The following is a 72089-nucleotide window of genomic DNA, read 5'->3' as shown; positions in this document are numbered from 1 at the left end:
TTTCAAAGTGTCGTGCAATGGGGTATTGCCTGTCATTTTTACTTATGGCTCTGGTGTGTTCTAAAATCCGTTTTTTTGCCATATGTGTGGTGCTGCCCACATATCTCAGATTACACGGGCATACCAACACATAGATTACAAAATTACTTGTGCAAGTCAAAAATAGTTTAATTTTAATCATGCTTTTGGTGCTGGTGTTCCAATATTCCTTGACCATAAAGCTATTGTTACAGGCTTTACAGTGCCCACATGGGTAGAACCCTCAAAGATGGAGACCTCTGTTCTCATTTGCACTGCTTAAATTGTTGTGTACTAGAATGTCTCCTAGATTGCGACCTCTGCGGTATGTGTAGTGGGTCTTTTGGGCAGTGTATCTCCAATTATTGGATCACTTTTCAGAACATTCCAGTTCCTATTGATACATTTGCGTATTTGGTCTGAGTTACCGTTATAGTTCATTATGATACGTGTTTGTGAGGTCTCAATGTTTTCAACTTCCGTATGTATAACGGTATTGAGAAGAGTCTCACGGTTGACTGATTTTACTTTCTCACTTGCCCGTCTTAACACCCATTTTGGGTATACTCTTTCCAAGAATCTTACTATCATAACAGATTCCTCTTTTTTGTAGTCTGACTCGGTACTGCAGTTTCTTTTGGCTCTGAGTAGCTCCCCATACGGAATACTCCATTTAAGATTTTCCGGGTGGCTACTCAGGCCATGCAGAAGAGTGTTACCTGCTGTTGCTTTCCGAAACAGGACTGTGTGCAAAGAGTTCTCCCTTACTAGCACCTTCGTGCCGAGGTATTCAACTTCCTTCTCATTGATGTTACATGTTAGTGTGATGTTCAATGCCGTCAATGTAACGGAGCCAAACACACACCTTTTCGAAGTCATTCACAAAATTGCTGCATGCCATTATATCACTCTCCCATGCCCCCATAAAGAGATTCGCAAAACTAGGGGCAAAGCATGTACCCATCGCTGTCCCATGGGTTTGTACAAAGATGTCGTCATTAAACAAGAAGAAATTATTTTCCAGACAGTAACTGATCATGTCTAGGAGCATCGTTGTGTGTTCTAAATAGCAAAGTTTTCTACTCTTTAGGAAGCGTGCACACGCCTCTATGCCTTGTCTATGTTCAATTATATTGTAGAGGGAATTGATATCCATGGTAATGAGAAGCCAGCCATTCTCCCACACTAAATGATCAATCTTCTCTAAAAAATCTTTTGTGTCTCTTACATGGGATTTAAATGCAGTGACATATTCTCTCAAAAAATGATCAACATAGCAAGACACATTTTCCAAAACACTCCCTTTTGAGGACATTATTGGTCTTCCTGGTGGGTCTACTTTGCATTTATGTACTTTTGGCAAAAGATAGAGTATTGGTAATACATGATCGTTTTTCAAAAAACAGAATTCCTCCCACTCAATAAGTCCTCTATCTTTCCATTCAGTGAGTTTCTCCCAGTTCCCTTTGACACTCTGATTGTATTCTGTGCGGTTGGTTTTTCGATAGGTTCAACATTATTCGCATTGCACATAAATTCATTATATCCTTTGGTAGAGGTTTAAGAAGAAATCTAGTTAATGAAAACCCATGACAAATTAATTAATTACTTAAAGCCCTAATGGGCTAAACAGTGAAACTACAAATCATACAGCCCAATATCCCATTCACCATACTTTCTAAATAAATCGTGAAAATCAAGTTTGTCTTAAAGGGTCCATAAACCAACAACCAACTGAATTTCTTCAAAGCATTTTTATAAAAAATGTTTGATATACTCTCAGGCATAGACACAGCTCCCCATGTACGTTTTAGTCTCTAATCCTATAGATGTGATAGTAGTTCTTCCCCTGCATTTAGACTTCCTGGAGATTTAGTTTGGAGGTCTATGATATATCTTGACTCCAACCGCCTTAGCTTCCGCTTGAGGTCCCCACCCCTTACGTCTTGTGGGACACAGTCTAAGCTGAGGAAGCTAAGTAGGGTTCTATCACTATTGTGGTGAGAGGCAAAATGTCGGGCCATCGGATAGTTCTCATCATTATTCGCGATGGCCCGTTGGTGTTCTAGGATTCTCAGCTTGACTGCCTTCGTGGTACTCCCCACGTACCGAAGTCCGCAGGGACACTTCAGGCAGTACACTACAAATGTAGTTGAGCAAGTAATAAACTTGCTAATCCTGATCTTTGCATCCTTATGTGGCACCTGATATGAAAGTACCCTCTGACTGAGCTTCTTTCCCCTTCATCAGAGGCCAGCGTGAGACATCTTTACTTCTGTGCACTGCAACTTCCCCTGCGCGCTGCTTTTATTGATGATTGACCTCCGGTGTGCCAATTAGTTGCATCAGCCTTCTAAGTGCACGCTGGGACTTGCAGTCATTTCGCACTCCTTACAGCCCTCCAGTGGGTTAAGTGGTTCACGTAATTTCTGGACCAATTTCACAGCCCTCCATTGAGCCTTGAATGAGACTGTGCTTGCTACGATAATTATCCTGCCCCGCAGATCACAGAGGAATATATATATATATATATATATATTACCTACTGGCGGTCGCCAGTAGGTATATATAGTTAGGATTTTTTTGAATAGGGATTTCTGAAAATTCTATGTTGAATAACTTTGGCGTTGATGGACGGAATTGGCTGATATTTTCAGGAAAATGGCACATTTTGTTTCTGAGCGTCCCCTGAAAGTTTGGGGGGGTTTCATCAAGCGGGGGCTGAGAAAAAAGTGGGGTCCCAAAACGTATTTTTAACATTGAGTTTTCCATAGGGCGGTTGGACTCACTTTTAGCTCGAACGGCTGAATGGATTTCCACAAAACTTGGCAAAATTGTAGGTACTGGTAGCCCAATGTGCCTTTGCTATGTCTCAAGATATATGCTCCAGTGGTTTTTACGAAAATTTACTTTAAAAAATATATATTGGGCTACAAAAGGCTATATATATGTTAGAGCCCAAGTGTAGCCCAATGTAGCCCAATGTAGCCCAATGTAGCCCAAAGATGGCCACCAGAGACAAAAAAAACAAATGTAGCCCAAATATCAGCCAGATGTAGCCCAACTATAGCCCAGTGACAGAATGTCCCAGAGTGTTCTAAAGAACAACTAGAGCGCTAACAGTCTTACTTATGACAAAAGTATGGCACACCTGAAGTCATCTTGATTGGAATAAAGTGTTAACACTTAAAACATTTAATTTGCAAAGGAACAAAATGAGGGGGTTCATTTTGCCATAGAAATTATGATTAGTGCTGAAGAAAGAAAAATTAGGGCACATTTTGAGTGACTTCTCAAATCCTCTTATATTTCATTAAAAAAATTCTGATATGCAGTCTCCCAAGATGGCCACCAGAGACAAAAGAGCCCAAATGTAGCCCAAATATCAGCCAGATGTAGCCCAACTATAGCCCAATGACAGAATGTTCCAGAGTGTTATAAAGAACAACTAGAACGCTAACAGTCTTACTTATGACAAAAGTATGGCACACCTGAAGTCATCTTGATTGGAATAAAGTGGTAACACTTAATACATTTAATTTGAAAAGGAACAAAATGAGGGGTTTCATTTTGCCATAGAAATGTTATATATATATATATATATATATATATATATATATATATATATATATATATATATATATATATATATATATTCACTGAAAAAACCATAGGTTATAGACCATATATAGTTAGGAATTAGCATTTAAAAAACCTTATTTTACTCACACAAAACCATTGAAATTCCATATATAGTTAGTTGCACTAACTATATATCGCGCACCCGCAATCCACTGCTGATGATGTCACATATTACATCATTCATGACATGGTCAGTGACATCACTGATGACATCACTGATGACATCTCAAATGACATCACTGATGACATCACTGATGACATCTCAAATGACATCACTGATGACATCTCACTTGACATCAATGATCACATCACTGATGATATCATTCATGTGATAATACAATGCATCTCCTCACACTGTAATATAACCTCTGTTACACCCAGTGTTAAATAGAGAGTATCATTTTTGAAACCATTGACACACCAATACTAGTTACTACATACGCACTCACTGATTCCTATGTCTACACACACATTCACTCATACAATCATTCATACATACAATCACTCATCTTTACAACACTATCATATGCACTCATACACCTATACAGACACTCACACTCTGCCACTCATCCATGGAGTTACTCACACACCTAGTCAGTCCTGAAAAGAATCAATCACACTTCCATTTTCTCATCTATACAGTTAAACACAGAACACCTTACATTTTTGAAACATATACTAACACATAGTTACTCTCTTATAGAATCACTGATACAAGTACACATTGATCTGCACAGAGTCACACACCTCCCAGCCAGCCATACACACACTCAGTCTCCCATACAAATACTTGTGCAACCAATCAATAACCCATATAGCTACTTATATAGCTACTGATCAACACATGCAGCAGCTTGCACAACAACAGACATACTGATGCACACTTTCAGACAGTTTAGTCACTAACCCGTGCATTCAGTAAGACGCATTTAATCACTCACTCATACAGTCAATCACGCACCTACTAAAACCTTCATTCAGACACTTATACATCCACTCATTCTTCAATATGTAAAACATATTTAAACTTTACAGAAACACATAATCACTTGATGTTGTCATCAGTGATGTCATCAGTGATGTCACTGACCATGTCATGAATGATGTAATATGTGACATCATCAGCAGTGGATTGCGGGTGCGCGATATATAGTTAGTGCAACTAACTATATATGGAATTTCAATGGTTTTGTGTGAGTAAAATAAGGTTTTTTAAATGCTAATTCCTAACTATATATGGTCTATAACCTATGGTTTTTTCAGTGAATTTTCAAGGTTTTGTAAATGCTAATTCCTAACTATATATGGTCTATAACCTATGGTTTTTTCAGTGAATTTCATTGGTTTTTTAACAGCTAATATCTGTAGCTGTAAAATGTATTCTTCTTTAAATCCAAAAATATATTTTATATGTTTATTAATAACTTTTTTTTTTTATATTTTTTTTTCTTCGTTCCCGCTTCGCGAATCGGGAAGCTTCCCGTTAGCTGACCTTGATGCCGCGAAATAGACCGCGAGCCGGTAAACGTTTCTTTACCGCAACTGCCGCGTTAGAAAACAACATCGTGACGCCTCCCGTCCGCATGACGTTTCGCGTTGTCGCGTGATACGTCATATGACGTGCTACGTTAGCGAACTCGTACGCTTACCGAGTCGCAAAGCACAGGTTTCTGGAAGCAAACCGGGAGGCCCTGCAAAGCGCGTAACATACACAAAGCAGGTCATGTGACTTGGTAATAACACTTTTCATTGGTTCATTTCACTTTCGGTTTCCTAATGATGTAAGACTAGGTCATATGATCTAAAATGAACACTTTTCATTGGTTGAGAACTATTTTTTTTCCCAAATGGTGAAAATCCCTCCTTCTTTCCTCACTCTGACTTTCATCATTGTGAGAGAAAGACCCTTTGTTACCAGTGAGCAATGGCTTCTTTACTAGCTTCAGCTGGTGCTTCCCCACCACCTCCACCACATCCAAGGAAGAGTGGACCACCTGCTAAAGTTATAATTCAGCAAGAAGAGGAAGAAGAGGAACAGGACGACCTAGATAATCTCCCTATTATGGCCAGAAGATCTGTTGTACCGGAAGTAACGGGACCAGAGGGCAGGGAGATGGTGCCAAATATACAAACGAGATTTCGTGAAGTAAAACAAGTCTGCGTACATTGCAGTGGATTCATTTGCTACGCAGAAAGTAGCATCACTCTGATCAACAGAGCTATTGACAATCATGCTCATGTTTGTCCGAAACTCCCCAAACAATAAATTCTTTTTTTTTGTTTTCTTGCTCCTGTTGAGCCCTTTACAATGAATCGTTTTCGTTGCCCCCTCCGAAAAAAAAACAAAAAAAATATAAAACTGTTCAGAAAAATTCAAAAAAAGTAAAAAAAATGTTCAGAAAAATAATAAAAAAAATATAAAACAACAAAAACAATTTAAAAAAAAGTTCTTTTCAGAACTACCTCCCCGTTATTAAAAAATTGGTACAATATTTGCAACTGTGCCAACCTCTATTTCTCTTAGTTCGCTTCCCAGTTCGCTCCCCGGTACGCGAACCGGAAGCGAACCCAAAAATTTTTTTTTTTAAAAAGAACAGTAAGTATAAGGGAAGGAAACAGACACTTATGTTAAAAGAAAGACAGCTATAAGGGAGTAAACTAGAGATACTATTACCCGTAATCCACTGCTGATGATGTCACATATTACATCATTCATGACATGCTCAGTGACATCATCAGCAGAGGATTGCGGGTAACAGTATCCCTAGTTTATTCCCTATAGCTGTGTTTCTTTTAACATAACTGTCTGTTTCCTTCCCTTATACTTACTGTTCTTTTTAAAAAAAATTTTTTAGATCAGTCAGAAACAGTGAAAGTAATGAAATATAAAAGACTACGTAGAATATGAGCACTGTATGCAACAACTTTGACACTTACAGAAGCCTCACCTTCTCCATGCCTCCTACACAGTTCTACATGTACATCATAAATGCAAACAGAACAGAATTAATTATACATGTTAAATGGTTTATTTTTGCTGTTCTCAGAATGTATCAAATTTCACTAAAACAGTGACTTGAAGGTATTCATCATATAACAGCGGGGAAAAAAAACACAATCAAAATGATTGTGTTTAAAAAACCCATACAACATTAGAAATCAGAATTCAGAACTCCTTAAAGTTAACTTACTTTCCATGACGGCCAAGGATGTCCTATGAACAGCTTACACTCTGTTGTGCTGTTATTACTTTCAACCCGCCACTTTCTGAAAGAAAACCTCCATCGTTTTCAAAAACATGTTACATACAATAAATGACTTCTTGCTCTCTACCACAAGATTCCACAAGGCCAAATCTTGTCAGAGCCATGTATAACTCTTGGATTTCTTGTTAGCCAATCCCGTCTTTTCGCATTTCCACAACTTTCAGAATTAAAATGTTGAAGATCATTTACACAATCCTGGACTAGTAATATCTTCCCCTTCTTGCTCAATCATGTTCTACATTTCCTATCACACTGATACTGCTTACTATGAAGCAGACTTACACTACCTTTATGACTAGTACAATTATTTAATTCTCTACATCACTTTTAATCACAAAGCAATGTAAAACAGTAGACAGCATTGCAGACTTACATTCCCTCTACTCCATGTTTTGATTCGCTGCTTCAATTAGCTTATAAAAAGAAATAGTTTTTCTGAACTCATTCAAAGTGCACATATTTCTCAATAACGTCCAGTGTTATGGTAAAAAGTTATGTCTCTGTACTACACTTATCTTCAAGGCCAAATAGTGTAGGAGCCATGAGAACTTCTTGAAATTCCTCAGAGCACATCCCGAGATTCTTTCCCTAAAATTTTGGTTTTAAAAACACCAGGTAAGAGTTTTTAAGGTCATATGGCAAATTTTTTTTGAAAATTAAAACAGAATCATTGCAGAATGACCAGCCATTTCTACACTTTAAATAAGCTGTATAATGTCCTGATGTTATTGAAGAACCATCATGATATATAATTGCTACAGTTACAAAAGTCCTTCCTGATATTGACAACTGTGAAGCCACAAAATTTTTAATTAAAGTTGTCAATTTTGTTCCATCAGGCCTACATCGTTGGAACATTAAAATGACATACTGGCCATATGTTCGTATAAATAATGTGGACATCATTTCAGATTTACATTGCCTACACTCCATATTGTGATCAGCTGCTTTTACTAGCTTATTAAAAGAGACTGATTTACTGTCTGGCAAAGTTAAATATATAAATCTTTCTGAGTCTACACTAGTACTACTTGATACCCTACAGTTCTCGCAGTCATGCTGCCATTGATAAGAAAGCCCAAACAGATGATCTACATCTACACCTTCAGCATACAATACATCAAGCATATACATTAAAAACTCCTGACAATCTTGCTGACTATTTTGAGAGAATTGTGTTTGGCCTGAACATCTGTCTAACAGATTTCGAATTTCAGACACACTTTCTATGTTTGTTCTATCAGTGCTACATTTCTCTAACACAGAATTTAACAAACTGCAAAATCTTTGATCAGAATTGACCACAATCTCTTCTTTTACATTTTGTAGAGAAAACAAAACATTAATCACTACATTAGCATAGCAGTTGACACCAGAACTGTTTTCAAATTGAAAACCAACAACATCTTCAACAGAATCCTTTTTGTTTCTGCTTATAATTTCAGGTTCATCGACTTTTCGTCTTTTTGCTACAACCTCCCCAGTATTGGTCACATTTCTTCGTTTCCGGCCTACCACACGTTTCTCAAACAAAGGATACTGAGGCAAATGTGGCGCATACTCTCTTCTCAACCTATTGTATTCCTTAACACAATCTAGATCCGCACAAATGTTTGTGACATCACACTCAATCAAGTACAATCCCGATAAAGTCCTAACTCGTGACAATGCCACATATGCCATACCCTCCTTGAACACAGAACTGCCAATATTCACCAATGCACAGTCTACACTTAAACCTTGCGATTTATGGATTGTCACCGCATATGCCAAGCAAACAGGAAACTGCTTACGACGAACATATAAGTCTTTTACAAGCAAAAATCTAGCAGAACAACGAGCAATTAGCTGTACTTCCTCAATGCCATCAAATTTAATTTTTACAAATTCAATTCCATCTCTATTTCTGTATTTCACAAAATCAACAACATTACCCATTGATCCATTTACCAGACCTCTTTCAACATGTAAATTCCTTCTTAAAATTATACGGCAGTTCAAGCACACATTCAGAGTCTTTTCAAAACCCGCAGTTTTAGATATACTCTTCTCTAATGAATCCAATTTTGTTTTCAGATTCTCAGACAAAATAATTGTTGATCCCATATGCTCTACTCTGTCAATAGCTTCCAATTTCGCAATCTCTTGCTTTTCTAAATGCAACATTTTGTTGTTGAATTTGGCACATTCTGCAAGAGTTGGCATCAAACATATTCCAGATTTTTTCTCAGTAACTTTCTGAAAAATATTCTCAGGCACAACATCTTCGTCTGGATATAAATGTGTCAGTAATCGTGCATGTAAAGCTTCTTTCCCATGCTCGGTCACTTTTCCAATTCTAACATCTTGTAGAATAGTCTTGTAAACTTCATCCTTTGCCTGACGCATATTTTCATGCAGTTCAGCATAATTGAAGTTTAACCATATATTGACGTTGCCAATACTCCCTAAGCACTTCCTGGTATCTTCATGCGTGAGCATTTTGAACACAGGTTGCCCTTTCACTGGTGTCAGCTGCAGAAGATCTCCGAAAACAATGATGTGTTTGCCACCAAATAACACATCATACTCTGTTTTGAGAACTTCTTGCATTCTCAAATGCACAAAGGCAAGCATGACATTGGAAACCATGCTTACTTCGTCAATGATAAGAAGTTTCATTTTCCTCAAGACTCTTGAAACTTCAAAACAAGCATCTCCAGATAGCTTGTGATATTCTAATTTGTTGTCATGCTCCACTGGCAGCATCAGTAAACGATGTAAAGTAATCCCTTTAATGTTATGTGCTGCCAGTCCAGTTGGAGCGGTGACAACACAAGACAGCGATGACTCTGTCATTTCCTGCAAATAACATGAAATTGCTTTAATAAGGAAACTTTTTCCAGTTCCCGCTTCTCCACTCACGTACAGTCGGACAGGCTTCAACGACGTACATGAGCACTCTTTCTTGTCATGACTTAATCCATGATCAATTTGCATGGTAAGTTCGTCATATATTTTCCTCTGCTCAACGTTGAGTTGTCTTTCCAACTCTTCTAAGTTAACCGCATCCTCCTGAGCATGTGCCATGGCTCTTTCCACTTCATTCATAGCAGTGGCAGCTTCATTTTCGATAAGAGGTCCTCCTAGTGGATCCTGACTCAATGAACCAGAACTCTGACTGTCCTGAGAACTGTCTCTGGCAATCTCGGCTGCAATCGTTGCTTCCTGCTCAATTTCCACATTCAACATTTCTACATATTTGGGAAAAGCAGGACATTCTATGGTCTCCTTGGCAGCATTGAATGAGTCTTCGTAACAAAGGAAATCTCCAAGCAGTTCCTCTTCTGCACGCCAAGGCTTAAAAAGTTGCAAAAGTGCTAAATAGAAAAACTCCTTTTTTTCAGGAGATTCACCACTCAATTTTCGATGGTTTATCAAGTGGCATTTTCTTTGCTTGACCAGACATCCCTCACTTCCTATTACAGCATACACTCCTTTCTCAGTATCTTCTTTGATGTTCCTCTTGAATATGTAATTTTGCAGAACCTCATACAGACAAACATTCTCGAGGTGACTGCTTCGATTTGGATAATATGTATCCAACATGTTGCTCTTCAAAATGTCGGTACTGTTTGGCTCCTTTTCCGCCAAATACTCAATTTCCCGCACAGGTTTCAGAACTCGATTACGCGTTGCAGCAAGACCAACACTCGCCCAAACGATACTCCTGGACTTGGCATAGAGACTTGCTGAAGACAACCGGTCAGAACATTCGTAAGCTCCGATTTCTCGATGCGACAACATCTTCAGACTGAAACTGTACAACTTCTTGCTGAGGCTCTTTTCATGGGAAATGTCCTCCCACATATCCTTCAATTCTGTCTTCTCTTTTTTGGTGATGTAAGATGTCACATACCGAGCCACAGCCATACAGTTATCAGCCACAAACTGTATATCCATGTTAGCATTCCACATGGACAAAATCACCGGGTTGTAGTCGTTAATGTACTTAGACTCTTCGTTCCTCTTCAAATTGTATGTGTTTTTAGGTGATTTCTTCATCACATTATGTCGCAGCGAAGACATCAAACTGTTCACTCTTCCTTTAGAAATCACCGGTCGTGGAAAGCCGAAACGACATTTGGTGTAGAACTTGTCTTTGTTCCGGAATTTACGACGACAGTACTTTCCACATCGATGGCTTTGGAAACGTAGAACTTTTTCTCGTAGGCTTTTTTTCTCCTTTGCGTTTGGAACAGCACACGTAGAATACTGTTCTATGAAACTCATCACTGAGTCTTCTGCATCCGTTCCAAATTTAGGTGCATCCTTGATCCACAGCAACATATGTATATGAGGAGCACCTCTTGCTTGGTACTCCTTCCTCCAGAAGAAATCCAACACCTCTCCAAGAGGTGGATTCTTCTTATTCATGATGAAAGACATCATACCTTCAAATCTATGATTGAAGTACCTACATACATTGACTGGATCCAAAGAGCACAGTTCTCCGGGTGTCTTGAATTCGATGTTTTCTACGTTAGCATTTGCCTCTCGTAGAAATTCAAGTAAGTCTTCCCAGCCATACTCAGCACAGCTCAAAGTGAGGAACCATGTGGGAGTTCCTAAGTTCCTTAGCATACATTTTAAATCACCATGACGACGGTACCAGTACTCATTAGTACCACGCTGACACGCCATGAGATTAATCAGGTGAGAATCCAAAATACTGTCTTGGACATTGACTTTATCCATAAAGTCACTTGCCGAGATGTTTTGCATGTGTATACCACTTTTCAAGATGTGGTTCACTGCATATGACAGTCCAGACAGATCGCTTTCAAACAGGAGATGAAACAAATAAGGAATGCATTGTCGAAACCTAGGATCTCCTGCATACAATCGCAAAGTCCGGTATTCAGAAGCAGGAATTTGATGAGGTCGCTCATCATATCTTCCTCCCTGACCTGTTGGAAAAAGCTGTGGGAAACACTGAGCTTCCAAACTTTCCTCCCAAACACTAATGGGACTCCCTTTCGCTTGTTTCATTTGAAACAACTCAATAGCATTCCCCATGACTTCCTTGGAATGCAAAGGATGAACACTATAATGTTCATATATTTCTTCACTAGTACAGGGTTCTACTTTCTCAATTTGACCAGCACACAAATCGTTATCCTCTTCCTCACTTACTTCCTCTTCTGCAACATATACATTTTTATAGTACTTATTATATTTTTTAAAATACAATGTTGCCCTTTTGACTTTCCTAACATCTACTAAATCTTGCCATATTTTCTTATTCTTTGTCGGAACCCCATTAACTAAGATAACAAGAGGTTCCTCTTCCACTTTTTCTACTCCAATTGTGTTAATGTTTTTCTTCAAATCTAGAGGCAAATAAACAACTCTTCCCTTTAATCCTCTCTGTAAATCTGATGGAGGCAATTTCCCTGTCTTTGGCTCCATTCTTACAATAGCCTGAAAGGGATGGATACTTTGAATCAAAATAGATTCATAAGTATTTAAATCCTTCAATTCAGAAGGAATCTCAACCAATTCCAGATTATTATGAACTGCTCTAGCAGGCATCTGGTTTTGATTTAATTTGTTACAACAATAAGTACACACACGTTGATCCAATCCCAAATCAAAACAATTTTCTACCATCAAGTATGTTGTAAAATCCTTCCATTCACTATTATTTTCCCTTTCACTTTTTCCATATAAATCCACTAACTTAGTCTGATTCTTATAATAAGTGCGTCGACAACACACACAAGTGAAATTTGGCCTCTCACTTGATTTCACCTCAAACGTCGCAATTTCCCTCTGGAAATTATCTGTACTGGAAACCTGTACACTATCTTCCACATTACTCTCTTCTTCTTGGTCAATTTCAACATTCTCCTCTTTACTTCCAAAGTAACAAAACTCAATTTCTTCACATATATTCTTCACATCTATTTCAGAACCATGCAAAAGAGCAGCGCATAATTGTTTAAGCATAATTGCTGGACTCTTAGCATAATACAACATTCTAACTAATTTCCTCACTTTATTATGATGCACTGCTAGCATCCTGAAATGATGAAAAACACTCTGGCATACTCTCCTGGAAAGACAAGCCAGTGAATGACCATGCAAACCTATCCCTTCTCTCACTCTGCAAGGATCTAATTCTTGCAACAACTTCATTTTCTGCTTCAAACTGTTCTTACTAAATGACCGTATAAAATCACAAAGCAAATTGATGGAATCCTGTCGTACACTGCAAATACTACTACACTTCCAGGTGTACACAGGACCCTTAGGACGTCTCCCTAAAACCTCATTACCTAACACCTCTTCTATCTCTGTTGTCACAAGTTTTTCTTTTTCAACTGGACAACCATCTTTCACTTCATAAGCTCGACCACTGGTGTCAACTGCATGCACCAAATCATTATCCTGGAAATAACTCTCCTCATTAAAAAATGCCTCAGAGCTTGAACTATGCATCCATTCTCCAGAAAAAACTTCACAAAAATTACTACGATTAACTATTCTCTTCCATCTACTATTTCTTTTGAAATCATAAATTACCTTGTTTAGCTTCCGAATTCTATTGATTGTCAAAATAAATAACTTACGTTTAATTTCAAATGCCTGATCAATAACTTTCTCAACAATTTTTTTTCTCTTATAAAAAACCACTTTCTGCTGACCTTTCTTAATATTTTTTAACAAATTCCCAATTATCCTGTTGCGGAACATTCGTTTACGAATATCCCTAAACTCTTGTTTCCTTCTACTTTCATGCATAGAGTTATCTCTTACTCTAGCAGTAACATTTCTCATTGGCCTTTCCTTACCATTTGAATTCTGTCTCCTTTTCTGGACTGAAACATTTTCTGTAGTAATATTTTTTTTACTACACATATTTCTTATGACTGTTTTTCGACTCTTACCCGGTGCTTTCTTGGTGACTTGACAAATCTTTTTGTTAGAGGACTGCTGCATTCTTCCATGGTCCTGCTGTCTTTGACGTTTTGCAGCCTTTCTTACTCTTTCTTTGCTAGGCATCCTAAAATCTTGAAATAATCTGCAGTTGAATCTGTGGTAAAATATAATAAAAAATGTTATTAACCACTATTACCCAACAGTAAATTAATAACAGTCATCAAAAACTTAACACACTACTTAAGTATATAATATACTGAAGCCTATCTCCAATTTTTCACTGAACAGGACTCATCTCTTCTTAACCTTGGATAAACCTCACCTACTCTGTGTCCCCTGCACATAATTAAATGTAAAGGGGCAGATTTATATTAACTAGCACATCCCCAGGGATGCACCAGTTAACGTGCACCGCTGCTCTGCCACCCACGGTGTGCCGCATTTACAATCAGATAGGACAAAGCTACATCAAAACCCTGCGCCTGCTTGAAGCAGGCATAGATCTTGACGCAGGTAGGCTGAAAGCTAAAGCAACAACTAAGTATCGTGTGCAGAAGTTACAAAAAAGGAAAAATGGCGTTTAAACCAGTAATGAGCCCATGCTAACGTAACACAGTGTAAAAATATCCAGGATCTACATCAGTTTGGGGTTCACGAACCTGGCAGGTACAAGGCACTGAGGCTTTCCACCGTGCATGTCTCATCCCAAATCATATGTTGTTTGTGAATGAAACAATTTCCCAGACCAAATGCTTTGGATTGGCTACTTCTAAAAAATTAAACACCCCTACTATCCCGGAGTTAGAGGAATATGATGGTTGGAGTAATTTTACTCGTTGTCCATTAAAGATTTACAGGCCCTACTCCGTAATTCTTCCTTTAACATTTCCAGTATAAATCCAAAAGGTTCACTGCTTTGGCAACGTGCCTTATCCACGGTTTAATAACGCTGCCTTTTGCTTTATATAAGTTTTCAAATTGTATGAAATATATACCAATAGGTCGTTATTAACCTTTAGGTAGTGGTTTTCTTCATGAGGTCTGGTCGCTTCCATACACATACAGATTTTCAAAGATGATCAAGACCTTTATCTGAATGGAGAGGAATGCACTGAGACGCCAGATCATTCACTAATGTGTAGGCACATACAGTTACACGGTTCATGCAACAAACACCGACCAAATATGGCTTGCGTGTTGCAAGGCACGCCAGTTCCTGCTATCATCCCCACGTTCAAGTTCTTGGAAAATGGTAGTTATTTGATGCTCAATAATGAAGATTGTTCTGGGTTAATTAAAAGTATTCATTTTATCGTAACAGTAAATGAACGGGTTATTTGCTGCAGAAATGTTCTATTTCCTCCCACACATGAACATAGGGAGTTTTCAATCTGGCCACAAATACCAACCTTGGGAGCACATTTCAACGGCATGGCAAGAATAAGAGCTCTTTTGTCTCAGAGAGAGGTGGCCTTGAGTTCGGCCCGTGAAACTTTCGTGCTTCACATAGCGAACACCCGTACAGAGGTGCAGACCCTTTTAAATACAGATTCGACTTTGCATTTCAGCAAGATTACCCATTCATTTCCATGCAGCAGGAGGCCATAGGAATGAATGTGCAATTTGCGATTAGCAATTACCTCATCGCAAATTACGAATTTTTCCGACGGTGCAGGGGTGTCTCAAGAACACCCTGCTGCACCCCTGAAAAAAAAATTTGGGGTCATATGGCGCACATAAATTTTGAAAACATTCCTTTACCTCAAAAACGATTTTCAACTCATAATTTGAAAACACTGCACATGGGGAAATGACTTAAAATGTCCTTAAGACACATAAAAGCATTTTTTGATTGCCTTTGCAGCATGTTTCAGTCACCTTTAACATGCCTATGTAACGGAAACATTCAAAATCTAAATTTGCCATGCACAGGTGGGAGCATATTTACAAGCAATTTGCTCCACAGACAAACTTCTTACATTGAAATGGGAAAAATAACATCAGAGACTCTCAATTACCTTATAAAGAAGCAGACACCATTATGTCCTTCTCATCAATATTAAAACCATTGCTTTTTCTCAAAAACGATTTACAAGTCATAATTTGAAAACACTCCACAGCTCCTATGCACATAAAAGCCCTGTCAGTACTAATACTTCACATTTTCTCCAATTACAATTTCTGAAAGAAACAAAATCTATTTGTGAAACACTTGAGACAAAGCAACATTTGAAAAACACAACTTTCTTCATAATTTTCTCCTTAAAGCACACTATTTTCTATCTAAATTAAAGACATTTTTTCTCACCTTAGCAAATACTTTGAGTTTCAAAACAGTCTCAGAAACACACCAATTTGTCTTCAGCAGAGCAAAAGGTATGCACTCCAGAGTCTGCAGCTATCAAAAGCACAGAAATGCTGTAATTCCTCACACAGATCTCTCATGTCACCCAATCAAAACTCTTCCCTCACTTTTTTTCAAAGCAAAACCCTTCCCCCCTCTGCCCCCTCTCTGCTTTTTCTGCATAGCAACCACCTCTTGCAAGACCTCTCACACAACAATGTTGCAATTGAACTCTGAACTCTCAGTGCACCTGCATATCCAGAGCATTCTTTCATTTAATGATTTTTTCTTCGCCACTCAAAATACATCTTTCAACGAACTCATCCATGCACACTAACTTTCTGTTTTCAGCAATCAAAATCCACCAATCACTCTTACTGCTTCATTAACACAGAAACTCCTCAGTTTTTTTCATTTTACACTCTCATTTTTTCAACTGCCATTTCATTGCCACACTTCATCTGACTGCAGGAGAACCTTCTCTCGCCATGTTTTCTGTCTGGATTGTTGGACATAGCTACATCTATTGGGCTCAAAGGTACGCTGAAAACAGGAATTTACCTAACCTCAATTTACAAGATGTGGAAATTAAGTGGTTTGGCCACAGAGGATTAAAATGTCACCAATTGATACCATTGGTGAAAACCTTTATGCATTTGCCAAAACCTGACCTGTTAATTGTGCACTGTGGAGGTAATGATTTGGGCACTTTGACTGGGGTAGGTCTGGAAATGCTTTTAAAGGACACCTTTGAGCAATTGATGGCACTTTTTCCTCAGACTGCCTTGGTATATTCAAATATATGCCAAAGACAGAAATGGAGGTGGTCGAACCAATTTTGTCCACAAATTGAGAAATCGAGGAAGCATGTAAACAAATCTGTTTCAGCTTACATGAGAGACCATGGAATGGGCTCCCTGTACAACAATAACTTGCGTTACTACATGCAAGATATCTACAGAGCAGATGGAGTTCACTTCTCAGATGAGGGCAACAGAGTTTTCACTCTGAATTTAAGACTGTGCATTGGTACCTACTTATAAGTACCTAAATGTACCATAAACCCAAAAGCTCTTCTCAGAGCTACCCTACATCTGATCACTCACAATTATTATTTTACTCTAACTTTTTTCACTAATTTTCAAGAAAGTACGCTCCCCAGACCGCTTCCCGGTTCGCGAACCGGGCGCACTCCACGCAAAAAAACTAAAAAAACGGTATATTTTTTTTTTGCCCTGCGAGACCCTTTCAAAGCCTCCACATCAAACCTAGGGGGTCAGGGAGGATCTACTATGCCCCCTTATGGTCATTTGCCCCTTCGCTTTGGCCTCCTCTTGTCTCTCGATCCTACCGAGAGACAAGATGGCGGCCGCTACGGACTGTTTGGAATGTTTACAGACGCCGAAAAACCAATCAGCTTCGCAAACCTCCGTAACGCGAAAAGTACGAGAAGCGGAGCGCTGTTACAGATATATATCTTTTTTTGAACGTTAATTTCTCAAAATCCACTAGAGCACATATATTGAGACCTAGCAAAGGCACATCGGGCTACCAGTCCCTACAATTTTGCCAAATTTCGTGCAAATCCATTCAGCCGTTCGATTATTATTATTATTATTTTTTTTGCCCCGCGGGGCCCTTTTAAAACCTCCACATCAAACGTAGGGGGTCACCGACGATCTACTATTCCCCCTTATGGTCATTTGCCCCTTCGCTTTGGCCTCCTCTTGTCTCTTGATCCTACCGAGAGACAAGATGGCGGCCGCTACGGACTGTTTGGAATGTTTACAGACGCCGGAGAGCCAATCAGCTTCGCTTCGCAAAGCTCCGTAACGCGAAAAGTACGCGAAGCGGTGCGCTGTTACAGATATATATCTTTTTTTGAACGTTAATTTCTCAAAATCCACTGGAGCACATATATTGAGATCTAGCAAAGGCACATCGGGCTACCAGTCCCTACAATTTTGCCAACTTTCGTGCAAATCCATTCAGCTGTTCGATTATTATTATTTTTATTTTTTTTTGCCCCGCGGGGCCCTTTTAAAACCTCCACATCAAACCTAGGGGGTGAGCGACAATGTACTATGCCCCCTTATGGTCATTTGCCCCTTCGCTTCGGCCTCCTCTTGTCTCTCGATCCTACCGAGAGACAAGATGGCGGCCGCTACGGACTGTTTGGAATGTTGACAGACGCCGGAGAACCAATCAGCTTCGCTTCACAAAGCTCCGTTGCGCGACAAGTACGCGTCCTGGGCCGCTGCCCGGTCCGCTGTTACAGATATATATCTTTTTTTAAACGTTAATTTCTCAAAATCCACTGGAGCACATATATTGAGACCTACAAAAGGCACATCGGGCTACCAGTCCCTACAATTTTGCCAAGTTTCGTGCAAATCCATTCAGCCGTTCGGGCTAAAAGTGAGGCCAACCGCCCTATGGAAATTAACATGGGAAAAACGCGTTTTGGGACCCCCCTTTTTTCTCGGCCCCCCCTTGACGAACCCCCCCAAAATTTTCAGGGGCTGCTCAGAAACAAAATGTGCCATTTTCCTGAAAATTTCAGCCAATTCCGTCCACAAACGCCAAAGTTATTAGACATAGAATTTTCAAAAAACCCATAGAGAAAAAATCCTAACTATATATACCTACTGGCGACCGCCAGTAGGTAATATATATATATATATATATATATTACCTACTGGCGGTCGCCAGTAGGTATATATAGTTAGGATTTTTTTCCTATGGGATTTTTGAAAATTCTATGTCAAATAACTTTGGCGTTTGTGGACGGAATTGGCTGAAATTTTCAGGAAAATGGCACATTTTGTTTCTGAGCAGCCCCTGAAAATTGGGGGGGGTTCGTCCAGGGGGGGTCGAGAAAAAAGGGGGGTCCCAAAACGTGTTTTTAACATTGAGTTTTCCATAGGGCGGTTGGCCTCACTTTTAGCCCGAACGGCTGAATGGATTTGCACGAAACTTGGCAAAATTGTAGGGACTGGTAGCCCGATGTGCATTTTGTAGGTCTCAATATATGTGCTACAGTGGATTTTGAGAAATTAACGTTTAAAAAAAGATATATATCTGTAACAGCGGACCGGGCAGCGCTCCAGTACGCGTACTTTTCGCGCAACGGAGCTTTGTGAAGCGAAGCTGATTGGTTCTCCGGCGTCTGTAAACATTCCAAACAGTCCGTAGCGGCCGCCATCTTGTCTCTCGGTAGGATCGAGAGACAAGAGGAGGCCAAAGCGAAGGGGCAAATAACCATAAGGGGGCATAGTAGATCCTCGCTGACCCCCTAGGTTTGATGTGGAGGTTTTAAAAGGGCCCCGCGGGGCAAAAAAAAAAAATAATAATAATAATCGAACGGCTGAATGGATTTGCACGAAACTTGGTAAAATATTAGGGACTGGTAGCCCGATGTGCCTTTGCTAGGTCTCAATATATGTGCTCCAGTGGATTTTGAGAAATTAACGTTCAAAAAAAGATATATATCTGTAACAGCGCTCCGCTTCGCGTAACGGAGGTTTGCGAAGCTGATTGGTCATTCTGTCACTGGGCTATAGTTGGGCTACATCTGGCTGATATTTGGGCTACATTTGTTTTTTTTGTCTCTGGCGGCCATCTTTGGGCTACATTGGGCTACATTGGGCTTCATTGGGCTTCATTGGGCTACATTGGGCTACATTTGGGCTCCAACATATATATAGGCCAATGTAGCCCAATATATATTTTTCAAAGTTAATTTTCGTAAAAACCACTGGAGCATATATCTTGAGACATAGCAAAGGCACATCGGGCTACCAGTCCCTACAATTTTGCCAAGTTTCGTGGAAATCCATTCAGCCGTTCGAGCTAAAAGTGAGTCCAACCGCCCTATGGAAATGAAGGAAATGAATGGGTAATTTGTAATTAGCAAATAGCTCATCGCAAACTAGGAATGGTAAAGAATCGCTATTTATTCCTTAAAGTTCGCTATTTAGGAAATGCAAAAAACTTTGATGATACATATGGCGGTTCATCTCTAACAAGATAAGAAGCATAGGGATAGATTTATGATGACTGGCGCATCACCAGGGATGTGTTAGTCATTCTGTGCCGCTGTTCCGTCACCTATGGTGTGCTGCATTTACAATGCGGCGCATCATAGGGCAAAAACAGCACAGATGCGTGATGTATCTGTGCCGTAAAGGTGGCGCATTGCTGGAGTTGTATCGCAAGTGTGATGAAGCTCCAGCAAGGGTCGGGGGTGCCCCTGTCGCAGGGTTTCTGTTCTCACACAGAACTGTGGACAGAGGATTGGAACCTCGGCGAATTAGGGTGCCCCAAAACTCACCTTAGTAATGAAAAACCCCTTAGCAAGCTAGGTACAGTGTCACATTGGATATAACAAACTCTCAATGTTTAGACAATCCAGAATATGAACTTATAGTACCTCAGGATACGTGGAACTCATGAACAGTCGGTCGTTATATATTTCTTAGAAACCAGAACATGGAGTTAAGAAGAACACATGTGTATTTGAAATGTTTATTTACTAATGCCGTCTTCTCAGGCGTAGTATCTTAGATAATACAAGTACACATATTATCAGTAGCAAAATTACCAGCATAGTTACTAGTACATAAAAAGCGAATGGTGACAGTATGTTAACATGCTGTAAATGAATAAGAGTTAGCAACACTTATAAGCAGCCACGGGCCGTGGAGGGAGTTACGGTGGGGCAGGGAGGCGGGGAGGGGGAGGGGCCCGCCTCCCTGCCCCACCGTAACTCCCTCCACGGCCCGCGGCTGCTTATATCTCACCCTCCCTAATACACATATTATATTATTTGCTAAGAAGGTCTGTTTGTGTTGGTTTAGGGCGTGCCCATACTTTAGTGTCTTAGATTTGAAGGAATCACATCAGCATACACCAGCTCTCTCTTCATGTGAACCGCATCAACTGTTGTGTATGTGTGTTCGGCAAAGCAATATAAAACCCGCCTCATGCCCAGAATTGGCAGAAGCTGCACTTATGTTATGAGTATGAAGTCGTGGAGATCAGACCTCATAACAATTCTGTATCGTGTTGTTCTTGAAACTTCAGCACTCGCTGTACAGATATAGTTTAACAAGCAAAGCAGATAGTAGAGCAATAACATATTATTCTCATGTAAACCACGATGAACTACTAGGTTGAAAGCTAAAGCAACAACTAAGTGTCGTGTGCAGAAGTTGCAAAAAAGGAAAAATGGCGTTTAAACCGGTAATGAGCCCATGCTAACTTAACACGGTGTAAAGATATCCAGGACCTAGATGACACCTCCCCATGATCCGGAAACGAACTGAATAAGATAATAGAAGTGCCATCTCATGAGAGCAGATTGCAACTTTATATGTGGACGGTCCGCAAGGTAAAACATTAAAAACTAGGAAAATTTAATGCTAAAGAAAAATAAAACAGCCAAGTACTTTATCGAGTCTTAAGCCAATAGGCAAGCTAAATAATAAAAACTTGACAAATAAGTCAATGAATTGTCAATGAAATGCTAGTACTCAGCATATCAAACATGAAAAAGGTCTATGACATAACTGTGTATGGAAAATAAGCTGCAACAGCCTCCAATAGGAAGTCACCGTCTTCATCTGAAAAGAGTTCAGCCATCCAATTTAAAAGCGGAAAAGAACATACGTGCTCTCCCAGCACCGGATCCTCTATCACCATCAGAGGACAGGTGGGTTTTCAAGAAAGCTCTGTTCCAAGAAAGACTGTGTTGCCGCCAGTAAATTCCAGGGACCAATTAGTCCATGCATCAATGCCACAGCCATAATCCTTTCGCCAGGACAAACCAACTCGTGAGTAATGATAGGAGTCATCAGCTGATTAAAGTCGACGTCAGGAGAAACCGGTCCGCAGAGACACAAATCAATGGCCCAATCGAAATCACAGGTCAGGCAGTGAAATACAGGCTGGACACAGGTGAAGTAGGAGAATCGAAAAGATAATCCATATGCCGTGCTTAATATCGCCAACGGCATTGTGCCATAATATTCTAGCATGCGATTGCGGAACAGTGTCAGCAGCTGCAGGGCGGGAGCTTGCACAGGAGGGACATCCATATTTAAAAATGTAAAAAAGCACAAGAGCGTCCGCTGGTAATGCAAGTAAAAATGGGAATCCACGAAGCACAGTGGAAAAAATAGAATGAAAGAAAGCAGGGATGACTCCAAAGATTTTCTCAAATGAAGTCACGAGACCACTGGTAACAACTTTAAAAAAGTGCGCCAGGGCCTTTGTGGAGGACGCGTTAAAGATAGTCCGAACCATCTTGCTGAAATGGAAAGGCGAATCAGTATTGAAAAGGGTCTGCACCTCTGTACGGGTGTTCGCTATGTGAAGCACGAAAGTTTCACGGGCCGAACTCAAGGCCACCTCTCTCTGAGACAAAAGAGCTCTTATTCTTGCCATGCCGTTGAAATCTGCTCCCAAGGTTGGTATTTGTGGCCAGATTGAAAACTCCCTATGTTCATGTGTGGGAGGAAATAGAACATTTCTGCAGCAAATAACCCGTTCACTTACTGTTACGATAAAAGGAATACTTTTAATTAACCCAGAACAATCTTCATTATTGAGCATCAAATAACTACCATTTTCCAACAACTTGAACGTGGGGATGATAGCAGGAACTGGCGTGCCTTGCAACACGCAAGCCATATTTGGTCGGTGTTTGTTGCATGAACCGTGTAACTGTATGTGCCTACACATTAGTGAATGATCTGGCGTCTCAGTGCATTCCTCTCCATTCAGATAAACTTCTTGATCATCTTTGAAACATCTGTATGTGTATGGAAGCGACCAGACCTCATGAAGAAAAGCACTACCTAAAGGTTCATAACGACCTATTGGTATATATTTCATACAATTTGAAAACTTATATAAAGCAAAAGGCAGCGTTATTAAACCGTGGATAAGGCACGTTGCCAAAAAACCCGCAATCCTCTGCTGATGATGTCACTGAGCATGTCATGAATGATGTAATATGTGACATCATCAGCAGTGGATTACGGGTAATAGTATCTCTAGTTTACTCCCCTATAGCTGTCTTTCTTTTAACATAAGTGTCTGTTTCCTTCCCTTATACTTACTGTTCTTTTTTTTAAAAAAAAATTTTGGTTCACTTCCGGTTCGCGTACCGGCGAGCGAACTGGGAAGCGAACTACGAGAAATAGAGGTTGGCACAGTTCCAAATATTGTACCAATTTTTTAATAACGGGGAGGTAGTTCTGAAAAGAACTTTTTTTTATTGTTTTTGTTGTTTTATATTTTTTTAATTATTTTTCTGAACATTTTTTTACTTTTTTTGAATTTTTCTGAACAGTTTTATATTTTTTTGGGTTTTTCTTGGAGGGGGCAATGAAAACGATTCATTGTAAAGGGCTCAACAGGAGCAACAAAACAAAAAAAAAGTATTTATTATTTGGGGCGTTTCGTACAAACTTGCATATGATAGTCAATAGCTCTGTTGATCAGAGTGATGCTTCTTTCTCCGTAGCAAATGAATCCACTGCAATATACGCAGACTTGTTTTACTTCATGAAATCTCATTTGTATATTTGGCACCATCTCCCTGCCCTCTGGTCCCGTTACTTCCGGTACAACAGATCTTCTGGCCATAATAGGGAGATTATCTAGGTCGTTACGAAACTGTGCAGCACTGTAGTTGTTAGGATGCCACCTAGTCATATGGCGATGCATTGTGTAGTTTCCGAAACTGTATTTTTTGTCGGTCCCTCTGGACAGTCTATCTTGACATATAAGGCAAGTTACGTATCTTGCATTTACTTTTTTCTGACCTTTGGGAATTTTAAAAAATTGCCAAATTAAGTTTTCTTTCTGGTGAGACGTCCTGGGCTCCTCAGGCAAAAAGTGCCTCTCTTCGTGCTCGTTGTCCTGTTCCTCTTCTTCCTCTTCTTGCTGAATTATAACTTGAGCAGGTGGTCCACTCTTCCTTGGATGTGGTGGAGGTGGTGGGGAAGCACCAGCTGAAGCTACTAAAGAAGCCATTGCTCACTGGTAACAAAGGGTCTTTCTCTCACAATGATGAAAGTCAGAGTGAGGAAAGAAGGAGGGATTTTCATCATTTGGGAAAAACAATAGTTCTCAACCAATGAAAAGTGTTCATTTTAGATTATATGACCTAGTCTTACATCATTAGGAAACCAAAAGTGAAATGAACCAATGAAAAGTGTTATTACCAAGTCACATGACCTGCTGTGTTTACGTTAAGCGCTTTGCAGGGCCTCCCGGTTTGCTTCCAGAAACCTGTGCTTTGCGACTCGTAAGCGTACCAGTTCGCTAACGTAGCACGTCATATGACGTATCACGCGACAACGCGAAACGTCATGCGGACGGGAGGCGTCACGATGTTGTTTTCTAACGCGGCAGTTGCGGTAAAGAAACGTTTACCGGCTCGCGGTCTATTTCGCGGCATCAAGGTCAGCTAACGGGAAGCTTCCCGATTCGCGAAGCGGGAACGAAGAAAAAAAAATATTTAAAAAAAAAATTATTAATAAACATATAAAATATGTTTTGGGATTTAAAGAAGAATACATTTTACAGCTACAGATATTAGCTGTTAAAAAACCAATGAAATTCACTCAAAAAACCATAGGTTATAGACCATATATAGTTAGGAATTAGCATTTACAAAACCTTGAAAATTCACTGAAAAAACCATAGGTTATAGACCATATATAGTTAGGAATTAGCATTTAGAAAAGCTTATTTTACTCACACAAAACCATTGAAATTCCATATATAGTTAGTTGCACTAACTATATATCGCGCACCCGCAATCCACTGCTGATGATGTCACATATTACATCATTCATGACATGGTAAGTGACATCACTGATGACATCACTGATGACATCATCTAGTGTCTGTGTGTTTTTGTAAAGTTTAAATACGTTTTACATATTGAAGAATGACTGGATGGATGGAAGACTGAGTGTGTGTGTGGCTGGCTGGGAGGTGTGTGACGCTGTGCATATCAATGTGTACTTGTATCAGTGATTGTATAAGAGAGTAAGTATGTGTTAGTATATGTGTGAAAAGTATGGTGTTCTGTGTTTAACTATAGATGAGGAAATCGAAGTGTGATTGATTCTTCACAGGACTGACTAGGTGTATATATATATATGTATATATATTCACTGAAAAAACCATAGGTTATAGACCATATATAGTTAGGAATTAGCATTTACAAAACCTTGAAAATTCACTGAAAAAACCATAGGTTATAGACCATATATAGTTAGGAATTAGCATTTAGAAAACCTTATTTTACTCACACAAAACCATTGAAATTCCATATATAGTTAGTTGCACTAACTATATATCGCGCACCCGCAATCCACTGCTGATGATGTCACATATTACATCATTCATGACATGGTCAGTGACATCACTGATGACATCTCAAATGACATCACTGATGACATCACTGATGACAACATCCAGTGACTGTATGTTTCTGTAAAGTTAAAATATGTCTTACATATTGAAGAATGAGTGGATGTATAAGTGTCTGGATGAAGGATTTAGTAGGTGCATGACTGACTGTATGAGTGAGTGATTAAATGTGTCTCACTGAGTGCATGGGTTAGTGACTAAACTGTTTTAATTTGTGCATCATTATGTCTGTTGTTCTGTAAACTGCTGCATGTGTTGATCAGTAGCTATATGACTAACTATATGGGTTATTGATTGGTTGCCCAAGTATTTGTATGGGAGACTGAGTGTGTGTGTGGGTGGCTGGGAGGTGTATGACTCTGTGCATAGATGTGTGAGCAGTTGATTCACTAGATGTATGGGTTCAAAAGTGCATGTGGAAACAGCTGTATGGGCGGTTGACTGTGTGCATGAGTGTATTGGTGAGTGAATGGATATCTCAGTGCTACATGTCAAAGTAAGTACATATGTAAAACACAGTACATGTGAGAGTTGACATATATAAATAACTATGCATAAGAGCCAGTGAATGTGTGAGTGGCTGTATGGATCATTGTGAACTTGTATCAGGGATTGTATAAGAGAGTAAATATGTGTTAGTATATGTTTCAATAAGTAAGGTGTGTATAACTATATAGTTGAGGAAATGGAGGTGTGATTGATTCTTTGCAAGACTGACTAGGTGTGTGAGTAACTCCATGGATGAGTGACAGTCTGTGAGTGTCTGTTTACACTGAGTGTATCTAAGGTTATATTAGAGTCTGAAGAGGTTCATCGTATCATCACATGAATGATGTCATCAGTGATGTGATCAGTAATGTCAAATGAGATATCATCAGTGATGTCATCAGTGATGTCATTTGAGATGCCATCAGTGATGTCATCAGGGATGTCATTTGAGATGTCATCAGTGATGTCATCAGTGATGTCATTTGAGATGTCATCAGTGATGTCATCAGTGATGTCACTGACCATGTCATGAATGATGTAATATGTGACATCATCAGCAGTGGATTGCGGGTGCGCGATATATAGTTAGTGCAACTAACTATATATGGAATTTCAATGGTTTTGTGTGAGTAAAATAAGGTTTTGTAAATGCTAATTCCTAACTATATATGGTCTATAACCTATGGTTTTTTCAGTGAATTTTCAAGGTTTTGTAAATGCTAATTCCTAACTATATATGGTCTATAACCTATGTTTTTTTCAGTGAATTTCAATGGTTTTTTAATAGCAAATATCAAAAGCTGTAAAATGTATTATTCTTTTAAAGGAAAAATATATTTTATATGTTTATTAATACACTTTTTTTTGTATTTTTTTTTTTGTTTCGCTCCCAGTCCGCGAACCGGTTAGCTTTCCGTTAGCTCAATTTGCTGCCGCGACCCGGTCCGCGAACCAGTAAACGTTCCGTTTGCGCAACTGTCGCGTTAGAAAACAACATCGTGACGCGTCGCGTAAGCGCGACGTATCGCGTTGTCGTGTAATGCGTGATTTGACGCGCCGCGTTAGCGCACCCGGAAGTGCTCCGGTACGCGAAGTGCTTCCGGAAGCAATTCGGGCCGCGGCGCGGAGCGCGTAACGTAAGCATAACAGGTCATGTGACTTGTTAATAACACTTTTTATTGGTTCATTTCACTTTTGGTTTCCTAATGATGTAAGGCTAGGTCATGTGACCTAAAAATATCACTTTTCATTGGTTTAGAACTATTTTTTTTTCCCAAATGATGAAAACACCTCCTTGTTTCCTCACTCTGACTTTCATCTTTGTGAGAGGAAGACCTTTTTTCATCACTTAGCAATGGCAAGTGTTGTAGCTTCAGCTAGTGCACCCCCACCACCACCACCACCTCCTAGGAAGAGAGGACCACCTGCTGAAGTTATCATTCAGCAAGAGGAGGAAGAAGAGGAAGAAGAGGAAGAGCAGCAAGAGAGGCAGTTTTTGCCTGAGGAGCCCAGGAGGTCTCATGTCAAAGAAAATTATATTTGGCAATTTTTTAAATATCCCCGGGGCCAAAAAAAAGTGAATGCCCGGTATGTAACTTGCCTTATCTGCAAGAAAGATCTGTCCAGAGGGACAGATAAAAAATACAGTTATGGCAATTATACAATGCATCGCCATATGGACAGGTGGCACCCTATCAACTACAGGGCTGCGCAGGTACGTCACCTGCAGGATAACCCTCCTCCTGTGGCCAGTAGATCAAATGTACAGGAAGTGATGGGACCAGAGGCGAGGGACATGGTCCCAAATATACAGATGAGGTTCGGGGCAGTCAAACAAGTGTGCGTGCGTTGCGGTCAGTTGATTTGCTACAGAGAAAGTAGCATCAATCTAATCAACTTAGCAATTGATAATCATGTTTGTACAAAACGATTCAGATAATAAATTATCTTTTTTTGTTGCTGCTCCTGTTGAGCCCTTTACAATAAATCGTTTTCGTTCCCCCCCCAAAAATAATTTTAAAAAAAGTTCTTTTCAGAACTACCTCCCCTTTATAAAAAAATTGCTAGAATGTTTGCACTCTGGAAACCTCTATTTCTTTTGGTTCGCTTCCCGGTTCGCTCGCCGGTACGCGAACCGGGAGCGAACCAAAAAAAAAAAAAAAAAAAAAAAAGAAGAGTAAGTATAATGGAAGGAAACAGAGAGTAATGTTAAAAGAAATACAGCTAGAGGGAGTAACACAGAGATACTGTTTAATAGATCTATTTACCAAAGAAAAGATGGAAGAGGGTATAATTGTGAAAAACAAAATAGATTAGGAAATGAAAGAAAAAAAGGAGAGGAGAAGAATAATAAACAAGAGTTTTTTGGGAATGTGAGTGAATGTTCAAAATAAGATTAAAACATGTGGAATAACATAGAGAAAAAACAGAAAGCAGAAAAGAAGAAGTAACAGAAAAGGAATGATTGAAACAGCAAAGAAATGTAAATAACATAGGGGCATATTATCAACATAGGTGATAAAATTATCGCTGCTTTTATCGGCAGAAATCTGCCACTAAATCCGCTTTTGCGGCAGAAAACTGCCGCTAAAGCTGCTTTTGCGGCAGTTTTCTGTCGATAAAAGCAGCGATAATTTTATTGCCTGTGTTGATAATATGCCCCTTAGTATGCTTGAACTACAGGGAGAAAGCATAATGAAGAAGTAGTGAAAGAGTGATGAGTCAGAGACAGTGAGAGTAATAGAGACGGAGTGAGTGAACAAGAGTGAGTAACTATGAGAACAGAGGGACTGAGAAAAGGAGTGGAAGGAGTAGAGTAAGTAAGTAATAGAGAAAGGAATGAGGTAAGTAGCAAAGGCAGAAAAATGAGGGTTAAAGAAATGAACCAGTGGAATTAATAGAAGTTAAATGTGATAGAAACGTAAACGAAAAGAGTACAAAACATTTACCTTATAATTGTCGTTAACTTAGTCACTTGTTATTTTTATACTTTCAATCTGTGAAAGAAAGAGCAAAAATTTGAAAAATATTAAAACATGTATTTAAAAATTAAAAAAGACAAGGGAAAAGATTGACAATCATCCAATTTTACAAAGAAATAAAGTTAGAGGCCTCCGCTTCTCCATGCCCCCTACACAGTCCTAAATGTATACAGTTTAAACTGAGGGTATATTGTTGAAGATGAAGTGAGGCCTATATTGCAACATGGTGCATCTTTTGCACTGCTGCTGCGTCACAAAAGTGAATGAACAGCGACGCAAAAGAGGCGCACGGCCATCATAAAACTACCCCTAACATTTTAAATGATTGTTTCTAAATGCTGATAAGTTGTGGCCTATCCACAGATTTGTTTCAGGAGAGTCCAACTCAGATTTACAGATGAAATTTAAGTTATTGAAGAGTACAGAGGAGATAATACATGAGCAGGCCTACCAACGAAGTGAGTCATGTCCAATGCACTCTTGAACAAACATCAGACCTCCTCTATCTCCTTGAACAGGCCTAAATCTCATCTGCACAATGTGATTCGTAATGTTAGGAAACACAGGTAATGTAATTGAAAAACGTGCATTTTTTTTTTGCTCATTTCTCAATCACATCACCTGTATTTCCTCAGCTTAGGTATGTCATTGTGCAGGTTTAGTCTAGCATATCCAAGAGTATGGAGAAGGTGAGGACTGTATGCAACAGAGCAATGTACATTACTCACCTCCCTTGACACTTACAGAAGCCTCAGTTTCTCCATGCCTCCTACACAGTTCTAAATGAATATCATAAATACAAAAAGGTACAGAAATATTATACATGTTAAATGGTTTATTTTTGCTGTTCTCAGAATGTATCAAATTTCACTAAAAACAGTGAGTTGAAGGTATTCATCATATAACAGCGGGGGAAAAAAACCACAATCAAAATGATTGTGTTTAAAAAACCCATATAACATATCCAATCAGAAATCAGAACTCCTCAAAAGTAACTTACTTTCCATGACGTCGAAGGATGTCCTATGAACAGCTTATACTCTGTTGTGCTGCTATTATTTTCTGCCCGCCACTTTCTGAAAGAAAAGCTCCATCATTTTGACAAATATGTTACATACAATAAATGACTTCTTGCTCGCTACCGCACATTTCCTCAAGGCCAAATAGTGTAGGAGCCATTTATAACACTTGGAATTCTTCTAAGCAAATCCCGTCATTTTCTTTTTCCGCAACTTTTAGAAAGAAAACGTTCAAGATCACTTTCACAATCCTGTACTAGTAATATCTCACCCTTCTTGCTCACTCATGTTCCACATTTCCACATTTAACTTTTTACTCTGTACTACACTTATCCTCAAGGCCAAATAGTGTAGGAGCCATTAGAACCTCTTGAATTTCCTCAGAGCACATCCCGAGATTATTTCCCTAAAATTTTGGTTGTAAAAACACCAGGTAAGAATTTTTAAGGTCAAAAGGCAATTTTGTTTTGAAAGTTAAAACAGAATCATTGCAGAATGACCAGCCGTTTCTAGACTTTAAATAAGCTGTGTAATGTCCTGATGTTGTTGAAGGACCGTCATGATATATAATTGCTGCAGTTACAAAAGTCCTTCCTGATATTGACAACTGCGAAGCCACAAAATTTTTAATTAAAGATGTCAATTTTGTTCCATCAGGCCTACATCGTTGGAACATTAAAATGACATACTGGCCATATGTTTGTATAAATAATGTGGACAGCATTGCTGACTTACATTGGCTACACTCCATGTTGTGATCGGCTGATTTTACTAGCTTATTAAAGGACACTGATTTACTGTCTGGCAAAGTTAAATATATAAATCTTTCTGAGTCTACACTACTAGTACTTGATACCCTACAATTCTCGCAGTCATGCTTCCTTTGATAAGAAAGGCCAAACAGGTGATCTACATCTACACCTTCATCTTGCAATACATCAAGCATATACATTAAAAACTCCTGACAATCTTGCTCAATATTTTGAGAGAATTGCGTTTGACCTGAACATTTGTCTAACAGATTTAGAATTTCAGACACACTTTCTAATTTTGTTCTATCAGTGCTACATTTCTCTAACACAGAATTCAGCAAGCAGCAAAAACTTTGATCCAAATTGATCACAATCTGTTGTTTTAAAGTTTCTAGAGAAAAGACAACATTAACCACTACATTAGCATAGCAGTTGACACCAGAACTATTTTCAAATTGAAAACCAACAACATCTTCAACAGAATCCTTTTTCTTTCTGCTTATAATTTCAGGTTCATCGACTTTTCGTCTTTTTGCTAGAACCTCCCTACTATTGGTCACATTTCTTCGTTTCCGGCCTACCACACGTTTCTCAAACAAAGGATATTGAAGCAAATGTGGCGCATACTCTCTTCTTAACCTATTGTATTCCTTAACACAATCTAGATCCGCACAAATGTTTGTGACATCACACTCAATCAAGTACAATCCCGATAAAGTTCTGACTCGTGACAATGCCACATATGCCATACCCTCCTTGAACACAGAACTGCCAATATTCACCAATGCACTGTCTACACTTAAACCTTGCGATTTAGGGATTGTCACCGCATATGCCAAGCAAACAGGAAACTGCTTACGGCGAACATATAAGTCTTTTACAAGCAAAAACCTAGCAGAGCAATGACCAATTAGCTGTACTTCCTCAATGCCATCAAATTTAATTTTTAAAAATTCAATTCCATCTCTATTTCTGTATTTCACAAAATCAACAACATTACCCATTGATCCATTTACCAGACCTCTTTCAACATGTAAATTCCTTCTTAAAATTATACGGCAATTTAAGCACACATTCAGAGTCTTTTCAAAACCTGCAGTTTTAGATATAGTCTTCTCTAATGAATCCAATTTTGATTTCAAATTCTCAGACAAAATAATTGTTGATCCCATATGTCCTACTCTGTCAATACCTTCCAGTTTCACAATCTCTTGGTTTTCTAAATGCAACATTTTGTTGTTGAAGATGGCACATTCTGCAAGAGTTGGCATCAAACATATTCCAGATTTCTTCTCAGTAATTTTCTGAAAAATATTCTCAGGCACAACGTCTTGTTCTGGATACAAATTTGACAGTAATCGTGCATGTAAAGCTTCTTTCCCATGCTCGGTCACTTTTACGATTCTAACATCTTGTATAATATTCTTGTAATCTTCATCCTTCGCCTGAGGCATATTTTCACGCAGTTCAGCATAATTGAAGTTTAACCATATATTGACGTTGCCAATGCTCCCTAGGCACTTCCTGGTATCTTCATGCGTGAGCATTTTGAACACAGGTTGTCCTTTCACTGGTGTCAGCTGCAGAAGATCACCGAAAACAATGATGTGTTTGCCACCAAATAACACATCATACTCTGTTTTGAGAACTTTTTGCTTCTTGCATTCTCAAATGCACAAAGGCAAGCATGACATTGGAAACCATGCTTACTTCGTCAATGATAAGAAGTTTCATTTTCCTCAACACTCTTGAAACTTCACAACAAACATCTCCAGATAACTTGTTGTATTGTAATTTGTTATCATGCTCCACTGGCAGCATCAGTAGACGATGCAAAGTAATACCTTTAATTTTATGTGCTGCCAGTCCAGTTGGAGCGGTGACAACACAAGACAGCGATGACTCAGTCCTTTTCTGCAAATAACATGAAATTGCTTTAATGAGGAAACTTTTTCCAGTTCCCGCTTCTCCACTCACGTACAGTCGGACAGGCTTCAACGACGTACATGAGCACTCTTTCTTCTCATGACTTAATCCATGATCAATTTGGTTGGTAACTTCGTCATATATTTTCTTCTGCTCAACGTTCAATTGTCTTTCCAAGTCTTCTAAGTTAACCGCATCCTCCTGAGCATGTGCCATGGCTCTTTCCACTTCAATCATGGCAGTGGCAGCTTCATTGTCCTGAGAACTGTCTCTAGCAATCTCGGCTGCAATCGTTGCTTCCTGCTCGATTTCCGCATTCAACATTTCTAGATATTTGGGAAAAACAGGACATTCTATGGTCTCTTTGGCGGCATTGAAAGAGTCTTCGTAAGAGAGGAAATCTCCAAGCAGTTCCTCTTCTGCACGCCAAGGCTTGAAAAGTTGCAAAAGAGCTAAAAAAGAAAAACTCTTTTCTTTCAGGAGATTCACCACTCAATTTTCGATGATTTACCAATTGACATTCTCTTTGCTTGACCAGACATCCCTCACTTCCAATTACAGCATACACTCCTTTATCAATATCTTCTTTGATGTTCCTCTTGAATATGTAATTTTGCAGAACCTCATACAGACAAACATTCTCGAGGTGACTGCTTCTATTTGGATAATATGTATCCAACATGTTGGTCTTCAAAATATCTGTACTGTTTGGCTCCTTTTCCGCCAAATACTCAATTTCCCGTACAGGTTTCAGAACTCGATTACGCGTTGCAGCAAGACCAAGACTCGCCCAAACGATACTCCTTGATTTGGCATAGAGACTTGCTGAAGACAACCGGTCAGAACATTCGTAAGCTCCGATTTCTCGATGCGACAACATCTTCAGACTGAAACTGTACAATTTCTTACTGAGGCTCTTTTCATGGGAAATGTCCTCCCACATATCCTTCAATTCTGTCTTTTCTTTTTTGGTGATGTAAGATGTCACATACCGAGCCACAGCCATACAGTTATCAGCCACAAACTGTATATCCATGTTAGCATTCCACATGGACAAAATCACTGGGTTGTAGTCGTTGATGTACTTGGACTCTTCGTTCCTTTTCAAATTGTATGTATTTTTGGGTGATTTCTTCATCACATTATGTCGCAGCGAAGACATCAAACTGTTCACTCTTCCTTTAGAAATCACCGGTCGTGGAAAGGCGAAACGACATTTGGTGTAGAACTTGTCCTTGTTTCTGAATTTACGACGACAGTACTTTCCGCATCGATGGCTTTGGAAGCGTAAAACTTGTTCTCTTAGGCTTTTGTCTTCCTTTGCCTTTGGAACAGCACATGTAGAATACTGTTCTATGAAACTCATCACTAAGTCATCTGGATCTGTTCCAAATTTGGGTGCATCTTTGATCCACAGCAGCATATGTATATGAGGAGCACCTCTAGCTTGGTACTCCTTCCTCCAGAAGAAATCCAACACCTCTCCAAGAGGTGGATTTTTCTTGTTCATGATGAAAGACATCATAGCTTCAAATCTATGATTGAAGTACCTGCATAGATTCACTGGATCCAAAGAGCACAGTTCTCCGGGTGTCTTGAATTCGATATTTTCAATGTTTCCATTTGCCTCTCGTAGAAATTCAAGTAAGTCTTCCCAGCCATACTCGGCACAGCTGAGATTGAGGAACCATGTGGGAGTTCCTAAGTTCCTCAGCATACATTTTAAATCACCATGACGACGGTACCAGTACTCATTAGTACCACGCTGACACGCCATGAGATTAATCAGGTGAGAATCCAAAATACTGTCTTGCACATTGACTTTATCCATAAAGTCACTTGCCGAGATGTTTTGCATGTGTACACCACTTTTCAAGATATGGTTCACTGCATATGACAGTCCAGACAGATCGCTTTCAAACAGGAGATAAAACAAATAGGGAATGCATTGACGAAACCTAGGATCTTCTGCATACAATCGTAAAGTCCGGTATTCAGAAGCAGGAATTTGATCAGGTCGCTCATCATATCTTCCTCCTTGACTTGTTGGAAATAGCTGTGGGAAACACCGAGCTTCCAAACTTTCCTCCCAAACACTAACGGGACTCCCTTTGGCTTGTTTCATTTGAAACAACTCAATAGCATTCCCCATGAGTTCCTTGGAATGCAAAGGATGAACACTATAATGTTCATATATTTCTTCATTTTTAGAGGGTTCTACTTTCTCAATTTGACCAGCACACAAATCGCTATCCTCTTCTTCACTTACTTCCTCTTCTGCAACATATACATTCTTGTAGTACTTATTGTTTTTCTTCAAATACAATGTTGCCTTTTTGACTTTCCTAACATCTACTAAATCTTGCCATATTTTCTTACTCTTTGTCGGAACCTCATTAACTAAGATAACCAGAGGTTCCTCTTCCACTTTCTCTACTCCAATTGTATTAATGTTTTTCTCCAAATCTAGAGGCAAATAAACAACTCTTCCCTTTAATCCTCTCTGTAAATCTGATGGAGGCAATTTCCCTGTCTTTGGCTCCATTCTTACAATAGCCTGAAAGGGATGGATACTTTGAATCAAAATAGATTCATAAGTATTTAAATCCTTCAATTCAGAAGGAATCTCAACCAGTTCCAGATTATTATGAACCGCTGTGGCAGGCATCCGGTTTTGATTTAATTTGTTACAACAATAAGTACACACACGTTCATCCAATCCCAAATCAAAAGAATTGTCTACCATCAAGTATGTTGCAAAATCCTTCCATTCCCTATTATTTTCCCTTTCACTTTTCGCATATAAATCCACTAACTTAGTCTGATTCTTATAATAAGTGCGTCGACAACACACACAAGTGAAATTAGGCCTCTCACTTGATTTTACCTGAAACGTGGCAATTTCCTTCTGAAAATTATCTGTACTGGAAACCTGTACACTATCTTCCACATTACCCTCTTCTTCTGGGAAAATTTCAACATTCTCCTCTTTACTTGTAGAGTAACAAAACTCAATTTCTTCACAAATATTCTTCACATCTACTTCAGAACCATGCAAAAGAGCAGTGCATAATTGTTTAAGCATAATTGCTGGACTCTTAGCATAATACAACATTCTAACTAATTTCCTCACTTTATTATGATGCACTGCTAGCATCCTGAAATGATGAAAAACACTCTGGCATACTCTCCTGGAAAGACAAGCCAATGAATGACCATGCAAACCTGTCACTTCCCTCACCCTGCAAGGATCTAATTCTTGCAACATCTTCATTTTCTGTTTCAAACTTTTCTTATTAAATGTCCGTACAAAATCACAAAGCAAATTGATGGAATCCTGTCGCACACTGCAAATACTACTACACTTCCAGGTGTACACAGGTCCCTTAGGACGTCTTCCTAAAACCTCATTACCTAACACCTCTTCTGCCTCTGTTGTCACAAGTTTTTCTTTTTCAACTGGACAACCATCTTTCACCTCATAAGCTCGACCACTGGTGTCAACTGCATGCACCAAATCATTATCCTGAAAGTAACTCTCCTCATTAAAAAATGCCTCAGAACTTGAACTATGCATCCATTCTCCTGAAAAAACTTCACAAAACTTACTACGATTAACTGTTCTCTTCCATCTACTATTTGTTTTTAAATCATAAATTACCTTGTTTAGTTTCCTAATTCTATTGATTATCAAAATAAATAACTTTCGCTTAATTTCAAAAGCCTGATCAATAATTTTCTCAACTTTTTTTTTCTCTTATAAAAAACCACTTTCTGTTGACCTTTCTTAATATTTTTTAACAAATTACCAATTATCCTGTTGCGGAACATTCGTCTACGAATGTCCCTAAACTGATTTTTCCTTCTACTACCATGCACAGAGTTATCTCCTGCTCTACCAGTAACATTTTTGTTTGGCCTTTCCTTTCCGTTTAAATTGGCTCTCTTTTTCTGGACTAAAACTTGTTCTGTAGGTTTACTTTTGTTTCTACAAATGTTTCTAAGGAATGATTTTGTACTCTTACCCGGAGCTTTCTTGGTGACTTGACGAGATTTTATTGTAGAGGACTGCTCCAAGCATTTACTAATCTGCTGTCTTTGACGTTTTGTAACCTTTCGGATTCTATCCTTAGACGGCATTGTCTAATTTCGAAATGATCTGCAGTTGAATCTGTAGTAAAATATAATAAAAAATGTTATTAACCACTATTACCAAAACAGTAAATCAATAACAGTCGTCAAAAAATTAACATACTAGTTATAAATTCTACATACAATAATTTTTAGTGCATTATGAAAATTTAAACTCACAAATAGTTGCAAAGAAATGGAATGCTTCTACATTTGACCTGTGATCTTTTATATGTGAATCTGAACTAATTTTATTAGTATATTTTACTATTTCATTAAAGACACTTCACACAATTTGTTTTTGAAGTTGTATTTAATTTTTTATAAAACGGTTTACATGGTTACTTTTCATTTCGAGTAACTTAAATTTATTTTTAAAAGTCTTTATAGGTTAATAGGCTCGAGCAGGTCAGATGCCCACCCTATGTCATACAATTCTGACAAATCAGCATCCTCTTCAACTACTTCATCATCCACAGGATATAAATCATCCAAGGGATCTACTTCCACTGACGTTTCAATGACAAGTTCAATGATAAGATCAAGTTCAACAGATTGCTCATTATCACTCATGCTTGATGTTGTCGTTATCATTAAAGAAAGAGAACAACAATGAGATGTTGTAGAGTAGGAGACAAATATCAGACACTATAATAGTAAAATTGTTTACCAAGAGTAACATTTTGCAGATATTATTTAACCATGTCCAGCGATGCTGAGGAGGTGAGGCCTATGTCCAAGTTTTCAGTGAACAAGACTCATCTCTTCTTAACCTTGGACAACCTCACCAACACTGTGTCCCCTGCTCATACTTAAATTTAAAGGAGCAGATTTATGTTAAATGGCGCATCCCCAGGGATGCACCAGTTAACGTGCGCCACTGCTCTGCCACCCATGATGTACCGCATTTACAATGCAGAGCACCATTGAGCAAAAACAGCACAGATGCATCACGCATCTGTTCCACAAAAACGGCGCATTGCAGGAATCACGTCATAAACGCGACATATCTACTGCAATTCACAGGGGCAAGCCACACATTGCATGGTGCAAACAGGCGTAAAGATTTGATTCAGCAATCCCATAAAGGTGACTCAGTGAAATCTTCCTAATTTTACTGTGTTAGTTTTACAGGGCTTTCATGCAAATGACTGTCCACCCTGCAACAAAACGCCCACATGAAACCTAACGCACGTTTCATGTGGGGCAGGACTTTACAGCATGACACATCTTCCTTGATGCTTCAAGTTGTAAATATGTCACAACATAGCGCATCTTTTGCTCCGCCGCTGCGTCACAAAAGTTTGAGGTGAGGCCTACTCAGGCTTGCTGATGAAATTTAGGCTTGTTGAAGAATATAGAGGAGATAATACATGTGCAGGTCTACCAATGAAGTGAGGCCTATCTTGCAACATGGTACATCTTGTAAATCACTGCTGCATTATAAAAGTGACGGAACAGCAGCACAAAAGAGGCGCACGGCCATCATAAATCTGCACCTAACACTTTAAATGATTGATTCAAGATGACGATAAGGTGTGGACTATCTAGAGGTTTGTTTGAGGTGAGGCCTACTCAGGGTTGCAGATGAAATTTAGCCTCAGTTTAATACTTCTCAGTTCAATATTTATTTGAAGAAGCAGACACCAATATGACCTTCTCATAAATGTGATTTTCTGGTCTAAATTTGAATACACAACACAGGTCCTATGTAGAAGCACACCCTATCAATACTTAAATTAGCCAAGCACACATGGAGGCGTATTTACAAGGACCTTGCACCACGGGGAAATGTCTAAAATTAAAATGGGAAAAATAACATCAAAGGGACTCAAAGACCTTGTAAATATGCCCCAAGCAACCTATGAAACTCTAGCAGTAGATATCAAGAAACCTAATTGATTTTAAAAAACGTTTTTAAATCTATCATGTAAAACAATTATATACCTACAGTGACTTAAAATGCCCTAACACACAAGAAAGCGTTTTTTTTAGGCCCTTGCACCTTTTTTTCCATCACTTTTAACATGGCTATGTAACTCAAACAATCAAAATCTAAATTTGCCAACCACACATGGGAGCGTATTTACAAGGACTTTGCACCACGGGGAAATGTCTTAAATTAAAATGGGAAAAATAACATCAAAGGGACTCGAAGGCCAGATGTAGGTAGGACTTATTTACCGATTTTTATTTACCGAATTTTACCGATTCGGTAATTAAGAATCGCTAAATAAGAAGGGGGGGTATGTAGGAACATCCAGATGTTCCATTTACCGAATCGGTAAATATCTGTATTTACCGATTCGGTAAATACCGACCGGTAATGCTCCATTCATTCCTATGGGCTTTGAAGCCCATAGGAATGAATGGGGCATTACCGGTCGGTATTTACCGAATCGGTAAATACAGATTTTGACAAGGGTGCAGGGGGTGTCACTTTGACACCCTCTAGCACCCCCAAAAAAGGTTTGGGTGCCATGTGGCAGGCATACCTGCCCTAAGGGCAGGTCTGCCTGTCATATGGCACAGGTGTGCATGCACACATGTGCATGCACACCTGGGGCCCGATGTAGGTAGGACTTATTTACCGATTTTTAATTACCGAAATGTTACCGATTCGGTAATTAAGAATCGCTAAATAAGAAGGGGGGGTATGTAGGAACATCCAGATGTTCCATTTACCGAATCGGTAAATATCTGTATTTACCGATTCGGTAAATACCGACCGGTAATGCTCCATTCATTCCTATGGGCTTTGAAGCCTTATGGTCTTAAGTCATATGGCACAGGTGTGCATGCACACATATGCATGCACACCTGAATCGGTATTTTAACATCAAATTCAATTTGATGCTAAAATACCGAATCAATAAGTCTTGTGGGACTCAGAAGAGTCCCACCTACATACCAAATTTACCTAATCGGTAGAAATACCGATTCGGTATTTTACAAAATCGGTAAATTTACCAATCGGTAAATAAACCGATTCGGTGAAATATGTGTCCCTACATACCAAAGCTCAAATCCCGGTCGGTAACGGCCGAAAATACCGATTTTCGGCCGTTACCGACCGACCTACATCGGGCCCTCAATTGCTTGTTAATATATCCCAAGCAACCTATGAAACTCTAGCAGTACATATTAAGAAACCTAATTGATTTCAAAAAACGTTTTTAAACCCATCATGTAAAACAATTATTCAACCATATTCATGGAAAGTGACTTAAAATGCCCTAAGACACATGAAAGCGTTTTTTTAAGGCCCTTGCACCATTTTTGCGTCACTTTTAACATGGCTATGTAACTCAAAGAATCAAAATCTATTTGTAAAACACTTGACACAAAGCAACATTTTAAATACACAACTTTCTTCTTAATTTTCTCCCTAAAGCATACTATTCTCTATTTAAATTAAATGAATCTTTTCTCACCTAAGCAAATACTTTTTGAGTTTGAAAACAGTCTCAGACACACACCAATTTGTCTTCAGAAGAGCAAAGGGTATGCACTCCAGAGATTGCAACCAACAATGGCACACAAATGCTGTAATTCATCACACATATCTCTAATGTCACCCAATCAAAACTCTTCCCTCACTTTTTTCAAATCAACACCCTTCCCCCTTCTGCCCTTTCTGCCTTTTTTCCATAGCAACCACCTCCTGAAAGACCTCTGGTGTTTGAAAGTTCACACAACAATGTTTCAATTGAACTCTGAACTCTCAGTGCACCTGCGTATCCAGTGCAATCTTTCATAAAATGATTTTTTCTTGACCATTCAAATTACATCTTTCAAAGAACTCACCCATGCTCCCTAACTTTCTGTATTCAGCAATCAAAATCCACCAATCACTGCTACTGAATCATTAGCACAGAAACTCCACAGTTTTTTTCATTATAAACTCTTATTTTTTCAACTGCCATTTCATTCCCACACTTCATCTAACTGCAGCAGAACCTTCTCTCACCATGTTTTCTGTCTGGATTGTTGGACATAGTTAAATCTACTGGGCTCAAAGGTATGCTGATAACAGAAATGTACCTAACCTCAATTTACAAAATGTGGAAATCAAGTGGATTGGCCACAGAGGATTACAATGTCACCAATTGATACCATTGGTGAAAACCTTTTTGCATTTGCCAAAACCTGACCTGTTAATTGTGCACTGTGGAGGAAATGACTTGGGCACTTTGACTGGGGTAGGTCTGGAAATGCTTTTAAAGGACACCTTTGACCAATTGATGGCACTTTTTCCTCAAACTGCCTTGGTATATTCAAATATATGCCAAAGACAGAAATGGAGGTGGTCGAACCAATTTTGTCCACAAATTGAGAAATCGAGGAAGCATGTAAATAAGTCTGTTTCAGCTTACATTAGAGACCATGGAATGGGCTGCATCTACAACAATAACTTGCGTTACTACATGCAAGATATCTACAGAGGAGATGGAGTTCACTTCTCAGATGAGGGGAACAGAGTTTTCATCCTGAATTTAAGACTATGTATTGGTACCTACTTATAAGTACCTAAATGTACCACAGACCCCAAAGCTCTTCTCAGAGCTACCCTAACTATGATCACTATAAACAAATTTTAAATGTAACTTTTTTTCAATAATTTTCACAATTTACGCTTTCCGGATCGCTACCCGGTACGCGCACCGGACGCAAACCATGCGAAAATTTGAAAAAAAATGTTTTTTTTCGCACATATGGGCCTCCTCAGCCACCCTTAGAAAACCTAGGGGGTCAGGATACGTCTACCAGGCCCCCTTCTACCCATTCTGAACATTATTTGCCCTCCATCTTGTATCTCAATTCTACCAAAACACAAAATGGAGGACTCCCGTAACACTGCCGGTTCGCGTACCGGGGCGCGCAGTGAGAAGCGATCGCATAAAAAAGGTGGGAAAGTAATTTACAGAAAAACCACTGGAGACACTTTCACCAAATATAGATTAGCTCATACTACATACCAATCCCTACCATTTTCACAAATTTGGTTGGAATTCCATTTAACCATTTAGCCTGCAGACCTCTCTAAATTCCCTGAGGTAAATTACTTCACAAAACACATCTGAAGTGTTGGAATTGACAACCAATTAAAATGTTAGTTTCATTTTCAACTTTTTTTACCTGACATTTGAATGGTTATGTACCTGAATATATATAAAGAAAGAGAGAGAAACACAGCCATTTTGACTACTACTTCCTGAAGTACATTTCAATAGCATTTTTACCTCTCTGTAAAGTAAGTTGATAATTTGTAAGGAGCACTTTAAGTTAATTTGTAAAAACGTTTTTTGATAATTATTTACTGTCCCTCTGCTATAGTTATAGATACAGATAGGCTCCTCTTTTATATTTATAGATTGACTTAGGCTTCTCTGCTATAATTATGAATTTACTTACACTTCTTCACAGGCACTTTTTTATATTTCTACTTCCTGCCTGTTACCATACACTACCCAAAGTTAACTTCACTGTTAAAAAATTAGAATTACTTGTCTGAACTTAAACCCAACAGTGCCCTAACTCTTCTGATATAGTTATTTTTATGCTATTTACACCAAAAAAATGGAAGGGGAGCACGAAAATATCAATGTTTCCTTCGACATTACATCTGAGGAGATTTTAAATGAAGAATTTTTAGATGAAGATTTTATGGATCAGTCTTTGGATGAACAATTTATTGAATGCTTACAAGACGTAGAAACATGCATGTTTGAGGAGATTCCAGATGATGTAATACTGGAAGTTTTATTGAACTATGAAAATTCTGACCAATACATTTTTATTTAATAATTAAAAATTGTTTGAGACATTATTCATTTTTATATCTAATTGATTAAGTACAACCAAAATAAATAAATAAATAAAAAAAAACTAAAAAAAACCAACAAAACGAACAATCAATAAAAAAAAACAACAAAAAACAACAAAACGAACAATCATTAAACATACAATATTTGAAAAGTCTATCATTCTTTTTTCCTCATAGTACGCTCCCCGGACCGCTTTCCGGTGCGCGTACCGGGCGCACCCCACGCAAAAAAAACGATTTTTTTTTTTTGGGCCCCGCGGGGCCCTTTTAAAGCCTCCACATCAAACCTAGGGGGTCAGGGAGGATCTACTATGCCCCCTTATAGTCATTTCCCCCTTTGTTTTGGCCTCCTCTTGTCTCTCGATCCTACCGAGAGACAAGATGGCGTCCGGAAATTATTCTTATTTTTTTTTTTTTTCCCCCGCGGGGCCCTTTTAAAGCCTCCACATCAAACCTAGGGGGTCAGGGAGGATCTACTATGCCCCCTTATGGTCATTTCCCCCTTTGTTTTGGCCTCCTCTTGTCTCTCCATCCTACCGAGAGACAAGATGGCGGCCGCTCCGGACTGTTTAGAATGTTGACAGACACCGGAGAGCGAATCAGCTTCGCTTTGCGAAGTTCCATTACGCGTCAAGTACGCGAACCGGAGCGCTACCCGGAGCGCTGTTACAGATATATATATATTTTTGAACGTTAATTTCTCAAAATCCACTGGTGCACATATATTGAGACCTAGCAAAGGCACATCGGGCTACCAGTCCCTACAATTTTGCCAAGTTTTGTGCAAATCCATTCAGCCGTTCGGGCTAAAAGTGAGGCCAACCGCCCTATGGAAAAATGAATGGGAAAAACGCGTTTTGGGACCCCCTTTTTTCTCGGCCCCCCCTTGACGAACCCCCCCCAAATTTTCAGGGGCTGCTCAGAAACAAAATGTTCCATTTTCCTAAAAATTTCAGAAAATTCCGTCCACAAACGCCAAAGTTATTAGACATAGAATTTTCAAAAATCCCATAGAGAAAAAATCCTAACTATATATACCTACTGGCGGTAGGAAAATGGAACATTTTGTTTCTGAGCAGCCCCTGAAAATTTGGGGGGTGTTCGTCAAGGGGGGGCCGAGAAAAAAGGAGGGTCCCAAAACACGTTTTTCCCATGTTAATTTCCATAGGGCGGTTGGCCTCACTTTTAGCCCGAACGGCTGAATGGATTTGCACGAAACTTGGCAAAATTGTAGGGACTGGTAGCCCGATGTGCCTTTGCTAGGTCTCAATATATGTGCTCCAGTGGATTTTGAGAAATTAACGTTCAAAAAAATATATATATCTGTAAGCGCGCTCCGGGCAGCGCCCCGGTTCGCGTACCTGACGCGTAACGGAACTTCGTGAAGCGAAGCTGATTGGCTCTCCGGTGTCTGTCAACATTCTAAACAGTCCGGAGCGGCCGTCATCTTGTCTCTCGGTAGGATCGAGAGACAAGAGGAGGCCAAAACAAATTGGGAAATGACCATAAGGGGGCATAGTAGATCCTTCCTGACCCCCTAGGTTTGATGTGGAGGCTTTAAAAGGGCCCCGCGGGGCAAAAAATAAATAAATTTTTTTTGGTTTTTTTGCGTGGGTAGCGCCCGGTACGCGCACCGGGAAGCGGTCCTGGGAGCGTACTATAAGGAAAAAAGAATGATAGACTATGATATTTTGAAATATTGTATGTTTATTGATTGTTCTTTTTGTTGTTTTTTTTTATTTATTTAAGTAGCAGTATTAATGATTATTAAATATAAATGTATTTTTGGAATTGTGCACAGTATACTATAAGTCTGACTTTACATTATAATCAATTTGGTACAAGTTTATGAATTACATATAAAAATGATTAAAGACTCAAACAATTTTTTAATATTAAATATAATTTTATTTTTCTGATTCTTTTTCAAAATTTAATAGAACGTCTAACATTTGACTGTCCGATATGTCCTCTTGTTGAGTGAACATAACTTCCCACATTTGACCGTCATCATAATGAAGTAAATAATCCACAGATTCTACACATTGTAGAAGTTCATGGTCTCGTGATTCATCCATGAATTCCAAGTCAATGGGTTCAATTATTTCCTCATTATTCATGTGTAGGACAATTTCAAAGGAAACGTTCTGTTCTCCTTGCATTTTTGTGCTGAAATTTGAATAAAAAATAAATATATCAGTAGAGATAGGGCACTGTTGGGTTTAAGTTCAGACAGGTACTTTTGAGGCATGAAGTAGTACTATTAAAAAGTGCCTGTGAGAAAGCCTATGTAAATTCATAATAATACCACAGAAACCTAAATCAATCCATAATTATAATAAACAAGCCTTTCTCAATGTCTAACTCTTACAGAGGGATAGTATATAACTATCTGAAAATGTTTTCAAATTTATAAAATAATATCTTACCTTTTAAAAACAAGTTTAAGTTGTGAGTAAAAATGATCTTGCAATGTAGTTCAGGAAGTAGTAGTCAAAATGGCTGTGTTTCTCTCTCTTTTTTTATATATATTCAGGTACATAACCAATCAAATGTCAGGTAAAAAAAGTAGAAAATGAAAGTAACATTTTAATTGGTTGTCAATTCCAACACTTCAGGTGTTTTTTGTGAAGTAATTTACCTCAGGGTATTTAGAGAGGTCTACAGGCTAAATGGCTAAATGGAATTCCAACCAAATGTGTGAAAATGGTAGGGATTGGTATGTAGTATGAGCTAATCTATATTTGGTGAAAGTGTCTCCAGGGTTTCTTCTGTAAATTACTTTCCCACCTTTTTTAATGGAGCGCTTCCCGGTGAGCGCCCCGGTACGCGAACCGGCAGCGTTACGGGAGTCCACCATTTTGTGTTTCGGTCGAATTAAGATACAAGATGGAGGGCAAATAATGTTCAGAATGGGTAGAAGGGGGCACGGTAGACGTATTTTGACCCCCTAGGTTTTCTGAGGGTGGCTGAGGAGGCCCATATGTGTGAAAAAAAATCATTTTTTTTTTTAAATTTCGCGCGGTTAGCTTCCGGTTCGCGTACCGGGTAGCGCTCCGGGGAGTGTACTTTGTTGAAAATTAGTGAAAAAAGTTAGAGTAAAATAATAATTGTGAGTGATCAGATGTAGGGTAGCTCTGAGAAGAGCTTTTGGGTTTATGGTACATTTAGGTACTTATAAGTAGGTACCAATGCACAGTTTTAAATTCAGAATGAAAATTCGGTTCCCTTCATCTGAGAAGTGAACTCCATCTCCTCTGTAGATATCTTGCATGTAGTAACGTAAGTTATTGTTGTAGATGGAGCCCATTCCATGGTCTCTCATGTAAGCTGAAACAGATTTGTTTACATGCTTCCTCGATTTCTCAATTTGTGGACAAAATTGGTTCGACCACCTTCATTTCTGTCTTTGGCATATATTTGAATATACCAAGGCAGTTTGAGGAAAAAGTGCCATCAATTGCTCAAAGGTGTCCTTTAAAAGCATTTCCAGACCTACCCCAGTCAAAGTGCCCAAGTCATTTCCTCCACAGTGCACAATTAACAGGTCAGGTTTAGGCAAATGCATAAAGGTTTTCACCAATGGTATCAATTGGTGACATTTTAATCCTCTGTGGCCAAACCTCTTAATTTCCACATCTTGTAAATTGAGGTTAGGTAAATTTCTGTTATCAGCATACCTCTGAGCCCAGTAGATGTAACTATGTCCAACAATCCAGACAGAAAACATGGTGAGAGAAGGTTCTGCTGCAGTCAGATGAAGTGTGGCAATGAAATGGCAGTTGAAAAAATAAGAGTTTAAAATGAAAAAAACTGTGGAGTTTCTGTGTTAATGAAGCCGTAGCAGTGATTGGTGGATTTTGATTGCTGAAAACAGAAAGTTAGGGTGCATGGATGAGTTCTTTGAAAGATGTAATTTGAATGGTCAAGAAAAAATAATTTTATGAAAGATTGCACTGGATACGCAGGTGTACTGAGAGTTCAGAGTTCAATTGAAACATTGTTGTGTGAACTTGCAAACATGAGAGGTCTTTCAGGAGGTGGTTGCTATGCAAAAAAGGCAGAAAGGGCAGAGGGGGGAAGGGTGTTGATTTGAAAAAAGTGAGGGAAGAGTTTTGATTGGGTGACATGAGAGATATGTGTGATGAATTACAGCTTTTCTGTGCTTTTTATAGCTGCAGACTCTGGAGTGCATACCTTTTGCTCTGCTAAAGACAATTTGGTGTGTTTCTGAGACTGTTTTGAAACTCATAAAGTATTTGCTAAGGTGAGAAAAGATTCATTTAATTTAGATATAGAATAGTATGGTTTAGGGAGAACATTATGAAGAAAGTTGTGTATTTAAAATGTTGCTTTGTGTCAAGGGTTTTACAAATAGATTTTGTTTCTTTGTGTTACATAGCCATGTTAAAAGTGACGCAAAAATAGTGCAAGGGTCTTACAAAAATGCTTTCATGTGTCTTAGGGTATTTTAACTCACTTCCTCATGAATGTAGGTATATAATTGATTTAGATGTTGTGTTTAAAAACGATTTAAGAAAACAATTAGGTTTCTGGATATGTACTGCTAGAGATTCATAGGTTGCTTGGGGCATATTTATAAGGCCTTTGAGTCTCTCTGATGTTATTTTTCACATTTTAATTTAAGACCTTTCTCTGTGGTGCAAGGTCCTTGTAAATATGCCCCCATCTGTGCTTGGCAAATTTAGATTTTAATTCTTTGACTAACATAGCCATGTTAAAAGTGACCCAAAAATGTTGCAAGAACCTTAAAAAAACGCTTTCATGTGTCTTAGGCCATTTTAAGTCATTTCCCCTTGAATGTAGGTATATAATTGATTTAGATGATGTGTTTAAAAACGATTTATGAAAACAATTAGGTTTCTTGATATGTACTGCTAGAGCTTCATAGGTTGCTTGGGGCATATTTATAAGGCCTTTGTGTCTCTCTGATGTTATTTTTCCCATTTTAATTTAAGACCTTTCCCTGTGGTGCAAGGTCCTTGTAAATACGCCCCCATCTGTGCTTGTCAAATTTAGATCTTGATTATTTGACTTACATAGCCATGTTAAAAGTGATCTAAAAATGGAGCAAGGGCTTAAAAAAACGCTTTCATGTGTCTTAGGGCATTTTAAGTCACTTCCCGATGAATGTAGGTATATAATTGATTTAGATGATGTGTTTAAAAACGATTTTTGAAATCAATTAGGTTTCTTGATATGTAATGCTAGAGCTTCATAGGTTGCTTGGTGCATATTTATAAGGCCTTTGTGTCTCTCTGATGTTATTTTTCCCATTTTAATTTAAGACCTTTCCCTGTGGTGCAAGGTCCTTGTAAATACGCCCCCATCTGTGTTTGGCAAATTTAGATCTTGATTATTTGACTTACATAGCCATGTTAAAAGTGATCTAAAAATGGAGCAAGGGCTTAAAAAAAACGCGTTCATGTGTCTTAGGGCATTTTAAGTCACTTCCCGATGAATGTAGGTATATAATTGATTTAGATGATGTGTTTAAAAACGATTTTTGAAATCAATTAGGTTTCTTGATATGTAATGCTAGAGCTTCATAGGTTGCTTGGGGCATATTTATAAGGCCTTTGAGTCTCTCTGATGTTATTTTTCCCATTTTAATTTAGGACCTTTCCCTGTGGTGCAAGGTCCTTGTAAATACGCCCCCATGTGTGCTTGGCAAATTTAGATTTTGATTATTTGACTTACATAGCCATGTTCCATACAGTTCTCACCTTCTGCGTAGTCTTTGATATGCTAGACTCCATCTGCACTATGAGATACCTAAGCAAAGGAAACACAGGTGATGTGATTGTGAAATGAGGAAAAGAAACTCCACATTTTTCAATTACATCACCTGTGTTTTCTAAGTTTACGAATGACATTGTGCAGATGAGGTTTAGGTCTGTCCACGGACACAGAAGAGGTCTGGCCTTTGTTCAAGAGTGAAGTGGACATGACTTACTTCATTGGTAGGCTTTCACATGTATTATCTCCTCTGTACTCTTCAACAAGCGTAAATTTCATCTGCAACCCTGAGTAGGCCTCACCTTAAACAAACTTCTGGATAGGCCACACCTTATCGTCATCCTGAATCAATCATTTAAAATGTTAGGGACAGATTTATGATAGGTGTATGACTCTTTTGCGTCACTGTGCGTCACTTTTGTGACGCAGCGGCGGTGCAAAAGATTTGCTATGTGGCGACATATTTACAACTTGATGCATCTAGGCAGATGTGTCATGCTGTAAAGTCCCATGCCACATGAAACCGATGCAGCAGTGATGCAAAAGATGCACCATGTTGCAAGACAGGCCTCATTTCATCTCCAACAAGATAAGAAGCTGAACCTTCTGTAAATGTCAAAATTGTTGTATACACTGCTGAACTTATGTGTACTCTTTGATATGCTAGAGTCCATCTGCACTATGAGATACCTAAGCAAAGGAAACACAGGTGATGTGATTGTGAAATGAGGAAAAGAAACTCCACATTTTTCAATTACATCACCTGTGTTTCCTAAGTTTACTAATGACATTGTGCAGATGAGGTTTAGGTCTGTCCACGGACACAGAAGAGGTCTGGCCTTTGTTCAAGAGTGAAGTGGACATGACTTACTTCATTGGTAGGCCTTCACATATATTATCTCCTCTGTACTCTTCAACAAGCGTAAATTTCATCTGCAACCCTGAGTAGGCCTCACCTCAAACAAACCTCTGGATAGGTCACACTTTATCGTCATCCTGAATCAATCATTTAAAATGTTAGGGACAGATTTATGATAGGTGTATGCCTCTTTTGCGTCACTGTGCGTGACTTTTGTGACGCAGCGGCGGTGCAAAAGATTTGCTATGTGGCGACATATGTACAACTTGATGCATCTAGGCAGATGTGTCCTGCTGTAAAGTCCCGTGCCACATGAAACCGATGCAGCAGTGATGCAAAACATGCACCATGTTGCAAGACAGGCCTCATTTAATCTCCAACAAGATAAGAAGCTGAATCTTCTGTAAATGTCAAAATTGTTGTATACACTGCTCAACTTATGTGTACTCTTTGATATGCTACAGTCCATCTGCACTGTGAGATACCTAAGCAAAGGAAACATAGGTGATGTGATTGTGAAATGAGGAAAAGAAACTCCACATTTTTCAATTACATCACCTGTGTTTCCTAAGTTTACGAATGACATTGTGCAGATGAGGTTTAGGTCTGTCCATGGACACAGAAGAGGTCTGGCCTTTGTTCAAGAGTGAAGTGGACATGACTTACTTCATTGGTAGGCTTTCACATGTATTATCTCCTCTGTACTCTTCAACAAGCGTAAATGTCATCTGCAACCCTGAGTAGGCCTCACCTTAAACAAACCTCTGGATAGGCCACACCTTATCGTCATCCTGATTCAATCATTTAAAATGTTAGGGACAGATTTATGATAGGTGTATGCCTCTTTTGCGTCACTGTGCGTCACTTTTGTGACGCAGCGGCGGTGCAAAAGATTTGCTATGTGGCGACATATTTACAACTTGATGCATCTAGGCAGATGTGTCATGCTGTAAAGTCCTGTGCCACATGAAACCGATGCAGCAGTGATGCAAAAGATGCACCATGTTGCAAGACAGGCCTCATTTCATCTCCAACAAGATAAGAAGCTGAATCTTCTGTAAATGTCAAAATTGTTGTATACACTGCTCAACTTATGTGTACTCTTTGATATGCTAGAGTCCATCTGCACTATGAGATACCTAAGCAAAGGAAACACAGGTGATGTGATTGTGAAATGAGGAAAAGAAACTCCACATTTTTCAATTACATCACCTGTGTTTCCTAAGTTTACGAATGACATTGTGCAGATGAGGTTTAGGTCTGTCCACGGACACAGAAAAGGTCTGGCCTTTGTTCAAGAGTGAAGTGGATATGACTTACTTCATTGGTAGGCCTTCACATGTATTATCTCCTCTGTACTCTTCAACAAGCGTACATTTCATCTGCAACCCTGAGTAGGCCTCACCTCAAACAAACCTCTGGATAGGCCACACTTTATCGTCATCTTGAATCAATCATTTAAAATGTTAGGGACAGATTTATGATAGGTGTATGCCTCTTTTGCGTCACTGTGCGTCACTTTTGTGACGCAGCAGCGGTGCAAAAGATTTGCTATGTGGCGACATATTTACAACTTGATGCATCTAGGCAGATGTGTCATGCTGTAAAGTCCTGTGCCACATGAAACCTGCGTCAGTTTTCATATAGGTGTTTTGTTGCAGGGTATGCATTTATTTGCATGAAAGCCCTGTAAAACTAACACAGTGAAATTTAGAAGATTTCACTGAGTCAGCTTTATAGCATTGCTGAATCAAATCCTTATGCCTGTTTGAAACAGGCATAAGAAGTGATGCACCATGCAATGTGAGGCTTCCTCCTGTGCATTGCAGTAGACATGTCGCGCTTACGACGTGATTCCTGCAATGTGCTGCTTTTGCGGCACAGATGCGTGACGCATCTGTGCTGTTTTTGCTCAATGGTGCTCCACATTGTAAATGCTTACAACAAGGGGTGGTGATGGACAGAGTCTCTGAATTAAGCAGAATACTCTCACCCAGTCAAGAGATCAGGGCTAGATCCAACACCGTTTTTTAGCTCATTGCACCATCCCAGTTTCAGAACCTGGCTGTATGCAAATTAGTCTGTCCCTGGCCCAGTGCATCATGGGAACAGGGCAGACCAGACTACAAAAGCCAATTCTTACACTGGGAAGGAAACAAGCTTCCGGGGATTGTAAATGCGGCACACCATGGTGGCAGAGCATCGGTGCACATTAACTGGTGCATCCGTGGGGATGCGCCAGTTAACATAAATCTGCCCCATTACATTTAAGTATGAGCAGGGGACACAGAGTCGGTGAGGCTTATCCAAGGTTAAAAAGAGATGAGTCCTGTTCACTGAAAACTTGGACATAGGCCTCACCTCCTCAGCATCGCTGGACATGGCTAAATAATAGCTGCAAAATGTTACTCTTGTTAAACAATTTTACTATTATAATCTCTGAGATATGTCTCTTACTCTGCAACATCTCATTGTTGTTCTCTTTCTGTAAAGATAACGACAACATCAACCATGAGTGATAATAAGCAATCAGTTGATCTCGACCTTATCATTGAACTTGTAATTGAAACCTCAGTGGAAGTAGATCCCTTGGATGATTTAAATCCTGAGGATGATGAAGAACATGATGAGGATGCCGATTTGTCAGAATTGTATGACATAGGGTGGGAAGCTGACCTGCTTGAGCCTATGGAACTATAAACATTTATTTTTAAAATTTACAATAAATGATAAGTAAAAATGTAAACCGTTTCATTTAAAATTAAACACACCTTCAAAAACAGGTTATGTGTAGTGTCTTCAATAAAATATTAAAATATGCTCATAAAATTAGATCAGATTCACATATAAAACAGCACAGGTAAAATGTAGAAGCATTCCATTTCTTTTCTGCTATTTGTGTATTCTAAATTTGCCAAATCACTAAAAATTATTCTATGTAAAAATGTCAAGTAGTGTGTTAAGTTTTTGATGACTGTTATTGATTTACTGTTTGGTAATAGTGGTTAATAACATTTTTTATTATATTTTACCACAGATTCAACTGCAGATCATTTCAAATTTTGAGAATGCCGTCTAAGGATAGAATCAGAAAGGCTACAAAACGTCAAAGACAGCAGGTTCATCAATTGTTGCAGCAGTCCTCTACAATAAAAAATCGTCAAGTCACCAAGAAAGCACCGGGTAAGACCACGAAATCATTCATAAGAAACATTTGTAAAAAAAAAAGTAGTACTACAGAAAATGTTTTAGTCCAGAAAAAGAGAAGCAATTTAAACGGAAAGGAAAGGCCAATCAAAAATGTTACTGCTAGAGCAAGAGATAACTCTGTGCATGATAGTAGAAGGAAACAACAGTTTAGGGACATTCGTAAACGAATGTTCCGCAACAGGATAATTGGCAATTTGTTAAAAAATATTAAGAAAGGTCAACAGAAAGTGGTTTCTTATAAGAGAAAAAAAGTTGAGAAAGTTATTGATCAGGCATTTGAAATTAAACGAAAGTTATTTATTTTGATAATCAATAGAATTAGGAAGCTAAACAAGGCAATTTATGATTTCAAAAGAAATAGTAGATGGAAGAGAATAGTTAATCGTAGTAATTTTTGTGAAGTTTTTTCCGGAGAATGGATGCATAGTTCAAGTTGTGAGGCATTTTTTAATGAGGAGAGTTATTTCCAGGAAAATGATTTGGTGCATGCAGTTGACACCAGTGGTCGAGCTTATGAGGTGAAAGATGGTTGTCCAGTTGAAAAAGAAAAACTTGTGACAACAGAGACAGAAGAGGTGTTAGGTAATGAGGTTTTAGGAAGACGTCCTAAGGGTCCTGTGTACACCTGGAAGTGTAGTAGTATTTGCAGTGTACGACAGGATTCCATCAATTTGCTTTGTGATTTTGTACGGACATTTAATAAGAAACGTTTGAAGCAGAAAATGATGTTGTTGCAAGAATTAGATCCTTGCAGAGTGAGAGAAGTGACAGGTTTGCATGGTCATTCACTGGCTTGTCTTTCCAGGAGAGTATGCCAGAGTGTTTTTCATCATTTCAGGATGCTAGCAGTGCATCATAATAAAGTGAGGAGATTAGTTAGAATGTTGTATTATGCTAAGAGTCCAGCAATTATGCTTAAACAATTATGCGCTGCTCTTTTGCATGGTTCTGAAATAGATGTGAAAAATATTTGTGAAGAAATTGAGTTTTGTTACTTTGGAAGTAAAGAGGAGAATGTTGAAATTGACCCAGAAGAAGAGGGTAATGTGGAAGATAGTGTACAGGTTTCCAGTACAGATAATTTTCAGAAGGAAATTGCCACGTTTCAGGTGAAATCAAGTGAGAGGCCTAATTTCACTTGTGTGTGTTGTCGACGCACTTATTATAAGAATCAGACTAAGTTAGTGGATTTATATGCAAAAAGTGAAAGGGAAAATAATAGTGAATGGAAGGATTTCGCAACATACTTGATGGTAGAAAATTGTTTTGATTTGGGATCGGATCAACGTGTGTGTACTGATTGTTGTAACAAATTAAATCAAAACCAGATGCCTGCTAGAGCGGTTCATAATAATCTGGAATTGGTTGAGATTCCTTCTGAATTGAAGGATTTAAATACTTATGAATCTATTTTGATTCAAAGTATCCATCCCTTTCAGGCTATTGTAAGAATGGAGCCAAAGACAGGGAAATTGCCTCCATCAGATTTACAGAGAGGATTAAAGGGAAGAGTTGTTTATTTGCCTCTAGATTTGAAGAAAAACATTAACACAATTGGAGTAGAAAAAGTGGAAGAGGAACCTCTGGTTATCTTAGTTAATGGGGTTCCGACAAAGAATAAGAAAATATGGCAAGATTTAGTGGATGTTAGGAAAGTCAAAAAGGCAACATTGTATTTGAAAAAAAATAATAAGTACTATAAGAATGTATATGTTGTAGAAGAGGAAGTAAGTGAGGAAGAGGATAGCGATTTGTGTGCTGGTCAAATTGAGAAAGTAGAACCCTCTAAAAGTGAAGAAATATATGAACATTATAGTGTTCATCCTTAGCATTCCAAGGAAGTCATGGGGAATGCTATTGAGTTGTTTCAAATGAAACAAGCCAAAGGGAGTCCCATTAGTGTTTGGGAGGAAAGTTTGGAAGCTCGGTGTTTCCCACAGCTATTTCCAACAGGTCAAGGAGGAAGATATGATGAGCGACCTCATCAAATTCCTGCTTCTGAATACCGGACTTTACGATTGTATGCAGAAGATGCTAGGTTTCGACAATGCATTCCCTATTTGTTTCATCTACTGTTTGAAAGCGATCTGTCTGGACTGTCATATGCAGTGAACCACATCTTGAAAAGTGGTATACAGATGCAAAACATCTCAGCAAGTGACTTTATGGATAAAGTCAATGTCCAAGACAGTATTTTGGATTGTCACCTGATTAATCTCATGGCGTGTCAGCGTGGTACTAATGAGTACTGGTACCGTCGTCATGGTGATTTAAAATGTATGCTGAGGAACTTAGGAACTCCCACATGGTTCCTCACTCTGAGCTGTGCCGAGTATGGCTGGGAAGACTTACTTGAATTTCTACGAGAGGCAAATGGAAACATTGAAAATATCGAATTCAAGACACCCGGAGAACTGTGCTCTTTGGATCCAGTGAATGTATGCAGGTCCTTCAATCATAGATTTGAAGCTATGATGTCTTTCATCATGAACAAGAAGAATCCACCTCTTGGAGAGGTGTTGGATTTCTTCTGGAGAAAGGAGTACCAAGCAAGAGGTGCTCCTCATATACATATGCTGCTGTGGATCAAGGATGCACCTAAATTTGGAACAGATCCAGAAGACTTAGTGATGAGTTTCATACAACAGTATTCTACGTGTGCTGTTCCAAACGCAAAGGAGAAGAAAAGCCTAAGAGAACAAGTTCTACGTTTCCAAAGCCATCGTTGTGGAAAGTACTGTCGTCGTAAATTCAGAAACAAGGACAAGTTCTACACCAAATGTCGTTTCGGCTTTCCACGACCGGTGATTTCTAAAGGAAGAGTAAACAGTTTGATGTCTTCGCTGCGACATAATGTGATGAAGAAATCACCTAAAAACACATACAATTTGAAAAGGAACGAAGAGTCCAAGTACATCAACGACTACAACCCAGTGATTTTGTCCATGTGGAATGCTAACATGGATATACAGTTTGTGGCTGATAACTGTATGGCTGTGGCTCGGTATGTGACATCTTACATCACCAAAAAAGAAAAGACAGAATTGAAGGACATGTGGGAGGACATTTCCCATGAAAAGTGCCTCAGTAAGAAGTTGTACAGTTTCAGTCTGAAGATGTTGTCGCATCGAGAAATCGGAGCTTACGGATGTTCTGACCGGTTGTCTTCAGCAAGTCTCTATGCCAAATCTAGGAGTATCGTTTGGGCGAGTCTTGGTCTTGCTGCAACGCGTAATCGAGTTCTGAAACCTGTGCGGGAAATTGAGTATTTGGCGGAAAAGGAGCCAAACAGTACCGATATTTTGAAGACCAACATGTTGGATACATATTATCCAAATCGAAGCAGTCACCTCGAGAATGTTTTGTCTGTATGAGGTTCTACAAAATTACATAGTCAAGAGGAACATCAAAGAAGATATTGATAAAGGAGTGTATGCTGTAATTGGAAGTGAGGGATGTCTGGTCAAGCAAAGAAAATGCCACTTGGTAAACCATCAAAAATTGAGTGGCGAATCTCCTGAAAAAAATGAGTTTTTTTATTTAGCACTTTTGCAACTTTTCAAGCCTTGGCGTGCAGAAGAGGAACTGCTTGGAGATTTCCTCTGTTACGAAGACTCTTTCACTGCCGCCAAGGAGACCATAGAATGTCCTGCTTTTCCCAAATATCTAGAAATGTTGAATGCGGAAATCGAGCAGGAAGCAACGATTGTAGCCGAGATTGCCAGAGACAGTTCTAAGGACAGTCAGAGTTCTGTTTCCTTGAGTCAGGATCCACTAGGAGGACCTGTTATCGAAAATGAAGCTGCCACTGCCATGAATGAAGTGGAAAGAGCCATGGCACATGCTCAGGAGGATGTGGTTAACTTAGAAGACTTGGAAAGACAACTCAACGTTGAGCAGAGGAAAATATATGACGAAGTTACCAAGCAAATTTATCATGGATTAAGTCATGAGAAGAAAGAGTGCTCATGTACGTCGTTGAAGCCTGTCCGACTGTACGTGAGTGGAGAAGCGGGAACTGGAAAAAGTTTCCTCATTAAAGCAATTTCATGTTATTTGCAGGAAAGGACTGAGTCATCGCTGTCTTGTGTTGTCACCAATCCAACTGGACTGGCAGCACATAACATTAAAGGTATTACTTTACATCGTGTACTGATGCTGCCAGTGGAGCATGATAACAAATTACAATACCACAAGTTATCTGGAGATGCTTGTTGTGAAGTTTCAAGAGTCTTGAGGAAAATTAAACTTCTTATCATTGACGAAGTAAGCATGGTTTCTAATGTCATGCTTGCCTTTGTGCATTTGAGAATGCAAGAAGTTCTTAAAACAGAGTATGATGTGTTATTTGGTGGCAAACACATCATTGTTTTCGGAGATCTTCTGCAGCTGACACCAGTGAAAGGACAACCTGTGTTCAAAATGCTCACGCATGAAGATACCAGGAAGTGCCTAGGGAGCATTGGCAACGTCAATATATGGTTAAACTTCAATTATGCTGAACTGCATGAAAATATGCGTCAGGCGAAGGATGAAGATTACAAGAATATTCTACAAGATGTTAGAATTGGAAAAGTGACCGAGCATGGGAAAGAAGCTTTACATGCACGATTACTGTCAAATTTATATCCAGAACAAGACGTTGTGACTGAGAATATTTTTCAGAAAATTACTGAGAAGAAATCTGGAATATGTTTGATGCCAACTCTTGCAGAATGTGCCATCTTCAACAACAAAATGTTGCATTTAGAAAACCAAGAGATTGTGAAACTGGAAGCTATTGACAGAGTAGAGCATATGGGATCAACAATTATGTTGTCTGAGAATTTGAAAACAAAATTGGATTCATTAGAGAAGACTATATCTAAAACTGCAGGTTTTGAAAAGACTCTGAATGTGTGCTTAAACTGCCGTATAATTTTAAGAAGGAATTTACATGTTGAAAGAGGTCTGGTAAATGGATCAATGGGTAATGTTGTTGATTTTGTGAAATACAGAAATAGAGATGGAATTGAATTTTTAAAAATTAAATTTGATGGCATTGAGGAAGTACAGCTAATTGGTCGTTGTTCTGCTAGATTTTTGCTTGTAAAAGACTTATATGTTCGCCGTATGCAGTTTCCTGTTTGCTTGGCATATGCGGTGAGAATCCATAAATCGCAAGGTTTAAGTGTAGACAGTGCATTGGTAAATATTGGCAGTTCTGTGTTCAAGGAGGGGATGAACCTGAAATTATAAGCAGAAAGAAAAAGGATTCTGTTGAAGATGTTGTTGGTTTTCAATTTGAAAACAGTTCTGGTGTCAACTGCTATGCTAATGTAGTGGTTAATGTTTTGTTTTCTCTAGAAAATGTAAAAGAAGAGATTGTGGTCAATTCTGATCAAAGATTTTGCAGTTTGTTAAATTCTGTGTTAGAGAAATGTAGCACTGATAGAACAAAAATAGAAAGTGTGTCTGAAATTCGAAATCTGTTAGACAGATGTTCAGGTCAAACACAATTCTCTCAAAATATTCAGCAAGATTGTCAGGAGTTTTTAATGTATATGCTTGATGTATTGCATGCTGAAGGTGTAGATGTAGATCACCTGTTTGGGCTTTCTTATCAATGGCAGCATGACTGCGAGAACTGTAGGGTATCAAGTACTACTAGTGTAGACTCAGAAAGATTTATATATTTAACTTTGCCAGACAGTAAATCAGTGTCCTTTAATAACCTAGTAAAAGCAGCTGATCACAACATGGAGTGTAGCCAATGTAAGTCTGAAATGTTGTCAACATTATTTATACGAACATATGGCCAGTATGTCATTTTAATGTTCCAACGATGTAGGCCTGATGGAACAAAATTGACAACTTTAATTAAAAATGTTATGGCTTCACAGTTGTCAATATCAGGAAGGACTTTTGTAACTTCAGCAATTATATATCATGACGGTCCTTCAATAACATCAGGACATTACACAGCTTATTTAAAGTCTAGAAATGGCTGATCATTCTGCAATGATTCTGTTTTAACTTAAAAAAAAAAAATGCCTTTTGACCTTAAAAATTCTTACCTGGTGTTTTTAAAACCAAAATTTTAGGGAAGGAATCTCAGGATTTGCTCTGAGGAATTTCAAGAGGTTCTAATGGCTCCTACACGATTTGGCCTTGAGGATAAGTGTAGTACAGAGTCAAAAGTTATTTTTGAGTTTTAAATAGTTCCTGGAAAAAAAGAAGATTTTCTTACAGAAAGTGGTGGCCAGAGATTAGTTGAAGGACAACAGAGTATTTCCCAAAGCAAACGGTGTTCTTACCATAAAACTTGACGTCATGGAAAAATAACTGCACTTTGTATGAGTTCAGAAAAACTGTTTCTTTTTATAAGCTAATTCAAGCTGCCAATCAAAACATGGAGTAGAGGGAATGTAAGTCTGCAATGCTGTCTAGATTATTGGTCCAAACTTTTGATTATAATGTCATTTTGAAAATCCAACTATATAAACCTGATGAAAGTAAGTCTTCAACTTTAATTACAAATGTTGTGGCTACACAGTCGTTGATTTTAGGAAGAACATTTGTAACTGCAGCTATTATATGGCATGATGGTCATTTGACAGATCCGCTTATTACACAGCTTATTGAAAATGTAAAAAAATTTGCTGTTTCGGAAATTATTCCCATTTGACTACGATACAATGTTGCCTTTTTATTTAAAAATATTCTTACTTTCTGTTTTCAGAAAAGAGAATTTAGGGTAGGTAACTGGCGTATAATGATTCTAGGGGTTGATATAATTTTATCTACTGTTTTATATTGCTTTGTGATTAAAAGTGATGTAGAGAATTAAATAATTGTAGTAGTCATAGAGGTAGTGTAAGTCTGCTTCATAGTAAGCAGTATCAGTGTCATAGGAAATGTAGAACGTGAGTGAGCAAGAAGGGTAAGATATTACTAGTCCAGGATTGTGAAAGTGATCTTGAACGTTTTCTTTCTGAAAGTTGCGGAAATACAAAATGACGGGATTTGCTTAGAAGAATTCCAAGAGTTATAAATGGCTCTTACACGATTTGGCCTTGTGGAAACGTGCGGTAGAGAGCGAGAAGTCATTTATTGTATGTAACATATTTTTCAAAACGATAGAGCTTTTCTTTCAGAAAGTGGCGGGCTGAAAATAATAGCAGCACAACAGAGTGTAAGCTGTTCATAGGATATCCTTCGACGTCATGGAAAGTAAGTTACTTTTTAGGAGTTCTGATTTCTGTTTGGTTATGTTATATGGGTTTTTTAAACACAATCATTTTGATTGTGTTTTTTTTCCCCCGCTGTTATATGATGAATACCTTCAAGTCACTATTTTTAGTGAAATTTGATAAATTCTGAGAACAGCAAAAATAAACCATTTAACATGTATAATTAATTCTGTACTTTTTGTACTTATGATCTACATTTAGAAATGTGTAGTAGACATGGAGAAGCTGAGGCTTCTGTAAGTGTCAAAGTTGTTGCATACAGTGCTCACATTCTACATAGTCTTTCATATGATAGACTACATTTCCACAATGAGATACCTAAGCAAAGGAAACACAGGTGATGTGATTGTGGAATGAGCAAAAAAATTGCACGTTTTTCAATTATATTACCTGTGTTTCCTAACATTACACATCACATTGTGTAGATGAGGTTTAGGCCTGTTCCAGGAGACAGAGGAGGTCTGACATTTGTTCAAGAGTGCAGTGGACATGACTCACTTCGTTATTAGGCCTGCACATGTATTATCTCCTCTATACTCTTCAACAAGCCTAAATTTCATCTGCAACCCTGAGTAGGACTTACCTGAAACAAATCTGTGGATAGGTTACACCTTATCAGCATCTAGAAACAATCATTTAAAATGTTAAGGGCAGTTTTATGAAGGCTGTGTGCCTCTTTTACGCCGCTGTTCCGTCACTTTTGTGTAAAAGATGCACCATGTTGCAAGATAGGCCTCAGTTCATTTCCAGCAAGATACCGTCAGTTTAAAATGTATATAATTAGGACTGTGTAGGGGGCATGGAGAAGCTGAGGCTTCAGTAAGTGTCAAAGTTGTTGCATGCAGTGCGTACTCTTTCATATGCTGGACTACATCTACACAATGAGATACCTAATCAAAGGAAACACAAGTGATGTGATTGTGAAATGAGCAAATGAAATTGCACGTTTTTCAAATACATTACCTGTGTTTCCTAACATTACGAATCACATTGTGCAGATGAAGTTTAGGCCTGTCCAGGGAAACAGAGGAGGTGTGAACTTTATTGGTTGGCCTGCACATGTATTATCTCCTCTGTACTCTTCAACAAGCCTAAATTTCATCTGTAACCCTGAGTAGGCCTCACCTGAAACAAACGTCTGGATAGGACACAATTTATAGCCATCCTGAAACAATCATTTAAAATGTTAGGAACAGTTTTATGATGATTGTGCACCTCTTTTGCGCTGCCATTGCGTCACTTTTGTCAGACAACAGCAGTGCAAAAGATGCACCATGTTCCAAGATAGGCCTCACTTCATCTGCATCAAGATACTGTTAGTTTAAAATGTATATCTTTAGGACTGTGTAGGGGGCCTGGAGAAGCAGAAGCTTCTGTAAGTGTCAAAGTTTTAGAAAAACTGTTTGTCCTTCAATCTTTTCCCTTGTCTTTTCTAATTTTTAAATACATGTTTTAATATTTTTCAAATGTTTGTTCTCTCTTTCACAGATTGAAAGTATAAAAATAACAAGTGACTAAGTTAACGACAATTATAAGGTAAATGTTTTGTACTCTTTTCATTACATTTCTATCACATTTAACTACTATTAGTTCCACTGCTTCATTTCTTTAACCCTCACTTTCCTGCCTTTGCTACTTCCCTCATTCCTTTCTCTATTACTTACTTACTCTACTACTCCCACTCCTTTTCTCAGTCCCTCTCTTCTCATAGTTCCTCACTCTTGTTCACTCACTCCGTCTCTATTACTCTTAGTGTCTCTGACTGATCACTCTTTCACTACTTGTTCATTATGCTTTCTCTGTGTAGTTGAAGAACAATAAGGGGCATATTATGAACACAGCCAATAAAATTATTGCTGTTTTTATCGGCAGAAAACTGCTGCAAAAGCGGCTTTAGCAGCAGTTTTCTGCCGCAAAAGCGGCTTTAGCGACACATTTCTGCCGATAAAAGCTGCAAAACTTTTATTGCCTATGTTGATAATATGCCCCTATGTTATTTAGATTTCTTTGCTGTTTCAATTATTCTTTTTCTGTTACTTCTTCTTTTCTGCTTTCTGTTTTTTCTCTCTGTTATTCCACATGTTTTAATCTTATTTTGAACATTCACTCATATTCTCAAAGAAACTCTTCTTTGTTATTCTTCTACTCTCTTTTTTTTCTTTCACTTCCTTATCTATTTTGTTTTTCACAATTATATCCTCTTCCATCTTTTCTTCGGTAAATAAATCTATTAAACAGTATCTCTGGTTTAGTCCCTATAGCTGTCTTTCTTTTAACATTACTCTCTGTTTACTTCCCTTATACTTACTCTTCTTTTTTTTTGTAAAAATGTTTTGGGTTCGCTACCGGTTCGCGTACCGAGGAGCGAACCGGGAAGCGAACCAAAAGAAATAGAGGTTGCCAGAGTGCTAAACATTCTAGCAATTTTTTTATAAAGGGGAGGTAGTTCTGAAAAGAACTTTTTTTTAATGTTTTTGTTGTTTTATAATTTTTTTTGTATTTTTCTGAACATTTTTTGTTTTTTTTGTATTTTCTGAACAATTTTATGTTTTTTTGGGTTTTTTGGGGGGGAAACAACGAAAAACAGGCATTAGAAAGGGCTCAACAGGAGCAAAAAATTTTTTATTTTTTGGGGCGTTTAGAGCACTTGTGATTTTCATAGGCTCTGTTTATCAAATTAATACTCATATTGCCACATGAGAGTAGGTTACCGCAATATATACACACTATCTTCATGTGCACAAAATTTTCTTGACACTGTTTCCCGTGCCTCTGGCCCCGACAGAGTTACCTGTGCCGATGTCCTGGCCACAGGAGTTGGTGGGTTGTCTTGCAGGTCACGCATCTCTGCCCTGCTGTAATTCAGTGGATGCCACCTCTGCATGTGACGGTGCATAGTATAGTTGCCGAAACTATACTTTTTATCTGTGCCTCTAGATAAATCTTCTTTGCATATGAGGCATGTCACATAGCGAGCATTTACTTTTTTTTGTCCTTGAGGAAAAGAAAAAAACTGCCAAATAAAACTATTTTTGTGGTGAGATATCCGGGGCTCCTCATGTAAAAACTGTGTTGGCTGTATTTCCTCTTCCTCTTCTTCATCCTCTTCCTCCTCTGTGTTGGGAAGGAACTGTGGAGGTGGTCCTCTCTTCCTTGATGGTGGTGGTGGTGGTGGTGGGGGTGCACCAGCTGCAGCTACTACTGAAGCCATTTTCTACTCAGCAAATAGGTCTTCCTTTCACAAAGTTGAAAGTCAGAGTGAGAAAAAAGGTGGGGACTTTCATCATTTTGAAAAAAATAGTTCTAAACCAATGAAAAGTGTTATTTTTAGGTCACATGACCTAGCCTTACATCATTAGGAAACCAAAAGTGAAATGAACCAATGAAAAGTTTTATTTACAAGTCACATGACCTGTTACGCTTATGTTACGCGCTGCGGGACGCGCCCCGGATCGCTTCCGGGGAGCTGCGCTTCGCGCCTCGTTTCGCGCTCTGGAGCACTTCCAGGTGCACTAACGCGGCGTGTCATAAGACGCATTACGCGGCAACGCGATACGTCGCGCTTCCGCGACGCGTCATGATGTTGATTTCTAACGCGGCAGTTGCGCAAACGGAACGTTTACCGGTTCGCGTACCGAGTCGCGGCACCAAATTGAGCTAACGTAAGCTACCCGGTTCGCGAACCGGGAGCGAACCAAAACATAATAATAAAAAAAATATTAATAAACATATAAAATATATTTTTTGATTTAAAGAAGAATACATTGTACAGCTATAGATATTAGCTTTTAAAAAACCAATGAAATTCACTGAAAAAACCATAGGTTATAGATCATATATAGTTAGGAATTAGCATTTACAAAACCTTGAAAATTCACTGAAACAACCATAGGTTATAGACCATATATAGTTAGGAATTAGCATTTAAAAACCTTTTTTTATTCACACAAAACCATTGAAATTCCATATATAGTTAGTGGTACTAACTATATATCGCGCACCCGCAATCCACTGCTGATCATGTCACATATTACATCATTCATGACATGGTCAGTGACATCACTGATGACATCACTGATGACATCTCAAATGACATCACTGATGACATCACTGATGACATCTCAAATGACATCACTGATGACATCACTGATGACTACATCCAGTGACTGTATAATTCTGTAAAGTTAAAATATGTCTTACATATTGAAGAATGAGTGGATGTATAAGTGTCTTGATGAAGGATTTAGTAGGGGCATGACTGACTGTATGAGTGACTGATTAAATGTGTGTCACTGAGTGCATGGGTTAGTGACTAAACTGTCTTAATTTGTGCATCATTATGTCTGTTGTTCTGTAAACTGCTGCATGTGTTGATCAGTAGCTATATGAGTAAGTATATGGGTTATTGATTGGTTGCCCAAGTATTTGTATGGGAGACTGAGTGTGTGTGTGTGGGTGGCTGGGAGGTGTATGACTCTGTGCATAGATGTGTGAGCAGTTGATTCACTAGATGTATGGGTTCAAAAGTGCATGTAGAAACACCTGTATGGGCGGTTGACTGAGTGCATTGGTGAGTGAATGGATATCTCAGTGCTACATGTCAAAGTAAGTACATATGTAAAACACAGTACATGTGACAGTTGACTTATATAAATAACTGTGCATAAGAGCCAGTGAATGTGTGAGTGGCTGTATTGATCATTGTGAACTTGTATCAGGCATTGTAAAAGAGAGTAAATATGTGTTAGTATATGTTTGAATAAGTAAGGTGTGTATAACTGTATAGTTGAGGAAATGGAGGTGTGATTGATTCTTTGCATGACTGACTAGATGTGTGAGTAACTCCATGGATGTGTGACAGTCTGTGAGTGTCTGTTTACACTGAGTGTATCTAAGGTTATATTACAGTCTGAAGAGGTTCATCATATTATCACATGAATGATGTCATCAGTGATGTGATCAGTAATGTCAAATGATATGTCATCAGTGATGTGATCAGTAATGTCAAATGAGATGTCATCAGTGATGTCATTTGAGATGTTATCAGTGATGTCATTTGAGATGTCATCAGTGATGTCATCAGTGATGTCATTTGAGATGTCATCAGTGATGTCATCAGTGATGTCATTTGAGATGTCATCAGTGATGTCATCAGTGATGTCACTGACCATGTCATGAATGATGTAATATGTGACATGATCAGCAGTGGATTGCGGGTGCGCGATATATAGTTAGTACAACTAACTATATATGGAATTTCAATGGTTTTGTGTGAGTAAAAAAAGGTTTTTTAAATGCTAATTCCTAACTATATATGGTCTATAACCTATGGTTTTTTCAGTGAATTTTCAAGGTTTTGTAAATGCTAATTCCTAACTATATACGGTCTATAACCTATGGTTTTTTCCGTGAATTTATATATATATATATATATATATATATATATATATATATATATATATATATATATATATATATATATATATATATATATATATATATATATTACCTACTGGCGGTCGCCAGTAGGTATATATAGTTAGGATTTTTTCTCTATGGGATTTTTGAAAATTCTATGTCTAATAACTTTGGCGTTTGTGGACGGAATTGGCTGAAATTTTCAGGAAAATTGCACATTTTGTTTCTGAGTAGCCCTTGAAAATTTGGGGGGGGGTTCGTCAAGGGGGGGCCGAGAAAAAAGGGGGGTCCCAAAACGTGTTTTTAACATTGAGTTTTCCATAGGGCGGTTGGCCTCACTTTTAGCCCGAACGGCTGAATGGATTTGCACGAAACTTGGCAAAATTGTAGGGACTGGTAGCCCGATGTGCCTTTGCTAGGTCTCAATATATGTGCTTCAGTGGATTTTGAGAAATTAACGTTCAAAAAAAGATATATATCTGTAACAGCGGACCGGGCAGCGCTCCGGTTCGCGGACTTTTCGCGGTACGGAGCTTTGTGAAGCGAAGCTGATTGGTTCTCCGGCGTCTGTGAACATTCCAAACAGTCCGTAGCGGCCACCATCTTGTCTCTCGGTAGGATCGAGAGACAAGAGGAGGCCAAAGCGAAGGGGCAAATGACCATAAGGGGGCATAGTAGATCCTCGCTGACCCCCTAGGTTTGATGTGGAGGTTTTAAAAGGGCCCCGCGGGGCAAAAAAAAAAAATAATAATAATAATCGAACGGCTGAATGGATTTGCACGAAACTTGGTAAAATATTAGGGACTGGTAGCCCGATGTGCCTTTGCTAGGTCTTAATATATGTGCTCCAGTGGATTTTGAGAAATTAACGTTCAAAAAAAGATATATATCTGTAACAGCGCTCCGCTTTGCGTAACGGAGGTTTGCGAAGCTGATTGGTTCTCCGGCGTCTGTAAACATTGCAAACAGTCCGTAGCGGCCGCCATCTTGTCTCTCGGTAGGATCGAGAGACAAGAGGAGGCCAAAGCGAAGGGGCAAATGACCATAAGGGGGCATAGTAGATCCTCCTTGACCTCTTAGGTTTGATGTGGAGGTTTTAAAAGGGCCCCGCGGGGCAAAAAAAAAAATAATAATAATAATCGAACGGCTGAATGGATTTGCACGAAACTTGGCAAAATTGTAGGGACTGGTAGCTCGATGTGCCTTTGCTAGGTCTCAATATATGTGCTTCAGTGGATTTTGAGAAATTAACGTTCAAAAAGAAGATATATATCTGTAACAGCGCTCCGCTTCGCGGAGATAAAATTATATCTGTATTACCTAGCTGTTGCTAACACCAGTTAGCGACGGCTAGTAGGAGATAGCGACCATCTTGGGCCCCACTTTGCATGTGAGTGATATTTATCACTAATGACATGCAAAGTGGGCATGCCAAGATGTTAGCGACTGGAAACAGTCGCTAACATCGCTATCTCCTATTATCAACTTTTGGAAATATTCGCGATAAGCGTGAATATCTCCAAAAGCTAGCACCTGCCCTGAGCAGTTCTTAGCCATGTTATCCAATGGGAGGTGGATAACATGGCTAAGAGAATTAGCTCGGTAATGCATGAATATCGCTGAGTTTTCAGCGATATTAATGCATTGCGGTCGTTTTTTATCGTATTTGCGATAAACCTTGATAATAGCAAGGTTTATCTGCGATAATTTCTGACGATGCTTAGCGGTAAAAAAATCGTTGCTAAGCATCGTTAGGGATAAATATCGCTTAACTTTGGTAATATGCCCCAACGTCTGTTAACGTTCAATTCGAAGGAAATCAGGAAGTGTTGAAAAACATTGTCTGCGCCATCTTGCCTTTTTTCAAATGCCACACTTTTGTCGTGCACGGCAGTCATTTTAGATGCCTTGACCAGACCCACTCTGTGCACGCTGTCGATCCTTAGCATGGCTCCCCACCCTCGCAAGCATCTCCCCCAGGCAGTGGTCACCCCCGCTCTCTGTCTTATGCATGGGTAATAAACCACCCCCCATCTGCGCTGCTCTTCCCTGAGAATCACACCCTGTGCCCGCCCGACACCTCCCTTTCGCCCTATTCACTTCCGCACTCTCTGACACTCCTTTTCCTCTGTGTCCGATTGTCCAGGCCGGTCCTAGGGTATCAGCTAGCCCTGCAGATGTAGTTTATGGCCCCAGCTGTAAAGAATCACCCCTCTTCAAAGGAGTTATAGTAGATCAAGGCCCACACTCGATGAGATCCGTCACAGCAGACGCGTTCCTATTATCTGAAAACCATCCTGTATTGTGATTGGGGAGGGGACCGAGCCTGAAGCGGAAGATTCCAGGGATGACTCTTTGTACATCAAAGTTTTTACAATTATGTGTCACATTAAAAATATATAGCACTCCAACAAAGTAGTAAGATTATAAAACTTTAATAACTTATAAATATATACAAGAAAACAAAAACAGTATTAACATATAAACATTTTTAGGGAAAAACAACGAAGTAGCGGTCGGCTGTGCGAATAGTCCCAACGCAGCACAACGTCCAGATTTCTGGCGTGGGGCGTCGCGGGGGGTGGGTCATCAGTAGCAAACTGTTGTGCGAATAGTTCCAAGGCAGCAGAACGATGGCACCAAGGTGATGTCCAGTAAGTTGCCGCACTGGTTTTGGTATCCTACAATGCTGCTCCGAATAACGGCGTGGGGCGCCCCTGGGGAGGCGGCGTGAACGGGCCTCTCCAGGTGGAGTCTCGTCTGTTGTAGTGGGGCGCCCCTTTACCGTTTCAGTTGCCATTCCGTCCGCTTTTGGTCCACTGTGTCAAAAGCCGCAATTCAGCTGAGTTGCGCCCACTCTTGCGGTGCAGCTATAGGCGGCTGTCACAGGACTCTCAAAATGGCGGCAGGCTGTTTCCTTTTTGGGCCTGGTCCACTGAAATGGCCCTGGGACACCTTGGAAATCGGACGCTTGTCTGCTAGGTCTTGGACCCCATTCTAGAAAGCGTCCCCTCCGCCTTGAAGATTCTACAAAAGTCTTGGGGGCCCCCGACTCCTGCAGGTTTCCGGTGGGGAGCGGCTGCCATGATTGCTCGCGGAATGACCACGACGGAGCTACGAGATGGTGGTGCTCTCATGCTGACGCCAGCTTCAGTCTGAAACATCCAGAAACAAGGTGGGGCTTTCATCGTTTGGGAAAAAAAAAAAGTTTTCATCCAATGAAAAGTGTTGTTTTTAGGTCATATGATCAAACCTTCCATCATTAGGAAACCAAAAGTAAAATGAACCAATGAAAAGTTTTATAAACAAGTCACATGACCTGTTATGCGGCATAGGGTATAAAATGCGGAGAAAATACGTTGGCACGTGAGGCGGCGTCAGTAGCGGACCGATGTGCGAATAGGCCGAAGGCAACACAACGCGCCAAGATCCGGATGGCACCGAGGTGGTGTCCAGCAAGTTGCAGCACTGGTGTGGCCATCCTACAATGCTGAAAGTCGGCGTGGGGCGCCCCGTTGGCCTGTGAGTTTGCGTCAGTAGCGGACCGATGTGCGAATAGGCCGAAGGCAGCACAACACGCCAAGATCCGGATGGCACCGAGGTGGTGTCTAGTAAGTTGCCGCACTGGTGTGGCCATCCTACAATGTTGAAAGTCGGCGTGGGGCGCCCCGTTGGCCTGTGAGATGGCGTCAGTAGCGGACCGATGTGCGAATGGGGCCAAAGGCAGCGCAACAATATTTTCTGACTAGAAGACACCACAAGGCGCTGAGATGCCAAGATCCGGATGGCACCGAGGTGGTGTCTAGCAAGTTGTGGCACTGGTGTGGCCATCCTACAATGGTAAAAGTCGGCGTGGGGCGCCCTGTTGGCCTGTGAGATGGTGTCAGTAGCGGACCGATGTGCGAATGGGGCCAAAGGCAGCGCAACAATATTTTCTGTATGGAAGATACCACAAGGCGCTGAGATGCCAAGATCCGGATAGCACCGAGGGGATGTCTAGCAAGTTGCTGTACTGGTGTGGCCATCCTACAATGCTGAAACTCGGCGTGGGGCGCCCTGTTGGCCTGTGAGGTGGCGTCAGTAGCGGACCGATGTGTGAATAGGCCGGAACCAGCACAAGGCGCCAAGATCCGGATGTCACCGTGGTGGTTTTATAGTTGAGAGGCACTTCATCTGCAGTGGGGCGCCGAGATCCGGATGGCACCGAGGTGATGTCTAGCAAGTTGCTGTACTGGTGTGGTCATCCTACAATGCTGAAACTCGGCGTGGGGCGCCCCATTAGCCTGTGAGATGGCGTCAGTAGTGGACCGATGTGCGAATGGGGCCAAAGGCAGCGCAACAATATTTTTGGAATAGAAGACACCACAAGGCGCTGAGATTCGGTTAGCACCGAGGTGGTGTCTAGCAAGCTATGCAGCTGAGTTGCGTGCGCACTTGCGGCGAATAGGTCGAAGGCAGCACAACAATGTTTTCTGAATAGAAGACACCACAAGGCGCTGAGATTCGGTTACCACCGAGGTGATGTCTAGCAAGTTGCCGCACTGGTGTGGCCATCCTACAATACTGCTCCGAATAACGGCGTGGGGTGCCCGAAGGGGGGGGGGGGGGAGGCGGCGTGAACGGGCCTTCCTAGGTGGAGGCTCGTCTGCTGTAGTGGGGCGCCCCTTTACCGTTTCAGTTGCCATTCAGCTGAGTTTCGGCTGCTCTTGATGCTACAGCGACAGGCGGCTGCAACAGGACTCTCAAAATGGCGGCCTGTTCTTTGGATTTGGGCCTGGTCCACTAAAATGGCCCTGGGACACCTTAGAACTCGGACGCTCGATTTTTTTTTCCTTTCCTGTACATGCAAAAAAAGGTAAATGCCCGGTACGTTACACGCTTCATCTGCCACGATGAACTCTCCAGAGGAACCGAAAAAAAATATAGTTATGGTAACTATACCATGCATCGTCATATGGAGAGGTGGCACCAATTAATTATAGTGCTGCATAAAAGAGAGATTTGGAGGAGAACCCCTGACCTGCTAGTACATTCATCAAAGAAGTGGCACTGACAGCATCAGAGGCAAGGGAAACAGTCCCAAATATTTAGAAGAACTTTGGAAAGATTAAAATGACATGTTTAGATTGTGGCAAATTAATTTCATGTGGACAGATGAGTGTTACTCTAATAAATACAGCATATGAACATCATCATAGTCGATGGTTGGTAGAGACATTTTGACTATATCCTGGACCTGCCCGTCCTCGCCCAAAACGGCGCCGGAATAAATGGGACTCGTAACTCCTTGTTGTGTACTGGTTGCAGAACCTTGAAATCACGAGATACGTATGCAGTTTTGAAGCACATGGCGGGCGGGGACGAGAATTGATTGAATATTTCGACATCCCTATTGATATTAAGTTCTGATGTGTTATTGATTACTGTACTATTGAAAGTTCGAATTAACGTCACCCATGGTACTTGCCCGCAAATGTATATCTAGATAATTTTATTGTAACTGGCCCTGTCGTATTTTAATTATAAAATGTACGTCCACCGATTCCCTAACTGTTAGACACCTTAGTTCTTGCAACCTAATGGCCCGCCCGTTACGTTCCTCTACAGTGTAAATGTCTACTCATCATATACGATTACAGTTTGCTCCGTGGCCGGCCCACGTGGTTATAGGCTCGTATTTGTATAATGAAATTTTCACAATAAAGGTTTTTAAAAGAAAACATGGTAGTAGTATATACATTGGTAAAGTTTTTAATAATAGTCACTGTTTTAGAATCATTAAAAGGCAAGTGAAATAAAGCAGACCAATTACATGAAGGGTAAAAGGTATAATACGAAGGAACGCAGTAAAGATAAATGGTCAAGGGCTGTTGTGTTTTCTACTCCTGCAACATAAAGTGATCGATAAGAATCTCATATTCAGGCGTATCGGCGACTAAGACAGCAGGTCGACCCTCTTTTGCTCAACGGCTCCGTCATGGGACGAAGAAACGCTCTTTTTCTCGAAAAAAGAATATATTTTACTTGCAGGACAGTTGTAAATTTTCCGGGAAAGTACATTAGCCTGGAACATTATAACATATATTTAAGAAAAAATAATGTTCGGAAGTAATAAAAAGCGTCATTTTTAGGTCATATGACCAAGCCTTTCATCATTAGAATAAGAAAAGTAAAATGAACCAATGAAAAGTTTTAACAAGTCACATGACTTGTTATGCTTACGTTACAAGCTGCGCGCCCCGGATGACTTCCGGATGCGCTAACGCGGCGCGTCATATGACGCATTACGCGACAACGCAGGTCCAGAATATAGTCAAAATGTCTCCACCAACCAGCGGTCGGAACACAACCCCTTTCAGCAGGCTAAATAGTTCTGTTAAATGACAACAGAAGGGACAGGCAACAAGAACCATCAGTCAAAGAGGGGAGGGCTAGTTCTTCTCTACCGGGTTACATTGGGGCGCTACCGGAACTGATCGAATTGGTAGTCTACAGTGTTTCTGGATGTTTCAGACTGAAGCTGGGTTTAGCATGAGAGCAGCACCATTTCGTAGCTCCGTCGTGGCCATTCCGCAACCAATCATGGCAGCCGCTCTTTATCGTTATTTTGGGCGGGGTGGGTGGCGGAGCCGAGCTGTTTTGCAGCCATCATTGTGTGGAGTTCAGTTCATCTCACTAGTTTTGTATTTGTCATGAGGGATTGTTCCTAATGTTTCTATTTTAGCGAGGTCAAAAAGAGATCCCATTAGTGGCCTACTGATTTTGCTCGATTCCTTTTCTTTTTTTTTTACATGATTTTTCGTTATCTGCAAAGACTAAACAGAGTATTGCGACTCTG

Source organism: Lissotriton helveticus, chromosome 3_1 (genome assembly GCF_964261635.1).
Source record: "Lissotriton helveticus chromosome 3_1, aLisHel1.1, whole genome shotgun sequence".
Taxonomy (NCBI): Eukaryota; Metazoa; Chordata; class Amphibia; order Caudata; family Salamandridae; genus Lissotriton; species Lissotriton helveticus.
This window is presented reverse-complemented; position numbering follows the sequence as displayed.